Here is a 72,089-nt window from a genome sequence, read left to right on the forward strand (position 1 = left end):
GTTTGTCCTACAAACAGCGTTCACATACTGCTGGAAAGCCCAGCTCATTGGCTATCTAGCTAGGTTTCAAAACGATAGGTGGTCATTGGACCAAGACCCTTCATGGGCTAATTCAGGTGTTGTATAGCCAATACGTAATGTAGAATTTTGAAACAAGTTTGGTTGCCTTCTAGAGTGTCTGAGGATTGCACAGAAACCGGACTTGACCGTGTTAAACAACGTTAGATTGCTAACAAAATTAGATTTCATAAAATTGTTTTGTTACAAGTTGAAAGAGTCGGAATTCATGCAGAACTCTGTTTACAACATGGATCGTGTTAGGATATACACTACCATTCAAGAGTTCGGGGTCACTTAGAAATGTCCTTGTTTTTTAAAGAAAAGCATTTTTTTTGGTCCATTAAAATAACATCAAATTGATCATAAATACAGTGTAGACATTGTTAATGATGTAAATGACTATTGTAGCTGGAAATGGCTGATTATTTGTGGATTATCTACATAGGCGTACAGAGGCCCATTATCAGCAACCATCACTCCTGTGTTCCAATGGCACGTTGTGTTAGCTAATCCATGTTTATCATTTTAAAAAGGCTAATTGACTATTAGAAAACACTTTTGCAATTATGTTAGCACAGCTGAAAACTGTTGTTCTGATTAAAGAAGCAATAAAACTGGCCTTCGTTAGATTAGTTGAGTATCTGGAGCATCAGCATTTGTGGGTTCGATTACAGGCTCAAAATGGCCAGAAACAAATAACTTTCTTCTGAAACTTGTCAGTCTATTCTTGTTCTAAGAAATTAAGGCTATTCCATGCGAGAAATTGCCAAGAAACTTAAGATCTCAGACAACGCTGTGTACTACTCCCTTAACAGAACAGCGCAAACTGGCTCTAACCAGAATAGAAAAGAGGAGTGGGAGGCCCCGGTGCACAACTGAGCAAGAGTACAAGTACATTAGAATGTCTAGTTTGAGAAACAGACGCCTCACAGGTCCTCAACTTGCAGCTTCATTTACTTCTTTGGGCTGGGGGGCAGTATTTTCACGTTCGGATGAAAGGTGTGCCCGTAGTAAACTGCTTCCTACTCAGGCTCAGAAGGTAGGATATGCATATTATAAGTAAATTTGGATAGAAAACACTGACGTTTCTAAAACTGTTTGAATGATGTCTGTGAGTATAACAGAACTCACATGGCAGGTAAAAACCTGAGAAAAATCCAACCAGGAAGTGGGGAAATCTGAGGTTTGTAGAAATCCAACCAGGAAGTGGTTTGTAGTTTTTCAAGTGATTGCCTATCCAAACTACACTGTCTGTGGGGTCATTTTGCACTTCCTAAGGCTTCCACTAGAATGTTGTTTCATGCTTCTACTGTGAATATTGAGAGAACAAGAGGTCCTGGAGTCAGATGACTGAGAGAATGACATGAGTTCAGTGGCGTGTGTTCCCATGAGTTAGCTCTGTTCCTTTTCTTTTTTGAAGACAAAGTAATCGTCCGGTTGGAATATTATTTAAGATTTATGATAAAAAAGACCCTAAAGAATGATGCTATACATCGTTTGACATGTTTCTACGAATGTAAATATAACTTTTTTGACTTTTCGTCGTGACATTTCGGCGCGCTTCCTGCATTTGGAGTAGTGGACTGAACGCGCAAACAAAAAGGAGGTATTTGGACATAAATGATGGTCTTTATCGAACAAAACAAACATTTATTGTGGAACTGGGATTCCTGGGAGTGCATTCTGATGAAGATCAAAGGTAAGTGAATATTTATAATGCTATTTATGATTTTAGTTGACTCCAAAATGGCAGGTATCTGTATTGCTTGATATTGTTGTCTAAGCGCAGTACTAAGATTACTGCAAAGTGTTCTTTTGTCGTAAAGTTATTTTGAAATCTGACAGCGGTTGCATTAAGGAGAAGTGTATCTATAATTCTTTGAATAACTGTTGAATATTTTATCAACGTTTATGATGAGTATTTCTGTAAATTGATGTGCTCATTCACCGGAAGTTTTGGGAGGCAAAACATTTCTGAACATTACACGCCAATGTAAAATGGGGTTTTTGGATATAAATATGAACTTTATCGAGCAAAACATACATGTATTGTGTAACATGAAGTCCTATGAGTGCCATCTGATGAAGATCATCAAAGGTTAGTGATTCCTTTTAGCTGTAGCTTCTAGCATCCCACATTTCACAGAGAGGTTAAATAGTACCCGCAAACCACAAGTCTCAACGTCAACAGTGAAGAGGCAACTCCGAGATGCTGGCCTTCTAGGCAGAGTTCCTCTGTCCAGTGTCTGTGTTATTTTGCCCATCTTAATATTTTATTGGACAGTCTGAGATATAGCTTTTTCTTTGCAACTCCGCCTAGAAGGCCAGCATCCCGGAGTCGCCTCTTCACTGTTGACATTGAGGCTGGTGTTTCGCGGGTAGTATTTAATGAAGCTGCCAGTTGTGAGGCATCTGTTTCGCAAACTATACACTCTAATGTACTTGTCCTCTTGCTCAGCTGTGCACTGGGGCCTCCCCCTCCTCTTTCTATTCTGGTTACAGCCAGTTTGCACTGTTCTGTGAAGGGAGTAGTGCACAGCGTTGTACGAGATCTTCAGTTTCTCGAATGGAATAGCCTTCATTTCTCAGAACAAGAATAGACGGACGAGTTTCAGAAGAACGTTCTTTGTTTCTGGCCATTTTGAGCCTGTAATCGAACCCACAAATGCTGATGCTCCAGATACTCAACTAATCCAAAGAAGGCCAGTTTTATTGCTTCTTTAAAATCAGCATAACAGTTTTCAGCGTGCTAACATAATTGCAAAAGGGTTTTCTAATGATTAATTAGCTTTTTAAAATGATAAACTTGGATTAGGTAACACAACGTGCCATTGGAACACGGGAGTGATGGTTGCTGATACTGGGCCTCTGTACGCCTATGGAGATATTACATAAAAAATCTGCCATTTCCAGCTACAACAGTCCTTTACAACATTAACAATGTTTACACTGTATTTCTGAGCAATTTGATGTTATTTTAATTGACTTTTTTTTGTACTTTTCTTTCGAAAACAAGCAAATTTCTAAGTGACCCCAAACTTTTCAACGGTAGTGTATATATAAAAACACACGTTTAAAATTTGCACCAATTGATTGGTCGAAAGAACAGGTGGCTAAGTCAAACAAGATTTTTATTAGTCAGGGACAGCCCTACTGGGAAAAGATACCAGTCCATCTTCATATCAACTAACAGAACTCTGCTGGTTGTGTTTGTAACAGATACCAGTGGGCAGATCTATTTTATTTGTTCAAACTAAACTACAGCACTTACTTTGCTGAGTCAAATCTGATCCTTTCTTCTTTTCTCTTCCTCTCACAGTTCCACTCTGCCCCATTGTTTTCCTGCAGTCCACCAGCTGCACAGACAACCTCTTCATACCCAGCAGTAAGGCGCTACTGGGAGAGGCACGACACGGGGACTCCGGGAGGGAGGAAGGGCTAGCGTTGTCCTGGTAACCATAAAGAGGGGACACAGACACATATCATTATGGATGCTGATGCCACTGTTGTCATAAAGTGCTTTACAGAAACCCAGCCTAGACCCCGATAGAGCAAGCTGTATGCTAGACCAGACCAAGCTGTACCATCTGGTGTTCTGATCTGCAGAGACTCTTCTCTGCCTCGTCAGCATCAGGATGTTGTTGAGGCTCCCCAGAGGATCCACAATAGTCATGTCTCTCTCCTGTGTGAATAAGAACATCAAACAGATGGTGAACTTATGAACTTCTATTGCAATCATAGGGTCTTACAAGAGGCATGAATATATGTCTAAAAAGGGCCTAAAATTAGCCACTTAAAATGGCACCATCTGGTTTGCTTAATATAAGGAATGTGAAATTATTTATATACTATTACTTTTGATACTTCAGTATATTTTAACTTTTACTCAAGTATTATTTTACCTGGTGATTCACTTTTACTTGGTGACTCACTTTTACTTGAGTTCTGTTAAGGTATCTTTACTTTTACTCAAGTATGACAATTGCGTACTTTTCCCACCTCTGTGATGGAAATGTTAAAGGTCCGTCCCACGAAATGGGGGCATTTTGCGTACGTTTGATAATTTAAGTAGAAATTATGCACTGTATATTATATTTTAAACCCGGCTATACTAGAATAAGTGCACTTTAATATGGACCACAGAGAATTCAATAAGTCCCAAAAATATATGTACCAATGGCAGATTGCCCCTTAAACAATTCCTACAGTACTGAACAACATTTACATTTTAGTAATTTAGCATACGCTCTTATCAAGAGCGACTTACAGTAGTCAATGCATACATTTCATTTAATGCATTTTTTTTGTACTGGCCCCCCGTGGGAATTGAACCCACAACCCTGGCGTTGCACACACCATGCTGGCGTTGCAAACACCATGCTCTAACAACTGAGCCATATTTAAGTGTAGAACTTCAGTATAATGCCCCTTTAAAAAAACACGGTTCAACAACTGCATAGTTTGTCTCCCTGTTTTTAAGACAGTACTCACTGGTGGTAATCGGAACTTCAGTCTCCTCTTTTATTGAGATATCCTCCTTTACTCCAAAAGGTTCTTCCTCTTCTTTAAATTTTACGGCATCTTCCTCCTTTTTGATTCTGAAAGCTTCTACCTCTTTTTCCACTTTGACAACCTCTTTCCCATATTCCTCTTTCACTGTAATATCATCCTCTTGTTTCAATGTGATAGCCTCCTTTTTCATTCTTGAAACTTCTTCCTCTCCTTTCACCAGTTTCTTTCTCCGTCTAGATTAGTGAGTTTATGCTCCGGACAATTAGCCTAGTGCAGTATCAATGTAACACATTTGCTAATTTAACAAGCAAATACGTGTAAATTAACCAGTCGATAGGTAAACAGAATTATGTTCAAAACACTAAGAGTAATATACAGAAAATTGGTCTAAAGAGCTTCAATGTTTCGGTTCTATGTTCGCTAGCAAAGCACCGCGTGGTTAAACCAGAAGCCTTTTGTCGCTGTTGAAGAAGCCTCCTGTTCCGTCCACTAGATTATACGTCACTCAAGAAACATCACCTGAAAGACTCATAGCGCCATCTGCTGACTGGAGTGGGTAACGCAGAAAACATAACATTAATTACAATGTTCATTCTGGCAAGCAATGTCATAAGAAGTAATTTAAAAACAACCAGATGTTATGTTTTCTCTTACTTCTTACAGCCAATACTTTACTCCAGGGCTGGCCTGCCCATTAGGCAGGATTAGGTGACAGATTGACGAGGGTGGTGTATCCGAGCTAAATTGACCAAGGCTCATCGCTAACAACACATAATAAGACTTCATATAATTCTGCCCAAATACAATGAAAACTTCTCTCACCCAGTGGCATATGGGCTATTTAGGTAAGTGTTGTTGTTGCCACATGAAGCACTTCCCACTTTGCAAAAAGCAACATGGACAGATAGGGCTCTACCTGTGTAGAGCACGTGCTCCTTTTCCCTTCCTGTCTCTAAAGTGCCCTTTTGGGTGGTGGTATAATTTGTATTCATTTTTTCTCATAGTTATACTGAACCCACTGCCTACAAGTCGTCGTTAAATTAGCCTCAGTGATTTGTATTTTCCTTCAGCTTTGTTCCTTTTCCCAAGAAAGCTAATGTAGCATTGTGATGTTGTTACCCTAGATTATGCACCAAATTGCACACAAGGACCAATTCAAATAGGCCAGGTCAATAGGGGATGTTAATAATTTGATAATAATAATAATTCAGTGTTTTTTTTTTTTTAATTACAGCTGCATAGGTAATGTTATTTTTTGGTGTACAAACACTTTTTCATATCAATCTTGTACATACACGTGATTGTAAAAGTTTGGTATATTTGGGTTTGGCCCATTGCGGGTTATTTGTATTTCCGTACCCCCTTATTGTTCTCTTTTGTCTGACCTTCGGCTAGCAAGTTATGTTGTCCTTGGCTCCGAAATTGTTCAGTATAAAACCGTGGTAATGTTACACAATGTGCTGTTATGCAACCATAAGTTTGTTACAATGTGGACAATATAAAGATTTATGTTAACAAGTTTCACTGAGCTCGCTAACTAGGGTACCTATTGTAACTTGTGAGTACTTGGGACAGTGTATGAGTGACTGTCCATGTGCTTGCGCAGGTGCCTGAGAGCTGTGACTGCGCCAAGGGCTAACGTATTGTGTGTTGTCTCTTCGTGTGCAGGTATGTCTTTTATTTTGTCCGAATTATGTTCTATATCATTTTACTTGTATTGTATGGTGTGTTGTTGTGCACTGAATGTGTGCATGCAGCACCTGTTATTTATTTTTGGCACGCTCTCTTTTGTCTGACCTTCGGCTAGCAAGGTGCCTGAGAGCTGTGACTGCGCCAAGGGCTAAAGTATTGTGTGTTGTCTCTTCGTGTGCAGGGCAAATAAAAATAATTCAACCAGCAGACCTCCAGTTGTGGCAGTGTCCTAATTAAAAGTACACAACGCAGAACGAACCACGCTACACCTAGGTATTTGTAGTTGTTCACATATTCTAAGTCAGAACCGTCCAGAGTAGTGATGCTAGTCGGGTGGGCGGGTGAAGGGCAGCAATCGGTTGAAGAGCATGCATTTAGTTTTACTAGCATTTAAAAGCAGTTGGAGGCCACAGAAGGAGTGTTGTATGGCATTGAAGCTCGTTTGGAGGTTTGTTAACACAGTGTCCAAAGAAGGGCCAGATGTATACAGAATGGTGTCATCTGAGTAGAGGTGGATCAGAGAGACGCCAGCAGCAAGAGGGCGACATCATTGATGTTCCCAAGAAAGCTAAGGTAACTGAGCTAAATGACTATCGCCCCGTAGCACTCACTTCCCTCATCATGAAGTGCTTTGAGAGACTAGTCAAGGACCATATCACCTCCACCCTACCTGACACCCTAGACCCACTCCAATTTGCTTACCGCCCAATAGGTCCACAGATGACACAATCACAATGCACACTGCCCTAACACATCTGGACAAGAGGAATACCTATGTAAGAATGCTGTTCATCGACTACAGCTCAGCATTTAACACCATAGTACCCTCCAAACTTGTCATTAAGCTCTAGACCCTGGGTCTTGAACCCGCCCTGTGCAACTGGGTCCTGGACTTCCCGACGGGCCAGGTGGTAAAGCTAAATTAAAGAGCAGTGATACTATGATGAAGGCCCTGAGGTCGATACTTAAAGATTATTAAAGAGCAGTGATACTATGATGAAGGCCTTGAGGTCGATACTTAAAGCTTATTAAAGAGCAGTGATACTATGATGAAGGCCTTGAGGTCGATACGTAAAGCTTATTAAAGAGCAGTGATACTATGATGAAGGCCTTGAGGTCGATACGTAAAGCTAAATTAAAGAGCAGTGATACTATGATGAAGGCCTTGAGGTCGATACGTAAAGCTAAATTAAAGAGCAGTGATACTATGATGAAGGCCTTGAGGTCGATACGTAAAGCTTATTAAAGAGCAGTGATACTATGATGAAGGCCTTGAGGTCGATACGTAAAGCTTATTAAAGAGCAGTGATACTATGATGAAGGCCTTGAGGTCGATACGTAAAGCTAAATTAAAGAGCAGTGATACTATGATGAAGGCCTTGAGGTCGATACGTAAAGCTTATTAAAGAGCAGTGATACTATGATGAAGGCCTTGAGGTCGATACGTAAAGCTTATTAAAGAGCAGTGAGACGGTGCGTGTTTCTTATTTGTTCTCAAGGCATCAAAATGTGAAAAAAAGCCTTTCTATATGCTCTGTACAGCCTTAACTATGGAGTGAAATGGGATATCAGCCAACTCAGTGACATCCACAGAACACTGTACAGCCTTAACTATGGAGTGACCCCATGAAATGGGACATCAGCCAACTCAGGGACATCCACAGAACACTGTACAGCCTTAACAATGGACTGGCCCCATGAAATGGGATATCAGCCAACTCAGTGACAACCACAGAACACAACTATGTATAGTTTACACAAATATTAGTGTCTTAGCTTTTATTGCAGGACTTTGACTGTGTGTATTGAACATTCATATTGGACTGTACAGCCTTACCTATAGAGTGTACACCACCACCGATCACAACTTCCTGTTTCCATCACAGTTGTCGTGAGGTTTTTTATACGGTATGACTTTACTGACATAACTTTGGATGGAAACGTGGTTAATCAATCTGTATACAGCCTAATTATTTTCCCCTCAGGAAGCTCCGGTTAAACAGTGGTTGTAGTGCACTGCTGCCACCACGAGGCCTGGAGGGCATTTTGACTTTGTTGATAGCTAGGTGTGTTAGCTAACTGTGTTAAATAGCTGTGCGGCTAAAGATGTAGCAGCTAGCTAACTGGCTACTGATCAACCTATTGTGTGTATTGAACATTCATATTGGACAGCCTTACCTATAGAGTAGCACCACCACCCATCAGCCCATTCTCTTCTTGACATCAAAGCTGCAGTGTATTGTTGCTGTAGGAGTTTATGATTAATAATCCTATTTATTTGATGTCACCATACTATTCCTTTAAAGCCCCACGCTGTAAAATATAAATCATCAGAGTGGGTCACCAACCTAAATGTAAACAATATCACTTGATTATCAGAGGAGTAAACTATGAAGCAAGCAAGAACTACTCAGACATTCCAAATATCACTTGATTATCAGAGGAGTGTATTATGACATCAGATAGAACTACTCAGACATTCCAAACCAGGCTTCATCCATATAATGAAGGTGGATATTGATCCAACCATTTCAAAAGTAATGACCAGGCTGATGGAAACAGGATATGTCTGTACAATTTTATAAATGACGACAGACGATTTTTTTGTTTGTTTTACATGGTTTATTATTTTGTTTGACAAATTAAATATCTCTCTTATCCATAATAATCTCATCATGTATGTGGCCTACCATCACTGTATATGTGAGCTACTGGCTACAGTGCATGGGACAAGAGCACGTTTGCTATATAACTCAACATTTAAAAAAAAAAAAAGATCAGTAGAGTTGAAAATGTGATGGAAACCATTTTAACTTGTATTTTTCATTCGGCACATGTGAATTTAACAGCAGGTGGATATTGATCCAACACTTGCCGCTTATTGAAACCAGCCCACTGGGCACAGTCGTCAGTTCAACATCTAGTTTCTATTTACATGTCAACTAAAGTCAATTCAACATGAAATCAATACATTGGATGTAGGTTGCAAGTTCTGTGAAAAATGTATAAAAAATACCTGATGTTGATGGATTTTTACAAATCCAATCAGTGTTCTACATTGATCTAACACCATCACATGGATTTATTTTGTTGAAATGACGTGGAAACAACGTTTATTTAACCAGTGGGAAGCTTGTAAATGCCCCCAGGAAAGTGGAACTCTTCATTGAGACAATGAAGAAACAGCAATCCGTGGGAGAGTTGTGGTGGATATTATAAAATAAGGATCTGCTGGAGTCCAAGTCAAACCAAGATTCTTTATTTCTGAGCTCAGAGAGAATAACAGAGTTACACAGCACAGTGTACAGTCTGAATTCCTGAAGCATTGGGTGATGAGCACATATCTTTATAGTTTCCTGTTCCTGGGAGGGACTTTATTTATACAAGGACGCAGGTGCAGCTGGTTTGCAACACAGGATGATACTCCCAGGAACAGGAGATTATAATATGACAGTTTCACAAGGTTAGTCACATACTCAGTTATGTGGACACATACAATTAACATTTTCCATTACAGAGTCTGAACAATTTAAAAAAAATAATTAAATCATCAGTGGGCCAACAATGCAAATGTAAACAATGGAACAAATGCATCACATACAAATATTATCTGTAGTGCTGGAGGAATGACACCCAGATAAACAGACACACAGTCAGAGTTTAAAAAAGGACCATTTAAACACATGGAATCTGATCTACTTTATATTCAAACTGACATACTCCATATTCAATTCATATTTTCTAATGAAAACACACATTTTTGAGTATACTTTCTACAATTAAATTTCATATGGTATAAACAAGTAAACACATTCTCAGTCAACAATATAAGACAACGGGAGCACTGTGTATGTTCTCCGATGATGCGAAGTCAATGTGATGCGAAATATCAATTTACACACTAGAATAATTATTCATGGATTCTCACATGACTTTTAAGCGACTGTGATGAGTAATATGTCTTCCCACAGTCTGAGCATTTGAAAGGCTTCTCCCCTGTGTGTATTCGCTCATGAGTTGTCAGCATTCCTGACTCCTTAAAACTCTTTCCACACCAGGCGCAATGGTATGGCTTCTCCCCCGTGTGTATTCGCTCATGACATTTCAGTTGTCCTAAGCGGCTAAAACTCTTTCCACACTGGGCGCAAAGGTATGGCTTCTCCCCAGTGTGTATTCGCTCGTGAGATTTCATGTTTCCTAAGTGGTTAAAACTCTTTCCACACTGGGCACAATGGTATAGCTTCTCTGCTGTGTGTTTCCTCTCATGTCTTTTCAGACTTCCTAACTTGGTAAAACTCCTTCCAATCTGGGAGCAGAGGTGTTGTCTTGCTGGTTTGGATGTCCCTGGTTCCTCCGGGTTTGTTTTTTCTCCTGCCAAAGACAGTGTTTATTTAAAGAGAGACCTGAATGAAACCTCTACATGATAAAACTAGCTGTATGATACAGAACACGACCTACACACTTCCTTAAACCTAAAATAGGTAAAGAAGAGACAGACACAAAGCACAGTAAGATCTCCCCATTGTCAATTTGGGAAGATGTTACAAAAACTATAAATACAACATGTAAAGTGTTGGACCCATGTTTCATTAGCTGAAATATAAAGATCACAGAATTCTTCACTTACGCACAAAAGCTTCATTCTCTCAAATTTGGTGCACAAATTTGTTTACATCCCTGTTAGTGAACATTTCTCCTTTTACAAGATAATCCATCCTCCAGGTGTGGCATATCAAGAAGCTGATTAAACAGCATGATCATTACACAGGTGCACCTTGTGCTGGGGAGAATAAAAGGCCACTCTAAAATGTGCAGTTTTGTCACACAACACAACACCACAGATGTCTCAAGTTTTGAGGGAGCGTGCAATTGGTATGCTGACTGCAGGAATATCCACTGGAGCTGTTGCCAGAGAATGTAATGTTAATTTCTCTAGCATATGCCACCTCCAATGTCGTTTTAGAGAATTTGGCAGTACATCCAACTGGCCTCACAACCGCAGACCACGTATTAATGACGCCAGCCCAGGACCTCCACATTGTCTGAGACAAGCCACCCAGACAGATGATGAACCTGAGGAGTATTTAGCTCTGTAATAAAGCCCTTTTGTGGGAAAAAACAAATTCTCATTGGCTGGGCCTGGCTCCCCAGTTGGTGGGCTTATGCCCTCCCAGGCCCACCTATGGCTGCGCCCCTGCCCAGTCATGTGAAGTACATAGATTAGGGCCTAATTCATTTATTTACATTGAGTGATTTCCTTATATGAACAGTAAATGGTTGAAATAGTTGCATGTTGTGTTTATATTTTTGTTCTGTATATACAGCTGAAGTCAGAAGTTCACATGCACCTTAGCCAAATACATTGAAACTCAGTTTCACAATTCCTGACATTTAATCCTAGTAAAAATTCCCTGTCTTAGGTCAGTTAGGATCACCACTTTATTTTAAGAATGTGAAATGTCAGAAGAGAGAATGATTTCAGCTTTTATTTCTTTCATCACATTCCCAATGAGTAAGAAGTTTACTTACACTCAATTAGTATTGCCTTCAAATTGTTTAACTTGGGTCAAACGTTTTGGGTAGCCTTCCACAACCTTCCCACAATAAGTTGGGTGGATTTTGGCCCATTCCTCCTGACAGAGCTGGTAACTGTAGGCCTCCTTGCTCGCACACGCTTTTTCAGTTCTTCCCACAAATTTTCTATAGGATTGAGGTCAGGGCTGTGTAATGGCCACTCCAATACCTTGACTTTGTTGTCCTTAAGCCATTTTGCCACAACTTTGGAAGTATGCTGGGGTCATTATCCATTTGGAAGACCCATTTGTGACCAAGCTTTTAACTTCCTGACTGATGTCTTGAGATCTTGAGATACATCTTCAATATATCCACATAATTTTCCTGCCTCATGATGCCATCTATTAAGTGAAGTGTACCAGTCCCTCCTGCAGCAAAGCAACCCCACAACATGTTGCTGCCACCCCCATGCTTCACGATTGGGATGGTGTTCTTCAGCTTGCAAGCCTCCCCCTTTTTCCTCCAAAAATAACGATGGTCATTATGGCCAAACAGTTCTATTTTTGTTTTATCAGACCAGAGGACATTTCTCAAAAAAGTACAATCTTTGTCCCCATGTGCAGTTGCAAACTGTAGTCTGGCTTTTTTATGGCGGTTTTGGAACAGTGGCTTCTTCCTTGCTGAGCGGCCTTTCAGGTTATGTCGATATAGGACTTGTTTTACTGTGGATATAGATACTTTTGTACCCGTTTCCTCCAGCATCTTCACAAGGTCCTTTGCTGTTGTTCTGGGATTTGCACTTTTCGCACACCAAAGTACGTTCATCTCTAGGAGACAGAACGCGTCTCCTTCCTGAGCGGTATGGCAGCTGCGTGGTCCCATGGTGTTTATACTTGCGTACTATTGCTTGTACAGATGAACGTGGTTCCTTCAGGCGTTTGGAAAAGGTATTCTGAGGTCTTGGCTGATTTCTTTTGATTTTCCCATGATGTCAAGCAAAGAGGCACTGAGTTTGAAAGTAGGCCTTGAAATACATCCACAGGTACACCTCCAATTGACTCAAATGATGTCAATTAGCCTATCAGAAGCTTCTAAAGCCATGACATCATTTTCTGAAATGTTCCAAACTGTTTAAAGGCACAGTCAACTTAGTGTAAGTAAACTTCTGACCCACTGGAATTGTGATACAGTGAATTATAAGTGAAATAATCTGACTGTAAACAATTGTTGGAAAAATTACTTGTGTCATGCACAAAGTAGATGTCCTAACCCACTTGCCAAAACTATAGTTTGTTAACACGAAATTTGTGTAGTGGTTGTCAAACGAGTTTTAATGACTCCAACCTAAGTGTATGTAAACTTCCGACTTCAACTGTATGTTGAAAACGTTTTTGGGAAACGCGATGGATCATTGGGGATCATTCAATATTCGCTTTTTTTTTAAGTTTAAGTTTCCGACTTCAACTGTCTGTCCATCTTCTCAAGGGTCTGTTTCACAAGGTCCACAAAGTACTGTCCAGTCGATGACTCAGTCAATGACCACAATGAGTCTCTCGTGGACAACATCAGTGACATATCGCAGAACTACTGCACACTGGTCTTTGGATGTTAAATCCTGTGTAGTGTCCATTTGTACTGAGAACATCCCTGCCTTTCTCACTTCAACAGCAATTGTCTGCGGAATCGACATTCTGATGACTTCAATTACTTTATTTGCTGTTTTGGGCAAAATAATAAAAATGGGTTTTCAGTGCTTTTGCTGTCCCTTTCTATTTTCCCTGTACTGGGCACTGAACCTCTCTCTCTCTCTCTCTGCACATCTGGTTGCTCTGCAGAATGAGATTAACATTGTAAATAACCTAAACTTAAACGTGTATCTGAAGGTTCCTGCTCTGAGTCTGAACTGACCACCATCTCCAGTTCTGCAGGAGCACCTGAAGCTCTAGTGCTGCTGCTGCTTCCTTCTCCACCTTTACAAAGAAAATACTCTTATCATTAGTGTATCACTAGGCTACATTAATACAGAGCTGGGAAAAATTAGAGAGACCTGATGTCATTTTTGGCACGTGGACACTTCAACAAGAGCGTGAGAGATTCTCCATCAACTCATTCCTGCTTGCTATATTATCGCTGGTCAAGTTGACCATTCATGGCAGGCCAAAACAACACTCAGGCCACCGGGAAACGTCCCGGTGCTCCCGACGGCCAGTCCGCCACTGCTGTCAGGAGTTTTGCTTGCCTGTTCTAGAGTCTTGTAAAGATAGGGGGGGGGTTGACTGGGACAGGCAATGTAACATCCATAACGTTCTCAGGAAAGGTTTTTGTAAAACATGCACCTTACATCAGATCATCTTGAAACTTTCTCTCTAAAGCTAACTTTCATCAAGGTTTTATATGGTCTATTGGTTTCTCTCTTTTCATTGGCAGAATCCTTTTTCAGTGTTATGATATTATTAACATCCATATCCACCAGTCTATCTTCATGTCAACTAACAGAACTCTGCTGGTTGTTCTGGTAACAGATACCAGTGGGCAGATCTACTTTATTTGTTCAAACTAAACTACAAAACTTACTTTGATAAGTTAAATCTGATCCTTTCTTCTCTGCTCCTCCTCTCACAGTTCCACTCAGCCCCGTTGTTTTCCTGCAGTCCACCAGCTGCACAGACAACCTCTTCATACCCAGCAGTAAGGCGCTACCGGGAGAGACACGACACAGGGACTCCGGGAGGGCGGAAGGGCTAGCGTTGTCCTGGTAACCATAAAGAGGGGATACAGAGACATATCATTATAGATGCTGATGTCACTGTTGACATAAAGTGCTTTACAGAAACCCAGCCCAGACCCCGATAGAGCAAGCTGTATGCTAGACCAGACCAAGCTGTACCATCTGGTGTTCTGATCTGGAGAGACTCTTCTCTGCCTCGTCAGCATCAGGATGTTGTTGAGGCTCCCCAGAGGATCCACAATAGTCATGTCTCTCTCCTGTGTGAATGAGAACATCAAACAGATGGTAAACTTACGACCGTCTATTACAATCATAGGGTCTTACAAGAGGCATTAATATCTCTAAACAGGGCCTAAAATGCAAATGTGAAAGGGTAGTTCCAAGAAATGGGTTCCTTTTGCATCCCTTTGATATAAGTATAAATTATGCTTCAATACTGAATTTTAAATGCCTGTTGTATTAGATGAGGTGCACTTTAATGTAGACCACATGGAGAATTCAATAAATCTATCTTAAAAGTCCCCAAAATATATGTACCAATGGCAGATTGAAACTTTAACAATTCCTACAGTACTGAACAACATATTCAAGTGTAGAACTTCAGTAGAATGCCCCTTTAAAACCCCACATTAGTTCAACAACTGCATAGTTTGTGCCCCTGTTTTTAAGACAGTACTCACTGGTGGTAATCTGATATTCTGTCTCCCCCTCTTTCACTCCCAAGACGTCTTCCTTCTTCACCTTTTTTGAGATAGCATCCTCTTCCTCTCGAAAAGGTTCTTCCTCTGTTTCCTCTATAACATCCTCTTCTTCTTCCACGACAATGTTCAGCCCCAGAGCTTCTTCCTCCATACAGTAGACCTCTTCTTTAGCAGAGGACGAGTTGTTGAGTGAACTCATGATAAGGGATGTTAGCTAGCTAGTTAGCATTAGCGACTAGCCTAGTGCTAACCTCAGTATAAATCTTTAACAAGTTTGCAAATTGAACAAGCAAATTAGGTTAAAGTTAACCAGTTGATACGTAAAATGAACTGCGTTTCCAACAGTGGGATTAGCTAATGTACATTAACATGGTCTAAAGCGTCAATCTTTCAGTTTTATGTTGGCTAGCAAGCTACCGAGGTGGTTGAAAGAGTAGCCGCGTTGTTGTTCCTGAAGATGCGTCCCGTCCAGTCCATTATACGTCACACAAGAAGCATCACATGAAAGACGCACATCGTCATCTGATGACTGGAGTGGGTAACGCAGTTTGGAAACAATAGTTACTACACTTTTTGTATTGGAAAGAACGTCATAATAATTTAACAATAAACTGATATATTTTCTCTTACGTCTTACAAAGAATACCGTCCCGTACACAGACGTAGAAGATTCATATGAATATGTAATGCTGAATAAATACTTATATGAATAGGTTGTGTTTTAATACACATTTGCTCTGTTCATTTTTTACATTCGTTGTTATCTAGATGTGACGGTACTATTCCCTTAAAGCTAAGATACAAATCATCCTGTAAACCAGGGGTGGGCAACTCCAGTCCTCGGGGGCCTGATTGGTGTCACACTTTTTCTCCATCCCTATCAAACACAGCTGATTAATCAAACTGCATTCTAAACTGAAGATCCGGATTAGGTGATTATTGGAGTCAGGTGTGTTAGCTGGGGATGGGGCAAAACTGTGACACCAATCAGGCCCTCGGGGACTGGAATTTCCCAACCCCGCTGTAAACAATAGAGCAAATGCATCACATTCAAATAGCACTTGATTATCTGTAGTGCTATACACTGAGTATACAAAACATTAAGAACACCTGCTCCTTCCATGACATAAACTGACTAGGTGAATCCAGGTGAAAGCTATGATCCCTATTGATGTCACTAGTTAAATCCACTTCAATCAGTGTAGATGAAGGGGAGGAGACAGGTTAAATAAGGATATTTAAGCCTTGAGACAAATGAGACATGGATTGTGTATGTGTGCCATTCAGAGGGTGAATGGGTAAGACAAAATATTTAAGTGTCTTTGAACAGGGTATGGTAGTAGGTGCCAGGTGCACCAGTTTGTGTCAAGAACTGCAAAGTTGCAGGGTTTTTCCAGCTCAACAGTTTCCCATGTGTTCCAAGAATGGTCCACCACCCAAACAGTGGCGGTCAGTGCCATTTAAAATGAGGCAGGACGATTTGTTTTTTCATGAGCATGGCCTTATTTCTATTACAGCATTTTAGATGACTGTCATTCATATTTCATTCACCCTGTTCAATGTAACAGCGATAGGTTTAGGCTACTACATGATACTAACATTTCCTCTATACCCATCATGAGATTGCTACAACTTAGCCTATGAATTAAAGTTTACAACGTAGGTGCACACAGGTCGAGAGAAAAATTTGAGGTGACAGACAGTGACACATTCAATACCACCTTGCACACTCTTGCCTGCATCTAGCTGACCTAGAGTGTAATCATTAGTCAGTTGCAAACGAGAGTTTCTATTGGACAAATTCAGGTATGTTTATCCCCGTTTTGTTCCGTTTAAGAAACGTTTTTCAACAACAATCGGCGGAATGTGTGATCTAACTTGCACTTTAAGTAGCCTATATTTGATGTGATATATTCCTTTTGAGACAGGATTGTGTTACGGCACAGATCTGGGGAAGTGGACCAAAGCATTTCTGCCACATTGAAGGTCCCAAAGAACACAGTGGCCTCCATCATTCTTAAATGGAAGAAGATTGGAACCACCAAGACTCTACCTAGAGCTGGCCGCCCAGCTAAACTGAACAATAGGGGGAGAAGGGCCTTGGTCAGGGAGGTGACCAAGAACCCGATGGTCACTCTGACAGAGCTGAAGAGTTCCTCTGTGGAAATGGGAGAACCCTCCAGAAGGACAACCATCGCTGCAGCACTCCACCAATTAGGCCTTTATGGTAGAGTGGCCAGACGGAAGCCACTTCTCCGTAAAAGACACAAGAAAGCCCGCTTGGAGTTTGCCAAAAGGCACCTAAAGGACTTTCAGACCATGAGAAACAAGATTCTCTGGTCTGATGAAACCAAGATTAAACTCTTTGGCCTGAATGCCAAGCGTCACATCTCGAAGAAACCTGGCATCATCCCTATGGTGAAGCATGGTGGTGGCAGCAACATGCTGTTGGGATGTTTTTCAGTGGCAAGGACTGGGAGACTAGTCAGGATCGAGGGAAAGATGAATGGAGCAAGGTACAGAGAGATCCTTGATGAAAACCTGCACCAGATCTCTCTCCAGAGATGTTCGATCCGGTTCAAGTCCGAGCTCTGGCTGGCCCACTCAAGGACGTTCCGAGCGTTGTCCCAAAGCCACGTTTTTTTTTTTGCATTGTCTTGGCTGTGTGCTTAGGGTCATTGTCCTGTTGGAAGGTGAACCTTCATCCCAGTCCGAGGTTCTGAGCGCTCTGGAGCAGGTTTTCATCAAGAATCTCTCTGTACTTTGCTCTGTTCATCTTTGCCTCGATCCTGACTTGTCTCCCAGTCCCTTTTAAAATTACACGAAAAAAAATATTCATTTGTATTTGGAACGGCAAGCAAGACAAAATTAAATAGGCCTATTTATATAATGAATATGAATTCGGAGGGCAGAAATGATTAATTATTAAAGCATTAGACCTCTCACTAAAGGCTTCAGTCATACAAAAGTTATACTTTTATTCCGAACTGGTTCTCTATCAGATTAGTAAGAATGTCTCACCCTATGTTCAAGAATGGCCTTTTCCTCTTTATTCAGAATACAACCTCTCATTTTCGGTTATTTGAAAATGAAATAATCTCCAAAATATCGTTATTTTTAAAACAAGCCATAGAAAGTTGGTTGCAATTTCAGTTTAATCCACCAGAAAAGAACAAATAATACAAAAAATGGTGGTTAATCTCAAATATACTAAACGATAAAAAAATAAAAGTTAAATTTAATACATAAATGTATAATCTTTGTAAATTATATCATCAATAGGACTGGTGGAGTTGTCACACATGCAGCTAATAAAAATATATGGAAATATCTGCTCTACCCAAAATTACAAATAACTAATTGCAGCATTACCACAAAAATGGAAGAGGAAGGGGGAAAAAGTAAGAAACTTGTCTGTCAGCCCTACTTTAAAGACCAAACTTGGTTAATGAAAATTGTGAATGATGCCAGATTCAAAACTTAGAATTTTTCAATATAAATTATTCTACAAAATATATATGGGGGATACAACGAACCTCTCTGCAGAATTAGCTGCGAAGAGACCTGTGATCCGGAACCAAGGGAGTCTGCCTGCGATCCGGAACCAAGGGAGTCTATCTGCGATCCGGAACCAAGGGAGTCTGCCTGCGACCCGGAACCGAGGGAGTCTGCCTGCTACCCGGAACCGAGGGAGTCTGCCTGCAACCCGGGAACCGAGGGGGTCTGCCTGTGACCCGGAACCAAAGGGATCTGCCTGTGACCCGGAACCAAAGGGGTCTGCCTGTGACCCGGAACCAAGGGGGTCGGCCTGCGACCCGGGACTGAGGGAATCTACGTGCGACCCGGAACCGAAGGGGTCTGCCTGTGACCCGGAACCGAAGGGGTCTGCCTGTGACCCGGAACCAAAGGGGTCTGCCTGTGACCCGGAACCGGGTGGGTCTGCCTGTGACCCGGAACCAAGGGAGTCCATCAGCGACCCAGAACCGGGTGAGTCTGCCTATGACCCGGAACCAAAGGAGTCTATCAGCAACCCGGAACTAAGTAAGTCAGTTGACGATCCGGAACTAAAAATGATTAACTATGTATTTAATGAGTCTGCCTACAGTGTGGAAAGGAAGAGGTCTGCCTACGATCCGGAACAAGGGGAGTCTGCCTACGGCCCGAAACTAATCAAGTCTGTCTGCATTCTGGAGGACAGTAGGCCGGAGCCAGAACCACCTCCTGTATAGGTGGGTTGGGGAGGGGGGGTGTAGCACAAGTGCCGTCGGTGACGGCAGCCACCCTCCCTTCCCTCCCTTTAGTTTAGGGGGATTTATTTTATTTATTTATTATATATATTTTTTTTTATGAGGTGCATCCGGGGTCTGCACCTTTGGGGGGGGGGGGGGGGTACTATCACGTCCTGACCAGTATAAGGGTTATTTGTTATGGTAGTTTGGTCAGGACGTGGCAGAGGGTATTTGTTTTATGTGGTTCGGGGTGGTGGTTTATTTAGTAGGGCGTTTGATTTATTATTTCTGGGTTTTTGGGTAATGTTCTATGTTTGTATTTCTATGTGGTCTCTGGTCTTTTGTATTTCTATGTCTGGTTTATCGGGGTGGGACTCTCAATTGGAGGCAGGTGTTTTCTCGTTGCCTCTGATTCGGAGTCCTATATGTATGTGAGCCTTACAAGACTGTTTTGTTGTTCGTGAGTTCTTCTTTTGTTATTTTGGTGTTTTCTTGGTTTAAAATAAGTACAAGATGAGCATCCACATTCCTGCTGCGTTTTGGTCCTCCATTCCAGACGACAACCTTTACACCTGGGTCTGAACCCCGCTCTGTGCAACTGGGTCCTGGACTTGCTGACGGGCTGCCCTCAGGTGGTGAAGGTAGCAAACAACACCTCAACTTCAATGATTCTCATCACTGGGGCCCCACAAGGATGCTTGATCAGCCCCCTCCTGTACTCCCTGTTCACCCATGACTGCGTGGTCACGCTATTGTTATTTTACTGCTCCTCTTTAATTACTTGTTACTTTTATCTCTTATTTTTATCCATGTAGTTTTTCAACTGCATTGTTGGTTAGTGGCTCATAAGTAAGCAATTCACTGTAAGGTCTACATCTGTTGTATTCGGTGCATGTGACTAATAAAATTTGATTTGAAGACGGAACGAAGTCTCGAGCTGTCCCTACAAGTCCTGATCCAGAAACAGAGAAGAGGGAACGAAGTCCCGAGCTGTCCTACAAGACCTGATCCAGAAACAGAGAAGAGGGAACGAAGTCTCGAGCTGTCCTACAAGACCTGATCCAGAAACAGAGAAGAGGGATAGAAGATGGAACAAAGTCCTGAGCTGTCCCTACAAGTCCCAAAGTTCTTTGTCTCTCTCAGGAAAATGGATTATTAAAAATACATTTGAGATACATTAACAAATAAACACAAAGACTGAATGGGGGCTTTAAAGCCACATTCTCTAAGATACATATCCATCACATATGTAAACAGTAGATCATGCTTAACAACATATATCACTCGATTAACAACATATAGCTCTCGATTAACAACACACACAAAAAACACAGAGTAAAAAAAAAGACTTTAATCCCAGAGTGTACATAGAATCTACATAAAAACTGCTACACTCCATATTCAATTCATATCTTGGGATATTAAAGCATAAAACATACACATTTATTTTTGAGTAGGTTTTCTCCAATTTGATTTCATATGGAAATAAGAGCATAAACAAAACCACAAAGCATCAATTTTCAGTCAAAAATATGAGACAAGTATGGGAGCAAAGTGTGTGATACATCATGAATTGTAAGTATGTGAAATATCGCTCTCCACACTGGGAGCATGGGTAAGGCTTCTCTGCGGAGAGTGTAACCTCAGTCTTTCAGGTGCCTAAACTGGGTAAATATCTTTCTAAACTGAAGGCATTCATAGAGTTTCTCTCGTGTGGATACTTTCATGTGATTTCAGTTGCCTTAACCAGGTAAATGTAATTCCACACTGGGAGCAGTGGAAAGGCTTCCCCTGTGTGTCTTTGCTCATGAATCTTCAGGGAGCCTGATGAGGTTAAACTCTTTCCACACAGAGCAGTGATGGGGCTTTTCATCTGTGTATCCACTCATGTGATTTTAGGTTTCTTAATCGGTTAAAACGCTTTCCACACTGGGAGCATTGATAAGGCTTTTCTCCTGTGTGTATTCTATTATGTATTTTCAGGCTCCCTAGCTGGGTAAAACTCTTTCCACACTGGGAACATTGGAAGGGCTTCTCTCCAGTGTGTGTTCTCTCATGCGCTTTCAGTTGCCTTAACCAGCGGAAACTCTTTTCACAATGGAAACAGTGGTAAGGCTTTTCCCCGGTGTGTACTCTTTTATGGTCCTTCAGGTTATTTAACCGCTTAAAGGTATTACCACATTGAGGGCATTTGTGAGGCTTATCTTCTGTGTGTATTATCTCATGTGATTTCAGGTAACTTAACTGTGAAAATCTCTTTCCACACTGGGAGCATTGGTAAGGCTTCTCTCCTGTGTGTATTCTATTATGTATTTTCAGGCTCGCTAACTGGGTAAAACTCTTTCCACACTGGGAACATTGGTAGGGCCTCTCTCCAGTGTGTATTCTTTCATGCACCTTCAGTGTCCGTAATTGAGTAAAGCTTTTTCCACACTGGGAGCAGTGGTGTCGTCTTGCTGGTTCAGACGTCTCTGGTTCTTCAGAGTCTGGTCTCTCTCCTGCCAAAGACAGAGTGTTTAATTTAACAGAGAGATCATTATTTGTTGTGATGTGTGTTTTGTCCTAGATTTATATTGTATTTATTTATTTTAATCCGTCCCCGCCGGAGGCCTTTTGCCTTTTGGTAGGCCATCATTGTAAATAAGAATTTGTTCTTAACTGACAAAAAAAAAACATCTGCTAGCATACATAGACTTCCAGTTATTTTGTTAACGCTAGTTAGCAACTTTCTTCAAACCGCTCACAGAGACATAAAAATGTTATACACTAGTTCATCTGACTCTGGGGAAGTAGATAAAAGACCTCATTGCCAAAATCCCGAAGTATCCTTTTAAGGATAATTATGAACGTGGTTTCATTTGGAAATGACTAACTTTAATTGTGCATGCTCAGGTTGACCTTCCCACAGAATCTACCACAGTCTCCCCAAAAAGCTTGTCCATTTCATGTAACATCCATTAAGCTTCTATATCTCCAACATACCAATATTTAGAAGTCCGATTTCCTGGGTATACACTCCACCCAAGGGGTAATACAGACAAACACATCAAAAGTTGAATTTATATTTTGTCTTTCCATTCTGTGAGACATTAAAATTGTGATTTTGTGTGCAAATGTAATGTCCATAACGCTGGAATCGCCCATAACTTCAGTAGAACGACCCTTTAAAGTCACATCAGTTCAACAGAAAGAGATATTCAGGGGCATCGGTTCAACAACTGCAGAGTTTGTGCACCTTTTTTTAAGACAGTACTTACTGGTGGTAATCAGATCTCCGTTCGGATCTTCTTCCTCCTCCAACGTGACAGTAATCTCCCCCTCCTCCTTCACTCCAAAAACGTGTTTTATTTCTTTCACTGTGACAGTCATCGCCTCATCCTCCTCTTTCACTACAAAAACTGCATCCTGTTGTTTCTCTTCCTCCTCGTCTTCTTTCACTCTGAAAACGTCTTCCTCTTCTTTCACAGTAACATCCTCCTCTTTCACTTTGAAATCTTCTCTCTCTTCTGTCACAGTAACTTCTTTCACTGTAACAGCCTCACCCTCTACTTCTTTTTTAACTGTGACATCCTTTTCTTCCTTCTCCTCTTTCACGAGAGTTTCTTTCTCCGTCCAGCAGACCTCTTCTTTAGCAGGAAGGGATCGGCTTAGTGAGCTCATGGTCGGGGATGTTAGCTTGCTAGCTAGCATTAGCGATTAGCTTAGTAGTAGGCTATCTTTACAAGCTAGCTAGCTAACAAGGTCAATATTAAATGGAGTAACTAGTAAATATGCAGATAGTGTGTTTAAAACACTGAGGTTAAAACAGTAAAATGTTTCGGTTTTGTGTTGGCTAGCGAGTTACCGAGGTGGCTGAATCAGTAGCCGTGTTGTTGCTGTTGTTGAAGAAACGTCCCGTCCACAAGATTATACGTCACATAAGAAGCGCCACCATCGCCATCTGCTGACGCAGTTTAGGAGAAAATTGACTACAATGTATTGTAACGACCCTGGGTTTATAAGCGCGGAAATCGACTCTGACGCTTGACCATGGTTTTGCGGCACTGTCGATAGCGCGTCGGACTTCGGGCTTGAAGGTCGAGGGTTCGAGACCTGCTCCCTGCCTGCTGTTTCATTACAGTATATTCTGGCAAACAATGTGATAACAAATAATTACAAAATTACCATATTACTTCTTACAGCCATTACTTTCCTCTACGCAGACCTAGATATTAATATGAATATTATTAATAAATACTGTCTTGTTTCATGTCCCAAAAGCCTACATGGATAGAATGCAAGACTTGACTAATATTGGCCACATTGTAATAATTAGCACGCTCCAATGTATAGTCACGGTCTGTTGCCAGGGTGGAACTTACACTCCAGTAGATCTGAAGACTTGGCATCCAGCCAATCAGAAAAGCAAGGCAAAAGTCAGGACACTTAAACAATTATTCAGCATTCATCATTTATTCAAATTATCATCAGGAAAAATCTCCCCCCCGTCGAAACATGTTGTCGATCTTCAGAGCATATTTCCTATAGCTGCCGTTTCTATTAGACACATCTGGGAATTTATCTTTTTTTCAGACATTGCTTTTGTCGAATAAACCTGGGTCAATGGACACCTGCCTAATGTCATAACATTTCACTCTAAACAAATGTTTTCTATTTTTTTATTGCCAATACATTCATCTACGCAGACTTAGACCTGAATATGATTATGTACATTATGAATAAATTGTGCGAATAGGAATTGTTCATTGTTTTCTCTTTTCACATCTAGATGTGACCATACTATTCCCTTAAAGGGGAAATCTGCAGTAGCTACATACATTTTTGCACTTATAAATTAATGACATGTACCAATTGATTTTTGAAGCATTTTCGGCAGTTAAATGCAACAACAAACAATTATTTATGAAAAACTCTCTTAATAATATGGATTTTCAACACTATAATTTATTGGTGAGTATGAAAGCTGTACTTTTAGTTTATGGTTAACGGAGCTTGTTTGCCATTAGCCAAACTTCGATCTCGGGTTCAAGGTATGTATTAAGTACCTCAGTTCCTGTGTTGTGGTTTTGTTTGTATGTGAGGATGGATTCCTGAAATTCCCCCAAGCAGCTGATTGGTCGGCCCCATTGATGATTGGAGCTGACCCCGCGCTCTCGTCAGAAACAGCTGTCTTAATTTACCAACTCTTTCTCCAACTATATAAGCCAGTGTTCTGTTGCGCAGAAGGGAGATGATGAGTGTGTACTGTGGTGGTTGTTGTTGAGAGAGCTGATTGGTATGTCCTATGTTGGTTGTTGCAGAGAGAGCTGATTGGTATGTCCTATGTTGGTTGTTGCAGAGAGAGCTGATTGGTATGTCCTATGTTGGTTGTTGCAGAGAGAGCTTATTAGTATGTCCTGTGTGTGTAAGTAGGACGCAGTGTTTTGATAATTGACATTGTTTTTGTTCCCAGGGGGGAAAGGGAAGGCACGTAGGGTGTGCTTAGGCAAGAGGCCTGTGGGCATACATTACCCGTAGTATTTACTGTCTATGCACACTAGCTAAGACCTGGGCGGACCACCCCCTGTATTTTGGATAGCGCACCAGGTGGTGCTAAGTTAGGTAAGTAGTGGGTAGGCAGGTAAGGTAGGAGAGGGCTTTGCCATTTACTTTATTTGATTCCGTTCAGCCCCTTTTCCCCAAATATTACCTTTTGTGAAGGAATAAATGAATTCCCAGTAAACGGTAAATTCTCTGCCTTTGTCATCCTTACTCGCACCTACAGTCCCATACCTCTTTCACTCCACGGGGAGTTGAGTTGTAGCAGGGTGTTGCGTTCCCTCTTCCTAGAGGCGTATGTAACAGTAGGTGAACACACAACTCGTTGCTCCCAGTTTAAAAGTAGTATTTTCCCCACTTGTTATGAACGCAGAATAAGATACATATCCAGTTTAAAAGTATTATTGTCTCACTTGTTATGATCGTGGAGGGGCTCAGCTTTGTCGCTAACATGGAGAAGGGTTCCAGCAGTGGCAAATGCTCCGCTAAAGTCGTCATCAATGACCGTGGAGAGCTCTGAGCACCCTGTCCCTCCCTCTTTCCACTTTCATCCCTCCTTCCCACCCTGCCTCCTTTCACCCAGCTTTGAGCATTGCATCCCTTGTTCCCTCCCTCCACACAGCTCTAAGCATCAAACTCTCCTTCCTTCCTTAAGCTCTCCCCTCCCCAATAATTGGAAACATTCCATTTAATTGAGATTCGTTTTTTTACAATTCCTCTCTCCTACCGAACTGTTTGTCTTGTCTGAACTAGTTTCATTTGGTATTTTTTTCCGGTCTCCTAAGATGCATATCCAGTTTAAAAGTAGTATTTTCCCACTTGTTATGAACGCAGCATAAGAAACATTATCAGCCAATGTAAACAATAGAGCATCACATGGAAACAGCAATTGATTATCACACACACAAAGAAAACACATAGACCATTTAATCACAGTAAGCGTGTACATTGAACACACACAGACCATTTAATCACAGTAAGCCTGTACATTGAATCTGATGTACTACTGTATACATTCAATTCATGTCTTGAGAAAATAAAATAGCAAACGACATACACATTTATTTTTGAGCAGGCGTTATCCAATTTTGATTTCATATGGCACAAACAAAATCATACATTTTCATTCAAAAATAAGACAAAGGGAGTGTGTTCTCATGAATTTCTCATGAATTTTAAGTTACATTTGACATTTTAGTCATTTAGCAGACGCTCTTATCCAGAGCGACTTACAGTAGTGAATGCATACATTTTTTTCTCCATACTGGTCCCCCGAAACCCACAACCCTGGCGTTGCAAACACCATGCTCTACCAACTGAGCCACACGGGACCGTGATCTGTTTCACCTGTCTTTGTGCTTGTCTCCACCCCCCTCCAGGTGTCACCCATCCTCCCCAGTGTACTTATACCTGTGTTCTCTGTTTGTCTGTTGCCAGTTAGTTTTTGTTTCATCAAGCCTACCAGCGGTTTTTCCTGTGCTCCTATCTGTCTCTAGTTCCTGTTTTCTCGGTTTTTGACTGCCTTGAGCCTGCCTGCCGTTCTGTATCTTTCGAACTCTGTTCTGGACTACTGGCCTTTGCCTGCCCTTGACATGTCGTTTGCCTGCCTCCCTGTTTTCATAATAAAAACTTCTGTTACTTCGAAACTGTCTGCATCTGGGTCTTATCCTGAGCCTTGACACTGACAGCAGTGGTAAGGCATCTCCTCTGTGTTCCCTCATGGTCTTTCAGGTCTCCTAACTGGGTAAATAGCTTTTCACAGAGTATTGATAATGCTTTTTCAGGTGTGGATTTTCACAGTGGGAGAAGTGGGAAGGCTATTTATCCCTTGTGTGTGTTATCTTGTGTCTTCAGGTTCCCTACATCGGTAAAACTCTTTCCACACAGGGCTTTTCTCCTGTATGTGTTCTCTCATGTATTTTCATACTCCCTAACTGGGTAAAACTCTTTTCACAATGTGAGCATTGGAAAGGCTTTTCTCCTGAGTGTGCCCTCTCATGTGATTTCAGGGACCCTGATGAGGAAAATCTATTTTCACACTGGGAGCAGTGATAAGGCTTTTCTCCTGTGTGTGTCCTCTCATGTACTTTGAGGTTATATAACCGGTTAAAACTCTTTCCACATTGAGAGCATTTGTGAGGCTTATCTCCAGAGTGTATTGTCTCATGTATTTTCAGGTTTCCTAAGTGGGTAAAACTCTTTCCACACTGGGAGCAGTGGAGGTATGGCTTCTCTCCAGTGTGTGTTCTCTCATGCTCTTTCAGTTGCCCTGACCAGCTAAAACTCTTTCCACACTGGGAACAGTGGTAAGGCTTTTCTCCTGAGTGTGTCCGCTCGTGTGATTTCAGGCACCCTGATGAGGAAAATCCCTTTTCACATTGGGGGCAGTGGTAAGGCTTCTCCCCTGAGTGCAATATCTCATGTTTTCTCAGGTGTCCTAACTGGATAAAACCCTTTCCACATTGGGAGCAGTGATGAGGCTTATCTCCTGTGTGTATTATCTTATGTGATTTCAGGCTTCCTAACTGGGTAAAACTCTTTCCACACTGGGAACATTGGTAGGGCTTTTCTCCTGTGTGTATTCTTTCATGGTCTTTCAGGTTCCCTAACTTAGTAAAACTCTTTCCACACTGAGAGCAGTGGTGTGGTCTTGCTGGTTTGGATGCCTCTGGTTCCTCTGAGTCTGGTCTCTTTCCTGCCAAAGACAAACAGAGTATTTAGCTTAAGAGTGATCAGGGTCCTATTCATCAAATGAAAACTGAGGAAAATGGACCGAAATGGGGAGGGACGACTAGCGGAACTTGTACAATAAGAAATGCTTGTTTATGTTTTCTGTTGCAAAATGTTTTTTTTTGCTACGATGTGCACTAATTAATACAACCTAAAATGAAATCTCTACATGATTAAATGTGTCTTTGCGCAGCAACAGCTGGAAAAACAATTCAAATCTAGTATTGGCTTCATACACCAACACCTAGCGTGAGTTATATGCTAAGACCACTATGCCTGTTTTTAACCAGTCAGAAAGTGATTGAAATCATATGGAACAACCCACATTCATCTTAATCACAGCTGAAGAGGATATAAAAGCAACATATCAAGAAGCTGTGTCTCTGTTCCACTTCATCCATAGCGTCTGATACACAAGACTCTGTCCAGGACTCTATTTAATATTCCACTTCATCCACAGCAACTGATGGAGAAGACTCTGTCCAGGACTCTATTTAATATTCCACTTCATCCACAGCAACTGATGGACAAGACTCTGTCCAGGACTTTATATTTAATGTTCCACTCCATCCACAGCGACTGATGGAGAAGACTGTCCAGAATTCCCCCTCCTGGACATTGTGGGCATGTGCATGTTGGTGGTTTATTTGTTTGGGGTCTCTGCTATGTCTAGCCTTCACCTCTCTCCCCAATCACGTGAGAGATCGATAGAATGTGGCCTTAGACAATCATTTAGTAGCCATGCTTCTAGGTTCCTTTAGCCCCATGCTCTTACTAGGGTATAAACACAGGTCTCAGCTCGAGACATCTTTTTTTCCTCCCGGTGTTATCCTTGTGGCTGGATTGATGCCTTTTGGAGTGTGTGGGAAAATGTTACTGGTTCCTACTATTGGTACTATTGCAACGTGTGCTGGAGTAGCTGTGTTATATTCAGTTTCTCCTGCCTGCTAAAATAAGTCACCATTTTATATTGCCTATTTATCATCTATTCCATTCCTAATACAGTCCTTGTTATTGTACATTACTGTGCAATACAGCCCGTACTAGTCACGAGTGGTGCAGCGGTCTAAGGCACTGCATCTCAGTGCTAGAGGCATCACTACAGACCCTGGTTCGTTCCCGGGCTGTATCACAACCGGCCGTGATTGGTAGTCCCATAGGAATTTGACCAATCGATTGGTCAAAATAAAAATAAAATGTTTTTAGTCAGAGACAGACCTAGTAGAATTGCAGGAAATGAGCTTCAGATGGCCCTCCGACCAGGTTATTTCCCCCCCCCCCCTTCTAAAACCAACCCAGACCCTCCGACCAGGTTATTGCCCCCCCCTTCTAAAACCAACCCAGACCCTCTGACCAGGTTATGCCCCCCCTTCTAAAACCAACCCAGACCCTCCGACCAGGTTATGCCCCCCCTTCTACATTTACATTTTTTTTTACATTTGTCATTTAGCAGACGCTCTTATCCAGAGCGACTTACAGTAGAGTGCATACATTTTTATTACATTTTTAAATACTGCAACCAACCAAGACCCTCCGAACCAAGTTATGCCCCCCTTCTAAAACCAACCCAGACCCTCCGAACCAGGTTATGCAACCAACCAAGACCCTCCGAACCAAGTTATGCCCCCCCTTCTAAAACCAACCCAGACACTCCGACCAGGTTATGCCCCCCTTCTAAAACCAACCCAGACCCTCCGACCAGGTTATGCCCCCCCCTTCTAAAACCAACCCAGACCCTACGACCAGGTTATGCCCCCCCTTCTAAAACCAAAGTGGCACCCCTGTTTGTCACATCTCCTGATCCTGTGACATTCTGATAGGGAACCATACCTGCTAGGGATGCACGACATATCGGTAAGCATATCAGAATCGGACGATATTAGCTAAAAATGCCAACATCGGCCCGATGTCTAGTTTAACGCTGATGTAAAAAAAAAACGACATCAAAGCTGACGTGCCATACCGATATAACGTAAGTAGATGACGTAATGATGCCATGAAAAATACAGCGCTACACACAAAGGAAAAAAATACTAAGCGTAATTCCAACACCAAAAAAGGTTCAAATCGAGCAGTCATTTCAGAGAGTAAGAACATTTCAGCGAGACAACTCAAAGGCAAAATCTATTAAAGCCAAGATAATGGAATTCATTGCCCTTGACAATCAACTGTTCTCTGTCGTGGATGATGTTGGCTTTCGCCAACTGGTCGAACACCGGGACACACTACAAAGTATGCACTATTTTTCAGATGTTGCCCTACCGGAGTTACACAGTATTGTTGAAACGCACATCCATGAGCTACTTGCTATGGGCGTCTGATAAGAGAATTATCTAATAAAGGTAAATAAATCAATAAACCATGATGAATTATTAGTCATACAGCATGGTTAATGAATAATCAATGTAATGATCAATGTAGTGATCGATTAGTCCGATTAGTCCCAGAAAGTCCAGGAACCACTGGAGAGGGAAAGAAATGTGTGTTTGTAATTAGTGTAGAGAGCAGGGGACAGATGGTAAAGGGAGTAAAACTTCAAAGGATTCCTAACCTTGAGGGAAAGGAACAGGCTGAGCTAGGTAGTGATAAACAGTGTGGGAAGTCAATGGGGGATGCAGGTCACCAACAGTTTGTGTGTAATTGCATGTGCGTAAGTAAGCAAGAACTATAAAATGACTGTTTTGTTATCCTGACCTCAGAACATCCTCTGAATAAAGCTACAGAAACCTTTTGCAGAAAGCTGAGTCCTTGCCTAATTATTTAACCCATTGTCTTACAAACCTTGGGCATTAGTCAAGGCGAATTGATTATTGATTAGGCAATCATCTAGATATCAAATGATTCTAACAGCTTCACTGCTATTAGCTTCACGACTGACATTTGGACCAGCGATGCAAGAAATGGTACAAAAAAAATACAAAAGAACGGTCGTTTTTATCTTTGTATTATCTTTTACCAGATCTATTGTGTTAGTCTCCTACATTCCTTTTACATTTCCACCAACTTCAAAGTGTTTCCTTTCAAATGGTACCAAGAATACGCATATCCTTGCTTCAGGGCCTGAGCTACAGGCAGTTAGATTTGGATATGTCATTTTAGGCGAAAATTGAAATAAAAGGGGCAGATCCTTAAAAGGTAAGTAATAGGCTGCGTGTCCCATTCTAAATGATCCACCCAGTTTACAACAAGGCCCTTAAGTAATAGGTTACTCAAAGACAACAAGAGAAAGAAATGTACTTTTTGGACGAAATGAAAAACTTTAGGTTTGGGGCCCAACACAATTTATCACAGAGTGAAACCCTCTGTATTTCCAAGTATTGTGGTGGCAGTATCATGTTATGGGTATGCATGTCACTGGCAAGAACTGGGGAGTTGGGACCAATCAGACGGTCTAAAATGGCTTTCCATTCTATAAATCGTCAGGGAGGTACTCAGATCCAGACTCATTGCGGAGAAGAAACTAACCTCCTTAGGTGTGGCATAACGTTTGGCTGGAGCAAGAAGTTGGGATAGCAAATAATATGTGCTCGTCTGGTCACGAGTCATCTCCCCACAAGCCTCAGCCCTCTGATGACCTAACACTGAGATAGTTTGATTATAATATGCGCTCGTAATGTTGTGCCTGGTTTTCAACCTTCCCAAGTTCTCCCATGTCACCCCGCAGACTCTGCTGATAGCTACTTTATTGAGGAAAATGTAACTTGCTATGCCTGTAATATGTGGTTGTCCCACCTAGCTTCTGTATCTTAAGATGAATGCATTAACTGCAATTCTGGAAAAGAGCGTCTGCTAAATGACAAATATATATCTTATATGCCTGGACGGTCTATAAACCCTGGGCTAGGGGTGGGTAGAGTTTCACTAGGCACTGTGCTAGCTTTAACAATTCCTGCAGTACAGAACAACACACTCAAACGTAAAACTTAAGTTGAATGCAACGTAAAAACCACACATCGGTTCAACGCCTGCAAAGTACGCGACCCGGTTTAATATAGGCCTAGTACTCACCGGTGTTAATCAGATCTCCAGTCCTCTCTTCTTCCTCCAATGTGACAGGAATCTCCCCCTCCTTCAATCCAAAACCGTCTTCCTCTTCTTTCGCCGTAACAGTCCTCTCCTCCTCAACAAAACATGCATCCTCTTGTTTCTCTTCCGCCTCCTCTTTCACTATGAAAGCATTTTCCTCTTCTTTCACTGACACGTCTTCCTCTTTCACTGTAACAGCCTCATCCTCTACTTCTTGTTTTACTGTGACAGCCTCCTCTTCCATCTCCTCTTTCACTGCAACTTCTATCTCCGTCCAGCAGACCTCTTCTTTAGCAGGAAGGGAGTAGCTTTGTGAGCTCATGGTCGGGGATGTTAGCTAGCTAGCATTTGCGACTACCCTAGTGCTAAGCTCAGTAGCTATCAATCTTAACACATTTGCAAATTACGTTTAACTCAACTTGTTGATACGCTTACATAATTGTGTTTAAAACACTGAGATTCAGGTAGCTACACACATTTTTTTTTATCTAAAGTGGTTAAATATTTAGATTTTGTGCTGGCTAGCAGACTACGGAGATGAATCAGCAACCCTGTTGTTGTCGTCGAAGCGTCCCGTCCACTAGATCCTACGTCACTCAAGAAGCGTCACCTGAAAGACTCACATCTGCTGACTGCAGTGGTCACCAGTTCTAGCAAACAACGTCATAACAAATCATTCCAAAAAAGCAAATTTGTTCTGTTTTCTTTACAAGACAATATTTCCTCTACGCAGGCTTAGACCTGAATATGAACATTATGAATAAAAAGGGTCATTATTGGACTGCGGTAATATTTAAGTACATATTAAACCTTCAAGAAAACATATTTTCCCACATCAGGCATTAAAGACCTTTTATTATTGTCCATTTTTGTCTGAATTGAACACAATTTATCGTCAACCCCGTCACAAACAATATGGAAGTGGTCTGAATATGATTATAAAATATGCTTGTTATAAAATCAACATTTACCTAATGCTCATGTGTCCCCCAAACGAATCAAATTATTATAAATATAACATTTATGTAAAATCTCAGAATTTTGCTATATTAAACACACTGTGTCAGCGGGTCATCATTTAAATAAAAAAAATGCTTTCCATTCAGAATTTTAATATAAATCTAATCTTCTTGGAATTGTCCTTAACATTTCACACTGAACTCAGAAAACATTCAATTCATATTTATTCATCTTTGCCATTTTATTTAACAAATATTGTCATGTGACGGGGTTGAGACTAGGGTGACAGGGTTGAATACTTTAACGCAGTTGAAGAGACAGATCAGTTTCCATATAAAGTAGTTTAGTTTACTATCAAAATTCCTCCAAGATTTACCCTAACAGATTACATTTCATTGTATGCAACCATGTAATAAGGACATTAGATATATTTAGAATAATATGGGTTTTATTAACCAAACTGCAGGAAATATCGAAACAAATAAAAACACGTCAGGCATTAGAGTAATTAATAACATTCAGAGGTTTCATCAGAAAAGTTCAACATGTCATCAAACTGTAGGAACATGTTCCAAGGGCATTTAGAACGCTAGAACAGCTGTTAACATTTACATTTAAGTCATTTAGCAGACGCTCTTATCCAGAGCGACTTACAAATTGGTGCATTCACCTTATGATATCCAGTGGAACAACCACTTTACAATAGTGCATCTACATCTTTTAAGGGGGAGGGGGGGGGGGGGGGGGGGGTTAGAAGGATTACTTTATCCTATCCTAGGTATTCCTTAAAGAGGTGGGGTTTCAGGTGTCTCCGGAAGGTGGTGATTGACTCCGCTGTCCTGGCGTCGTGAGGGAGCTTGTTCCACCATTGGGGTGCCAGAGCAGCGAACAGTTTTGACTGGGCTGAGCGGGAACTGTGCTTCCTCAGAGGTAGGGGGGCCAGAAGGCCAGAGGTGGATGAACGCAGTGCCCTTGTTTGGGTGTAGGGCCTGATCAGAGGTGCCGTTCCCTTCACAGCTCCGTAGGCAATCACCATGGTCTTGTAGCGGATGCGAGCTTCAACTGGAAGCCAGTGGAGAGAGCGGAGGAGCGGGGTCGTACTCTGCGAATGTTGTAGAGCATGAACCTACAGGATCGGGTCACCGCCTTGATGTTAGTGGAGAACGACAGGGTGTTGTCCAGGATCACGCCAAGGTTCTTAGCACTCTGGGAGGAGGACACAAGGGAGTTGTCAACCGTGATGGCGAGATCATGGAACGGGCAGTCCTTCCCCGGGAGGAAGAGCAGCTCCGTCTTGCCGAGGTTCAGCTTGAGCTGGTGATCCATCATCCACACTGATATGTCTGACAGACATGCAGAGATGCGATTCGCCACCTGGTTATCAGAAGGGGGAAAGGAGAAGATTAATTGTGTGTCGTCTGCATAGCAATGATAGGAGAGACCATGTGAGGATATGACAGAGCCAAGTGACTTGGTGTATAGCGAGAATAGGAGAGGGCCTAGAACAGAGCCCTGGGGGACACCAGTGGTGAGAGCGCATGGTGCGGAGACAGATTCTCGCCACGCCACCTGGTAGGAGCGACCTGTCAGGTAGGACGCAATCCAAGCGTGGGCCGCGCCGGAGATGCCCAACTCGGAGAGGGTGGAGAACTGTTAACTACAGCACGAGTATCGGCATGACTATCCTTCTTCTCAGGAGCACCGTATTCATTCATTCATTCATAGTTTTCTTCCTGAGAGTCTGGCCCACACATCTCTCTCAACCTCTTACGTGGCAGGATGTCACACGCTGTGGGGCTGGAATCATCTCAAGGACTTCATCAAACTGATACCAGTGGATGTCATCTCGAGAATGCCAGAAAAATCTGTTTGGTCCTACATGATGCATATATTTCACTTACACACTAATTTCATCCCTGCCGAGGATGATGCCTGGATAAAAAATGATTTTCCTCATTGGCTGGCTGTTCTGGAGTTTAAATGAATGCTATATTTATTTCAATCCATTATACTGGACATTTCAATGTATATAAAAAATCAGTCAGTGGGACTGAAATATTACCAGAGCTCAAGAATGACCCAAATACTGTTAGAATAGAAATTGTTTTCTCTGTCTGTTATTTTTTCACATCTAAATATGACCATACAACTCCCTTAAAGTGAAGGTAGCTAAATGTATCCACATGTAACATATGGATCTGCATTAGTATAGCATCACAAGTCCCAATGCAAAGTTATACCTCTCTTTTCTATTTTTCGAGTACATAAAACCGATCAGAATTTCAAAGAATGCCGAAGTCATGTCAGAATTCTTTTTTACAGGCTGTGAAGTAATATGGAGGACCCGGCTAGCCAGCCTATTCCCTACAATGTAAACTTTGACAGAAATATCTTCAAATAGATAACTTCAAATTAAACCAAAACCAAATCGTGTGCACTCATGACTACTGGTTTCAATAACATTTTCAGCCAATTTACAAGCAAATACTTTATGAATTGACTGTTACAGATAAGCTTGCAAGGTTGATAGGCAACTAGCCTGCTAATGTTAGCCCTACCAGGCCTACCTACTTCAGCACTGCATGAGTCAGCCAGTGGCTATCAACACCTAGCTAGCTCTAATTTACAGCTTTAATAGCAAATTGAGCCACATTAAAGTAAACCAAAGTTTTGTAAATACACAATGCCATCTAACCAGTTATCAAATCATGTTACATGCAGTTCTTAGCCAGACAGCTAACATTAGCTATTTTAACCTGCTAGCCTAGCCAGCTAACTAGTCTAGCTAGCCAACCACAACAGTAAGTAGTGAGTAGCAAGCCAGAGCCCAACATTGTTAACAACTCGAGACCAAGTAGCACAGGCAGGAGCCCACAGAACACAACTAAAACAAAACCAGCACATCAAAAGCAAAGAAAGCAGAGACTTACAGATTGACGGACCATCTGTTGGTAAAAGAGTGGCTGAGTTACTGAAGCGAGAGGCAGGGAGAGAAGTGCTTCTGAGAGAGAGAGGTCGTTTCACCTGGCCAAGGGAGAGTCAGTGAGGCGGGTAATTAGGGTGACCACATGTCCCGCACAACCAAACAATCATGTCCTGCATTTTATCAACAAATTCAATTACCACTAATTTAGAAAAAAAGGTTGATTTGTCCCATAAAACAGTCTGACATTCCCGTCCTGTCTCTTGTAGTCACGTTGCTCTTATGAAAATAGATACTGTATATCATAAGGATGTGATAGCCTAAACCTACTGGTGATGTTAATCCTTAAGAAGCACCTGTGCGTCAATCTAAGTAACATAGTAAAAATAAAATCCCCATCCAAATCCATCAGTTTAAGATAAAGATATCTGTATTTTTTTTTTGTTGCATGGGCTGCGTCTCAATCCATCACATCTGAAAATGTCGGCCTTCCGCCTGTGCGGTGGAAGGTGGTCGAGCTACAACGGTTTTTGTCAGACCATGAGACATCCCGAAAATCGGTCTTCTTACAAAAAATGTCTGTAGCGTCCAAACCGCTTGAGCTACTGTTGGGGTTGGTTCCTTGGTCCTTGTCAATCATTGGCTCATTGGTGAAATTAGCATTTTGACAATATCTTCAATGAAATAATTTAAAAAACTTTAATGCAATTGCAGACAGAAGTTGACGACAGGAACATAGCACGCATGTTTCCAAGTAAGTTCTGCAAAATAGAAAAGGGTCTGAGTTGTTTTATTTGTCCTGCAGTCATATTGTCACGACTTCTGCCGAAGTCGGCTCCTCTCCTTGTTTGGGCTGCGTTCGGCAATCGACGTCACCGGCTTTCTAGCCATCGCCGCTCTATTTTTCAAATGTCCTTTTGTTTTGTCTTGTTCCATACACACCTGGTTTTCATTCCCCAATCAATCTACATGTATTTAGTCCTCTGTTCCCCATCATGTCTTTGTGTGTAATTGTTCATTGTTAATGGTGTATGTTCACGCGCGATACTTTTACAGTTTATGTTCCGTGTTTTTGGGCACTTATGTCATTTTTTGTGCCTATTGTTGAACAGAATAAAAGTGTGCCTGTTTACTCTACTCTGCTCTCCTGCACCTGACTTCGCCTCCCTTACACAGCCTTAACACATATATCTTAGTGATGTCACTGCCTACGTCTTTACCTTCTACTCATGAGACCAAAACCATGCCTACACAGCTATAGAAACAAAAGTTTTAATGTTATCTAAAAGCTTAGCAGTAAATGTCCACTCCCCAATTTGATTTATAGTGGAATGTCTGACTAGTCTCTTATCTCTTACACTCCCCTGCAGAGTTATGTCTCACAGTCACACATTATATTTCTCAGACAGTTTCTTTATAAGAGGCAGAGATTAGAAAAGACTGTGGAACAATATTAAATCTTTATAATTAATATATATATTGTTAATCTGTAGTCTAGGACCCTATAAATGGAATACAACATAAGCATAATCAATTATTATAATACATCAAACATTTGGTACAGCCCCTATCATGACCCAAAGCTGAACCCCCGAGATTAAACTAAAATGGAAAAGGGGAGACTCACCAACATAATGGTGTTCTCTATGTAGCTCAGCGGAACTCGTTTGAAGGTAACCTATACACACACAAATGGAAGTACGGAGGTAGTTTTGTGCCCCAAAAAATAAGGGGTTAAAACCTCTTACATATAGACGTTCCGCTAGCGGAACACCTGCTCCAATATCCAATGATGGGCGTGGCGCGAAATACAAAGTCCTCGAAAATCCGAAAACGTCCATTTTTCAAACATATGACTATTTTACACAATTTTGAAGACAAGACTCTCCTTTATCTAACCACACTGTCCGACTTCAAAAAGGTTTTACAGCGAAAGCAAAACATTAGATTATGTCAGCAGAGTACCCAGCCAGAAATAATCAGACACCCATTTTTCAAGCTAGCATATAATGTCACAAAAAACAAAACCACAGCTAAATGCAGCACTAACCTTTGATGATCTTCATCAGATGACACTCCTAGGACATTATGTTATACAATACATGCATGTTTTGTTCAATCAAGTTCATATTTATATCAAAAACCAGCTTTTTACATTAGAATGTGACGTTCAGAACTAGCATTCCCACCGAACACTTCCGGTGAATTTACTAAATTACTCACGATAAACGTTCACAAAAAACATAACAATTATTTTAAGAATTATAGATACAGAACTCCTTTATGCAATCGCTATGTCCGATTTTAAAATAGCTTTTCGGGGGAAAGCACATTTTGCAATATTCTGAGTAGATAGCTCGCCATCATGGGCTAGCTATTTTGACACCCACCAAGTTTGGTACTCACCAAACTCAGATTTACTATAAGAAAAATTGGATTACCTTTGCTGTTCTTCGTCAGAATGCACTCTCAGGACTTCTACTTCAATAACAAATGTTGGTTTGGTTCAAAATAATCCATAGTTATATCCAAATAGCAGCGTTTTGTTGTGTGTTCAAGACACTATCCGAAGGGTAACGAAGGGTGACGCGCCCGGCGTGTTTCGTGACAAAAAAATTCAAAATATTCCATTACCTTACTTCGAAGCATGTCAAACGCTGTTTAAAATAAATTGAAAACATGGAGTGGTCTTGTGCACGCGCACACCCGTCTCATTGTTCTCAGATCGACCACTTACCAAATGCCCTACTGTTTTTCAGCCATGGCCTGCAAAGTCATCATTCAACGTTCTGGCGCCTTCTGAGAGCCTATGGGAGCGTTAGAAAATGTCACGTTACAGCAGAGATCCCCTGTTTTGGATAGAGATGATCAAGAAGGCCAAGAAATGGTCAGAGAGGGCGCTTCCTGTTTGGAATTTTCTCAGGTTTTGGCCTGCCAAATGAGTTCTGTTATACTCACAGACACCATTCAAACAGTTTTAGAAACTTTGGAGTGTTTTCTATCCAGAGCTAATAATTATATGCATATTCTAGTTTCTGGGCAGGAGTAATAATCAGAGTAAATCGGGTACGTTTTTATCCGGCCGTGAAAATACTGCCCCCTATCCATAACAAGTTAAATATATGTAAAACTATATATAAAATATTACCTGAGCTTTCTTATATCGCCTAGATATAGGACAGACACTTCAAAACCTTATTCGTAAAAAAAATAAAAATGTATTTTTTGCCAGTTATCAACATGTTAATCAATGCATTTCTATGAGCAATATTAGTAAAGCTCAAATTCAATATTTGATAAAAAAAATATATACAGTGAGGGAAAAAAGTATTTGATCCCCTGCTGATTTTGTACGTTTGCCCACTGACAAAGAAATGATCAGTCTATAATTTTAATGGTAGGTTTATTTGTCAGTGAGAGACAGAATAACAACAAAAAAATCCAGAAAAACGCATGTCAAAAATGTTATAAAATGATTTGCATTTTAATGAGGGAAATAAGTATTTGACCCCTCTGCAAAACATGACTTAGTACTTGGTGGCAAAACCCTTGTTGGCAATCACAGAGGTCAGACGTTTCTTGTAGTTGGCCACCAGGTTTGCACAGATCTCAGGAGGGATTTTGTCCCACTCCTCTTTGCAGATCTTCTCCAAGTCATTAAGGTTTCGAGGCTGACGTTTAACAACTCGAACCTTCAGCTCCCTCCACAGATTTTCTATGGGATTAAGGTCTGGAGACTGGCTAGGCCACTCCAGGACCTTAATGTGCTTCTTCTTGAGCCACTCCTTTGTTGCCTTGGCCGTGTGTTTTGGGTCATTCTACAATGTAGAAAATAGTAAAAATAAAGAAAAACTGAATTGAATGAGTCGGTGTGTCCAAACTTTTGACTGGTACTGTAAATATACAGTGGGGAGAACAAGTATTTGATACACTGCCGATTTTGCAGGTTTTCCTACTTACAAAGCATGTAGAGGTCTGTAATTGTTATCATAGGTACACTTCAACTGTGAGAGACGGAACCCAACATTTTTTTTCCAGAAAATGACATTGTAGGATTTTTAAGTAATTAATTTGCATTTTATTGCATGACATAAGTATTTGATCACCTACCAACCAGTAAGAATTCCGGCTCTCACAGACCTGTTAGTTTTTCTTTAAGAAGCCCTCCTGTTCTCCACTCATTACCTGTATTAACTGTGTAACGCCCTGGCCATAGAGAGGGGTTTTTGTTCATTATTTTGGTTAGGCCAGGGTGTTACATTGGGTGGTTGTTCTATGTTCATTTCTCTATGTTTTGTATTTCTTTGTTTTGGGCCGTGTGTGGCTCCCAATCAGGCACAGCTGAAGCTCGTTGTTGCTGATTGGGAGTCACACATAAGGAGCATGTGTTTCCTTTGGGTTTTGTGGGGGATTGTTTCTGTTTAGTGTTTTGCACCTGACAGAACTGTTTGGCTGTCGGTTTCCTTGTTTTGTTTTCGTATAGTGTTCTTGCCGTAATTAAATACAAAGATGAACACTAACTCCGCTGCGCCTTGGTCTACTCTCTCTTCAGACAGCCGTTACAGAATTACCCACCACAAGAAGGACCAACGGTATGAGGGAACACGGCTGGCAAGGAAGCCCGAGAGGCAGCCCCCCCAAAAAAAATTGGGGGGCACACGGGGAGTGTGGCAGAGTCAGGTTGGAGACCTGAGCCAGCTCCCCGTGCTTACAGGAGGCAGCGCAGCACTGGTCAGACACCGTGTTATGCGGTAAAGCGCACGGTGTCCCCAGTACGCGTGGAGAGCCCGGTGCGCTACATCCCAGCTCCTAACATCTGCCGGGGGAGGTTGGGCATCGAGCCAGGACGGGTTGTGCAGGCTGTGCGCTCTAGACCCCAGTGCGTCTTCAGGACCCGGTCTATCCTGTGCCTGCGCCCAGGACTAGGCCTCCAGTGGGTCTCCCCATCTTGGTTAAGTCTGTGCCTCCTCCTCGGACCAGGCCTCCAGTGGGTCTCCCCATCCTGGTCTGTCCTGTGCTTGCTCCACTGACCAGGCCTCCAGTGGGTCTCCCCATCCTGGTCCGTCCTGTGCCACCTCCCAGGACTAGGCCTCCAGTGGGTCTCGCCAGTCCGGAGCCGCCAGAGCCGCCCGCCAATCAGGAGCTGCCAGAGCCGCCCGCCAGTCAGGAGCTGCCAGAGTGGCCCGCCTGTCCGGAGCTGCCAGAGTGCCCCGCCTGTTCGGAGCTGCCAGAGTGGCCCGCCTGTACGGATCTGCCAGAGTTGCCCGCCTGTCCGGATCTGCCATCGCCGCCCGCCAGACGGGCGCAGCCAGGGTCATCTGCCAGTCGGGCGCAGCCATCGCCGCCCGCCAGCCGGGCGCAGCAAGGGACACCCACCAGCCGGGCGCAGCCAGGGTCGTCCGCCAGCCGGGCGCAACAAGGGTCGCCCGCTAGCTGGGCGAAGTCAGGGTCGCCCACCAGACCTTCGGCGCGGCCAGGTGCGCCACCGAAGAGGGCGATGCCAAGGGTGAAAGAGGCCACGTCCCGCACCTGATCCGCCGCCGTAAGAAGGCCAACCCGGACCCTCCCCTTCAGTGTCAAGTTTTGCGGCCGGAGTCCGCACCTTGGGGGGGGGGGGGGGTACTGTAACGCCCTGGCCATAGAGAGGGGTTTTTGTTCTTTATTTTGGTTAGGCCAGGGTGTTACATTGGGTGGGCGTTCTATGTTAATTTCTCTATGTTTTGTATTTCTTTGTTTTGGGCCGTGTGTGGCTCCCAATCAGGCACAGCTGAAGCTCGATGTTGCTGATTGGGAGTCACACATAAGGAGCATGTGTTTCCTTTGGGTTTTGTGGGGGATTGTTTCTGTTTAGTGTTTTGCACCTGACAGGGCTGTTTGGCTGTCGGTTTCCTTGTTTTGGTATAGTGTTCTTGCCGTAATTAAATACAAAGATGAACACTAAGTCCGCTGCGTATTGGTCCACTTTCTCAGACGATGACTTCTCTGTTTCGTCTGAGGACGAAGACAGCCGTTACAAACTGCACCTGTTTGAACTCCTTACCTGTATAAAAGACACCTGTCCACACACTCAATCAAACAGACTCCAACCTCTCCACAATGGCCAAGACCAGAGAGCTGTGTAAGGACATCAGGGATAAAATTGTAGACCTGCACAAGGCTGGGATGGGCTACAGGACAATAGGCAAGCAGCTTGGTGAGAAGGCAACAACTGTTGGCGCAATTATTATAAAATGGCAGAAGTTCAAGCTGACGATCAATCACCCTCGGTCTGGGGCTCCATGCAAGATCTCACCTCGTGGGGCATCAATGATCATGAGGAAGGTGAGGGATCAGCCCAGAACTACACGGCAGGACCTGGTCAATGATCTGAAGAGAGCTGGGACCACAGTCTCAAAGAAAACCATTAGTAACACACTACGCCGTCATGGATTAAAATCCTGCAGCACACGCAAGGTCCCCCTGCTCAAGCCAGCGCATGTCCAGGCCCGTCTGAAGTTTGCCAATGACCATCTGGATGATCCAGAGGAGGAATGGGAGAAGGTCATGTGGTCTGATGAGACAAAAATAGAGCTTTTTGGTCTAAACTCCACTCGCCGTGTTTGGAGGAAGAAGAAGGTTGAGTACAACCCCAAGAACACCATCCCAACTGTGAAGCATGGATGTGGAAACATCATTCTTTGGGGATGCTTTTCTGCAAAGGGGACAGGATGACTGCACCATATTCAGGGGAGGATGGATGGGGCCATGTATCGCAAGATCTTGGCCAACAACCTCCTTCCCTCAGTAAGAGCATTGAAGATGGGTCGTGGCTGGGTCTTCCAGCATGACAACGACCCAAAACACACAGCCAGGGCAACTAAGAAGTGGCTCCGTAAGAAGCATCTCATGGTCCTGGAGTGGCCTAGCCAGTCTCCAGACCTGAACCCAATAGAACATCTTTGGAGGGAGCTGAAAGTCCGTATTGCCCAGCGACAGCCCCAAAACCTGAAGGATCTGGAGAAGGTCTGTATGGAGGAGTGGGCGAAAATCTCTGCTGCAGTGTGTGCAAACCTGGTCAAGAACTACAGGAAATGTATGATCTCTGTAATTGCAAACAAAGTTTTCTGTACCAAATATTAAGTTCTGCTTTTCTGATGTATCAAATACTTATGTCATGCAATAAAATGCAAATGAATTATTTAAAAGTCATACAATGTGATTTTCTGGATTTTTGTTTTAGATTCCGTCTCTCACAGTTGAAGTGTACCTATGATAAAAATTACAGACCTGTCACAAAAAGTGCCGTGTTGAATTGACCAAACTGCAGCGGGTATGTGGATACTCATTCTTTTAATGGAAAAAACTAAAAGCATCCACAGGAAAAACAAAACAATAAACAGTACTCACGACTAGACAGTGTAGCAGGCTCAATAAACGCAGTGCTCACAAACAATTACCCACAAACACACAGACAAACACACCCTACTAATATAGGACTCCCAATCAAAGGCAACTCAACACACCTGCCTTCAATTGGGAGTCCAATCCCAATTAACTCTACATAGAAAACAAACCTAGAACCTATACCCACAACTAACTAACTAAACCTAGAAATACATAAACACAGAGCAGTGCCCAAAACCCCCGGAATACATAAATAAAACAACCTACTACCTACACCACCACCCCAAACCATATAAAACAAATACCCTCTGCCACATCCTGACCAAACTCCAACAACAAATAACCCTTAACTGGTCAGGACGTGACAAGACCTCTACATGCTATGTAAGTAGGAAAACCTGCAAAATCGGCAGTGTATTAAATACTTGTTCTCCCCACTGTATATATTTATATATATTATACCTAAAGAGGTCCTAGAATTAAAAATCAAACAGCTAAATAATCCACGGTGTGGCCATCTTAAAACAATTCCAACCAATAAAATACAGCTAAATTTGGAGAGGACAGCATTCGGAAAGTATTCAGACGCCTTGACTTTTTCCAAATTTTGTCACGTTACAGTCTTATTCTAAAATTGATTAAATTATGTTTTTCCGTCATCACAATTTTTAAAAATGAAAGTGCAGGTGATGAGCTTGATGCTCCTTTCCAATAAATTTTGATGGTCCTATTCTGGTGACATGATGATCGATGCTTGGTTGCCATTTGACAAATAAAATAATATCGCTCTTATCCACAATAATCTCATGTAGGTAGCCTACCCGCACTGTATCTGTGAGCTGTTGGCTACAGTGCACGGGACAAGAGAACGTTTTCTATTTAACGCAACGGTTTTTCAAAACCATCAGTAGAGTTGAAAATGCGGTGAAATCCCATTTAACTTGCATTTTTCATTCAGTACATGGGAATTCAACAGCAGAAACATTTGTTCCCGTGGACTACGTCATCACGCAGACTTTATCCGCAACAAATCTGTTTTCCGGTGGGAAAATGCATGTATTGTTTTATGCAGATTTGAGAATATTCACATGAAAATCTGTCGCAAATTGCACGGAAACTTAGCTACTAAGGTGGATATTGATCCAACATCTGCCGCTTATTCAAACCAGCCCACGGCACAGACGTCAGTTCAACGTTTAGTTTCTAGTTACATTTGTTTGAGTCGGATTTAGGTTGCAAGTTGGTTGAAACACAAAATGTCACCAGTCACTGGATTTAGGGTGCCAGTTGTGTGAAAATTAATAAAAATACCTTATGTAGATGGATTTTTACAAATCCAATCCGTTTTCCACATTGATCAAACATAATCACATGGATTTGTTTTGTTGAAATCAAATCAAATCACATGTTATTGGTCACATACACATGGTTAGCAGATGTTATTGTGAGTGTAGCGAAATGCTTGTGCTTCTAGATCCGACAGTGCAGCAGTATCTAACGGGTAATATCTAGCAATTCCACAACAAAACCTAATTCACACAATCTAGTAAAGGAATGGGATAAGAATATATAAAATATATGGATGAGCAGTAACAGAGCGGCTAAGATGCAATATATAGTAAAGAACAGATAGTGAAGGATACAGTATACAGTATATACAGTTGAAGTCGAAGTTTACATACACTTAGGTTGGAGTTAGTAAAACTCGTTTTTCAACCACTCCACACATTTCTTGTTATGAAACTATAGTTTTGGCAAGTCGGTTAGGACATCTACTTGTGCATGACACAAGTCATTTTTCCAACAATTGTTTGCAGACAGATTATTTCACTTATAATTCACTTTATCACAATTCCAGTGGGTCAGAAGTTTACATACACTAAGTTGACTGTGCCTTTAAACAGCCTTTGAAAATTCAAGATAATTATGTCATAGCTTTCGAAGCTTCTGATAGGCTAATTGACATCATTTGAGCCAATTGGAAGTGTACCTGTGGATGTACTTCAAGGCCTACCTTCAAACTCAGTGCCTCTTTACTAGACATTATGGGAAAATCAAAAGAAATCAGCCAAGACCTCAGATAAAAGAATGTAGACCTCCACACGTCTGGTTCATCATTGGGAGCAATTTCCAAATGCCTGAAGGTACCACGTTCATCTGTACAAACAATAGTATGCAAGTATAAACACCATGGAACCACACAGCCGTCATACCGCAAAGATCGTACTTTTTGGAGAAATGTCCTCTGGTCTGATGAAGCAAAAATAGAACTGTTTGGCCATAATGTCCATCGTTATGTTCTGAGGAAAAAGGGGGAGGCTTGCAAGCCGAAGAACACCATCCCAACCATGATGCACACGTGTGGCAGCATCATGTTGTGGGGTGTTTGCTGCAGGAGGGACTGGAGCACTTCACAAAATAGATGGCATCATGAGGAAGGGAAATTATGTGGATATATTGAAGCAACATCTCAAGACATCAGTCAGGAAGTTAAAGCTTGGTCGCAAATGGGTCTTCTAAATGGACAATGACGCCAAGCATACTTCCACAGTTGTGGAAAAATGGCTTAAGGACAACAAAGTCAAGGTATTGGAGTGGTCATTACAAAGCCGTGACCTTAATCCTATAGAAAATGTGTGGGCAGAACTGAAAAAGCGTGTGCGAGCAAGGAGGCCTACAAACCTGACTCAGTTACACCAGCTCTGTCAGGAGGAATGGGCCAAGATTCACCCAACTTATTGTGGGAAGCTTGTGGAAGGCTACCTGAAACATTTGACCCAAGTTAAACAATTCAAAGGCAATTCTACCAAATACTAATTGAGTGCATGTAAACTTCTGACCCACTGGGATGTAATGGAAGAAATAAAAGCCTAAATAACTCTGCTATTATTCTGACATTTCACATTCTTAAAATAAAGTGCTGATCCTAACAGAACTAAGACAGGGAATTTTACTAGGATTAAATGTCAGGAATTGTGAAAAACTGAGTTTACATGTATTTGGCTAAGGTGTATGTAAACTTCCAACTACAACTGTACATTTTGCATGTTTAACAAGTTCTGTTTATCAGACGTTAATGAAGCAATACAGACCACATTGAAGTGTCTGGAGTTTAGTCTGCCTCTTCTAGAGTCTTGTAAAGATAGGGGGTTGACTGGGACAGGCAATGTAACATCCACAATGTTTTTAGGGAAAGTTTTTGTAAAATATGCACCTAGCATCAGATCATCTTGAAAATGTCTCTCTAAAGCTAACTTTCATGAAGGTTTTATATGGTCTATTGGTTTCTCTCTTTTCATTGGCAGAATCCTTTTTCAGTGTTATGATATTCATAACATCCATATCCACCAGTCTATCTTCATGTCAACTAACAGAACTCTGCTGGTTGTCCTGGTAACAGATACCAGTGGGCAGATCTATTGTATTTGTTCAAACTAAACCACAGCACTTTGATGTGTCAAATCTGATCCTTTCTTATCTTCTCCTCCTCTCACAGTTCCACTCAGCCCCGTTGTTTTCCTGCAGTCCACCAGCAGCACAGACAACCTCTTCATACCCAGCAGTAAGGCGCTACTGGGAGAGGCACGACACGGGGACTCCGGGAGGGAGGAAGGGCGTTGTCCTGGTAATCATAAAGAGGGGGCACAGACACATATCATTATGGATGCTGATGCCACTGTTGTCATGAAGTGCTTTACAGAAACCCAGCCCAGACCCTGATAGAGCAAGCTGTATGCTAGACCAGACCAAGCTGTACAATCTGGTGTTCTGATCTGGAGAGACACTTCTCTGCCTCGTCAGCATCAGGATGTTGTTGATGCTCCCCAGAGGATCCATGATAGTCATGTCTCTCTCCTGTGTGAACGAGAACAGCAAACAGACGGAAAAATTATGACCGTCTATTGCAATCAAGAGGCATGAATATGTCTAAAATGGCCACTTTCATCATGATTTTGTAAAATATTGTTTGTGTTGCAAATGTAAAGGGTCATTTCCACAAAAAGGGTAATTTCCACAAAATGGGTGCCTTTTACGTCCCTTTGATATTTTAAGTAGAAATTATGAACCAATTTTAAAAGCCTGTTATATTAGATGAGGTGAACTTTATGCCTACCTGACAGAATGACATCATGATTATTTGCATCAATCCAGTTGTGATTTGTTCAGCAGACTCTGCAATCACATGTGTGCTACAGAGACACCACTAACCAAGCAAGGCTCTTGCTGGTGCCACTTGAATTAAAGGGTATCTACACCCAACAATGAAAATGTCTTAGATTTTTTTCAGACTTCAAAAGTGGTCTCCTGATGTGGTTTAAGTATTGTTGTGGACTTAGAACATCCAATGTTGTTGTTTTTCTATTAACAGTGTGATTTAGAGAGAAAAACAGAAAAACAGATTACATTTATATAGTCATGGTAGGATACATGATAATGGAAACACATGGAGTAGGGTTGGATATAATCATGGTAGGATACATGATAGTGGAAACACATGGAGTAGGGTTGGATATAGTCATGGTAGGATACATGATAGGTGAAACACATGGAGTAGGGTTTGATATAATCATGGGAAGGATACATGATAGTGGAAACACATGGAGTAGGGTTTGATATAGTCACGGTAGGATACATGATAGTGGAAACACATGGAGTAGGGTTGGATATAATCATGGTAGGATACATGATAGTGGAAACACATGGAGTTGGGTTGGATATAGTCATGGTAGGATACATGATAGTGGCAACACATTGAGTTGGGTTGGATATAGTCATGGTAGGATTCATGATAGTGGAAACACATGGAGTTGGGTTGGATATAGTCATGGTAGGATACATGATAGTGGCAACACATGGAGTTGGGTTGGATATAGTCATGGTTAACAAAATACTTTCCACAACATATTGTGCAGCTTTCTGTTGCAGGATCTTTTTATGGGGGGGTGCCCTTTTTTTTTCTCCACGGCGTCTCCAGACTCTGTCACGTGCTCAGTGTGAACCTGCTTTCATCTGTGAAGAGCACAGGGCGCCAGTGGCGAATTTGCCAATCTTGGTGTTCTCTGGCAAATGCCAAACGTCCTGCACGGTGTTGGGCTGTAAGCACAACCCCCACCTGTGGACGTCGGGCCCTCATACCACCCTCATGGAGTCTGTTTCTGACCGTTTGAGCAGACACATGCACATTTGTGGCCTGTTGGAGGTCATTTTGCAGGGCTCTGGTAGTGCTTCTCCTGCTCCTCCTTGCACAAAGGCAGAGGTAGCGGTCCTGCTGCTGGGTTGTTGCCCTCCTACGGCCTCCTCCACGTCTCCTGATGTACTGGACTGTCTCCTGGTAGCGCCTCCATGCTCTGGACACTACGCTGACAGACACAGCAAACCTTCTTGCCACAGCTCGCATTGATGTGCCATCCTGGATGAGCTGCACTACCTGACCCACTTGTGTGGGTTGTAGACTCCGTCTCATGCTACCACTAGAGTGAAAGCACCGCCAGCATTCAAAAGTGACCAAAACATCAGCCAGGAAGCATAGGAACTGAGAAGTGGTCTGTGGTCCCCACCTGCAGAACCACTCCTTTATTGGGGGTGTCTTGCTAATTGCCTATAATTTCCACCTGTTGTCTATTCCATTTGCACAACAGCATGTGACATTTATTGTCAATCAGTGTTGCTTCCTAAGTGGACAGTTTGATTTCACAGAAGTGAGATTGACTTGGAGTTACATTGTGTTGTTTAAGTGTTCCCTTTATTTTTTTGAGCAGTGTAGTTCAAATGTATTCATGTTTGAGTTTACATCCCAATATGACACTTCAAATATATCACTGAAGACTGAAATGTAACAAAATGCCTATTGTGTTTATTGAGCTGTACACTGAGATGCTCAGTGTGTCAATATCCCCCTCCAGTGATTCCCCAACATCTTGTCAACATGTGCCCCAAAAATGGAGCAGATATCTAATAGCAGTCTATCTTTATAAACATTTATCCATAACAAGGCTTAGGTGTCCCCTATAGTGTCCATTTTTTAAACATCTTTATTTTCATGCAATCTGTCATTCTGCCCCTGAACAAGGCAGTTAACCAACTGTTCCTAGGCCGTCATTGAAAATAAGAATTTGTTCTTCACTGACTTGCCTAGTTAAATAAAGGTTAAAATAAAATAATTATAATAATAATAATAATAATAATAATAAAAAACAATATTTAAAAAAAAACTGTCAAAAACATTTTTTCTGATCAAATTCATATTCTTTAGTGTAGACTACATTTTTCTCATGTTTCATGAGTGTTTGAGATTAGGTCTCCGAATGGTCAAAAAACTCTTCAAATTAAAGTACGTTTATAACACAAAATATCTTCCAAGAAGAATAAACTCCCCAGCTCACTCAACTGCCCCTCCCCTCTCCAACAGCCATCAACCCAGAACATCCTGAAGACAGAACATCTAAAAGATCATCTGGGAATCCTTTCTTCCTCATGGAGCTTTTTGAAAGTGAGTTCAATCCTAATGTGATGTTTGTACAGTTCAGACACCATGACTTTTTCCACATTTTGTTATGTTATAGCCTTATTCTAAAATGTATGAAATTACATTTGTTCCTCATCAATCTACACACAATACCCAATAATAATTGCATTTACCACAAGTGGACTCCAATCAAGTTGTAGAAACATCTCAAGGATGATCAATGGAAACAGGATGCACCTGAGCTCAATTTCGAGTCTCATATCAAAGGGTCTGAATACTTACGTAAATAAGGTTTACATTTTTTTGTTTTTAATACATTTGCAAAAATGTCTAAAAGCCTTTTATCGCTTCATCATTATGGGGTATTGTGTGTAGATTGTGAGGAAATTGTTTAATTGAATCCATTTTAGAATAAGGCTGTAATGTAACAAAATGTGAAAAAAGTCAAGGGGTCTGAATACTTTCCAAAGAAACTGTAAGTGATTGAGGAGAGAGCATCATTGCTATATTCTAATTAAAATCATTGACCCAAAAGGGAACACATGACCAAAGCAAGGCGTGACCCATATAGAATTAAAACAACATTATTCTTAATGAGAAATATAATTTAATAAACAAATGTTTGCAGAATCAAAGACATAACAACACTGTATTTAGCTAGGCTTTCATATGGCCAGGAAGGTAATTGAGAATAACAATTGTGGAAGGACCACCAGAGGGCAGGCTGGGCTCACGGATAGTAGCCCAACAAGGCATATCTACTAATGAGATATTCTCTTTCCCCTACAAGAGAGAGGATGGAACCAGCAAGAGGGGAGAAAGATAAACTATCTCTGGAGAACGGCTACGGAGAGAGAGGTGCTATCCAAGAAGATCCATTAAGACGGTGACGAATATGTGATTGTTGTTATAGTTTGAAGATAATCGTAATGTGATCCTGTGTCACCTAAAGAAGAAGATGTATGTTGTTCCTTTGGAGATTCTCATTGACTGTGTTGGAGTGTTTGTATTGTCAGAAATCCCTCAATAGAGAACTGTGTTGAATCAAGAACCTACTCTTGACTCATTTATTCCACCTTTCCGCTTTAGAGTGACACCAAATGACTTGGTCCGCTAACACAATAGACAATAGTTAAAGTTGCTAGTTTAGGGATGAAGATGGTGAAGGTTCATGAATGTTAAAGATGTGTTCACAGTGTGGATTTTGACAGAGGGGGGATTAGAAACCCAAAGTAATAGTGGTACAAAAGATCATAATGGTCATTTAACATTCTGGTTTAGGGGGGTAATAACTTTTTGGAAACCACTCAGCAGTCTGAATTAACCTAGAGTCACCAAAACAAACTTTTAGAGAAGTTTGGAGATTACTCCACAAGTAAGGTGCAAAGAGCTGATTTACCTAATTCTGTACAGACCAAAGGAATTCCCAGAGCTAGCCATCCCTGAGACTGTGTATGATAACAACAACTCTTACCTCTAACGGTTATTTTAGATGTTGGCTACAGAGGGAGTTACTGTCAAAGAGATTTATAAATGCAAAGAGAGCAATGAATGGAACTACGTGACCACAAAGAGGGTCAGCCTACTTCCTGATGGAGAATACAGGGATGTGTACTGAACCTGTACCCATAATAAAACAAAGTACACTATGGTCAAATGCATCTAATGGATTTAATGAAGTGGCAGCTGCATTCATATAGATGATGTCACCACAGTCTAGGACCAGTAAGAACATCGATTGAATGATCTGCTTTGTACTATTAAGCAAGAGGACTGACCTATTTCTATAGAAGAAGACCCTTTTTAAACTCAGCATCTTAATTAACTAACTCATCAATATGTATTTTAAAAGACAGCTTAACGTCTATACAGAAACCCAGCCTAAAACCCCAACTATAACATTTTCCGACAAGATAGAACTGCCAAAGGGGGCGGAGTTGCAATCTACTGCAGAGATAGCCTGCAGAGTTCTGTCTTACTATCCAGGTCTGTGCCCAAACAATTTAAGCTTATACTTAAAAAAATCGACCTTTCCAGAAACAAGTCTCTCACCTTTGCCGTTTGCTATAGACCACCCTCTGCCCACAGCTTTGCCCTGGACACCATATGTGAATTGATTGCCCCAATCTATCTTCAGAGCTCGTGCTGTTAGGTGACCTAAACTGGGACATGCTTAACACCCCGGCCATCCTACAATCTAAGCTTGATGCCCTCAATCTCAAACAAATTATCAATGAACTTACCAGGTGCAACCCCAAATCCGTAAACACGGGCATCCTCATAGATATCATCCTAACCAACTTGCCCTCCAAATACACCTCTACTGTTTTCAACCAAGATGTCAGCGATCACTGCCTCATTGCCTGCATCCGTAATGGGTCTGCGGTCAAACGACCACCCCTCATCACTGTCAAACGCTCCCTAAATCACTTCAGCGAGCAGGCCTTTCTAATCGACCTGGCCCGGGTATCCTGGAAGGAGACTGACCTCATCCCATCAGTAGAGGATGCCTGGTTATTCTTTAAAAGTGCTTTCCTCACCATCTTAAATAAGCATGCCCCATTCAAAAACAATTGAACCAGGAACAGATATAGACCTTGGTTCTCTCCAGACCTGACTGCCCTTGACAAGCACAAAAACATCCTGTGGCATACTGCATTAGCATCGAATAGCCCCCATAATAAGCTACTTTTCAGGGAAGTTAGGAACCAATATACACAGGCAGTTAGGAAAGCAAAGGCTAGCTTTTTCAAACAGAAATTTGCATCCTGTAGCACAAACTCAAAAAAGTTCTGGGACACTGTAAAGTCCATGGAGAATAAGAGCACCTCCTCCCAGCTGCCCACTGCACTGAGGCTAGGAAACACTGTCACCACCGATAAATCCAAGATAATTGAGAATTTCTATGAGTATTTTTCTACGCTGGCCATGCTTTCCACCTGGCTACCCATACCCCGGTCAACAGCCCTGTACCCCCCACAGCAACTTGCCCAAGCTTCCCCCATTTCTCCTTCACCCAAATCCAGATAGCTGATGTTCTGAAAGAGCTGCAATATCTGTACCCCTACAAATCAGCCGGGCTATACAATCTGGAACCTCTCTTTCTAAAATGATCTGCCGAAATTGTTGCAACCCCTATTACTAGCCTGTTCAACCTCTCTTTCTTATTGTCTGATTGAAAAGTTGCCGCGGTCATCTGTCACGAGAATTTTCAATCCCAATAATGTTAATTATACAATCATTTAATCTTTGACCAATTTCCCGAGGTTTGTAAGACCCTGGGATCAATAATAATTGGGCAAAGTCTCAGATTTTATTAAAGGTTCGTTGATCTGTATTCATGAGAGCTCTAAAGTCAAAAATGACGACCCAGTCCTTTTATAATACACACACACACATTCCTATCTTTAGACCACTCCTTTCTCAAACAACCAGTACTTTTCCACTAACCACAAAGAACCATACATTTTGTCCCATCCTTCAAGGCTTTCACCTCCATCTCCCCCGGTGGGGCCCTCTTGGTTTGAAAACCTCTAATGATTTTCTATTATCTACTCTACAACTTCACTCTGCTTACATCTTTACTAAAGAATATAATACCCTAGTATTAAAATTCTAACAGATCTACACACATCCTCGTTTTATCTTCTCATGATTCTCAAACATTTCACACAATCATACAATTTCAGAGTGGAACACTTTAACCATTATTCTAAAACATACAAATTATTCTATCATCATCCCCCTCTTTAAAGAGGGAGACACTCTAGACCCAAACTGCTACAGACCCATATCTATTCTACCCTGCCTTTCTAAGGTCTTCGAAAGCCAAGTTAACAAACAGATCACCAACCATTTCGAATCCCACCGTACCTTCTCCACTATGCAATCTGGTTTCTGAGCTGGTCATGGGTGCACCTCAGCCACGCTCAAGGACCTAAACGATATCATAACCGCCATCGATAAGAGACAATAGTGTGCAGCTGTATTCATCGACCTAGCCAAGGTTTTCGACTCTGTCAATCACCACATTCTTATTGGCCGGACCTCTGGCAGTCTCTATGGGGGTGCCACAGTGGGGAGTACACCTGTTCTGTCTCTGTCTTGACTCAGTTCTTTCTTTCCGCATTCTATTGTTCTCTCTAGTTTTAGTTTGGTCACGGTAGCCTTGTTCATGAAGATCTGTCCTTCCAGCAACATCATTTCAATCACAGTTTCTGATACAAGAGTACTATTTTCTATCATCTTCTTTTTGTCCATTTTTCTTGTCTGAATTATCTCCTTGACTAAAATCCAACCTATTCTTGTTGAATGAAACAGCTATCGGATATCTATTTTCTCCTGCCATCTCAGTCCAGACATGCAATTTCTTAAAAGTGACTGTAAATTCCACAGTAGGATACTTATTTTGCATTCTTTCAACAGGCGTGACAGGCTTCATTGCTCCGATCTCCTCATTCTGATGTGACTGTGCCATGGTGCTGCGGCTTTTTATTTAGATTGTCTGCGTGTCGTGTTTTTCTAGAAGGTTATCCTAAAGTGGGTGTAATATGTAGGAATATGCCTATATAACTTCTCCTCTATCTTCTTTCAGTGTGTGTTAACTAACAGTGGGTGACAATGTAATTCTAATTCTACTCTCACTTGATCCAGGCTATAGTAAATGGTTCTACTTAGACTCAAATATATTTCACACACAGGCCTCAGAGAGAAAACCACATGGTAAACTTCAATTCCTATCTTTCTTTCTTAAGGGTGTAGAGTAATAGTTATATGTTATACAACAGTGTTATCACCAGTGGTGGTGATAGGATTACAAAATATTTGTTTAATTATTTTTTATTTTATTTTTTATTGTCTACAGAATGTCTTTATAATTATCTTACTGATATACGAAGGGGTTGTACATTTCCAATGCTGTCCTATGGTAGGAAATTGTCACTAACAAATACGTTCAATCTTTTATTAGAATAATTTCTGTCCTACTCCTAACTTTGTATTCCACTATTAGGCCATTACCCAATAACTCCCGCCATAATCCACAGACAAACAAACAATGAAACATACACAACGCACTATACATAAACAACTCAATTCATTCACTTGGTAAATTTCACACAAAATTACCATTATTCATAACCAACTCAACTCATTCGCTGGGTACCTCTACAAAAATAAAAAATAACTAGTCTTTACTACCCAAAATAAAACAGATGATTAACACTGAATCACCTCTTCAAAAGTAATGATCGCTGCATTACCTCCCAATATATAATGAATGATTATCACTGAATCACCTCTTCAAAACCAAAAGTAATGATCGCTGCATTACCTCCCAATACATAATGAATGATTATCACGGAATCACCTCTTCAAACATTCATTTCATTCATCATATATTGACATCTTTACTAAAGAATATAACATCATAATATTACAACACTAACAGATCGACACATCCTGGTTTTATCTTCTCATAATAATCAAACATTACCCCATATCCTACAATTTCAGAGCGGAACACTTAAGTCATTATCCTAAAACATACAAATTATCCTAACATATAATTACTGCTGTACACACCTTTTATATTCATTTACAGTCTATAGTGTCTATACACACCATCATATACATTGTAAACTAACTGTATATATATTTATATTCCAGACACTGACATTGCTCGTTCTACTATTTCTATATTTCTAAATACTTCAGTAAGTCACACATGACTATTTCTAAACAAAGATAATAGGCAAGTAGAATGGGACAGGTTTCTTATACTAGCTTTACTTACTCGGCGAAGAGACACCAAGGACGGTGATGAAGGCTGTAGGAATGAAGGTCAGACAGTAGTGCTGGTCCTGTGGTCAGGTGGGGGAGTGGTCGAGGCAGCCAATGATTGTGAGGAACCATGCGGGGAACAGGCTCCTTTCTACTGCCATTCTGGTGTCTGGATACATGCCAACAAAGACTACAACTGCTTCACACAATGGGAGTGGCTACCATTGACCGTCACACTTTCTTTCATCACCAGGATGCCCATGTTGAGCCAGCAGTGTTCTCACTATGGAAGAGGGAGCAAGCAGCCGTCATCCAGTCTCTCAGAAGCCCATGTTGAGCCAGAAGTGTTCTCACTACGGAAGAGGGAGCAGGCAGCCATCATCCAGTCTCTCAAGGACAAAGGTGCAGCACTGGTGATGGCAACTGATGACAGAAGTGACAGCCTTGGACACACAGCAAAGTTTGACGCGATCAGTGTTGTTGAGCAGAGAATCAACCAGATTGATTCACAGCCAGTATTGTTGAGCAGAGAATCAACCAGAGAATCAACCAGATTGATTCACAGTCAGTGTTGTTGAGTAGAGAATCAACCAGATTGTTGAAGTTATTCAGGTGCATAATACATTTTATTTGTTTAATTCTGTTTTATTCAATTAGAAAATGTACTCAATGAGAACAAGCACATCTGTGAGCATTATGCATTATAACATCGATTGACTAAATGATTACGTTGACAGCTTTGTAGTAAAACCAGGGTTGGAGTCAATTCCATTTAAATTCCAGTCAATTCAGAAAGTAAACCCAATTCCAATTCCACATTTTCCTAATTGAAAACCATAGAAGAGAATTTGAATTTTCAGTTTACTTCCTGAATTTACTGGAATATTCTAAAATTTAGTAAATTGGGAGGTTTTCCTCATGAATCTGCACAACAACACCCTATAATGAAGAAGCAAAAACAGGATTTTAGAAATGTTTGCAAATGCATTTTAAAATTAAAACTGAAATATCACATTTAAATAAGTATTCAGAAACTTTACACAGTACTTTGTTGAAGCACCTTTGGCAGTGATTACAGCCTCAAGCCGCCTTGGGTATGACACACCTGTACTTGTGGAGTTTCTCCCATTCTTCTCTGCAGATCCTCTCGAGATCTGTCAGGTTGAATGGAGAGCGTCGCTGCACAGCTATTTTCAGGATTTCTTCAGAGTTGTTCGATCGGGTTCAAATCCAGGCTCTGGCTGGGCCATTCAAGGACATTCAGAAACTTGTCCCAAAGCCACTTCTATGTTGTCTTTGCTCTGTGCTTAGTGTCATTGTCCTGTTGGAAGGTAAATCTTTGTCCCAGTCTGAGGTCCTGAATGCTCTTGAGCAGGTTTTCATCAATTATCTCTCTGTACTTTGCTCTGTTCATCTTTCCCTCGATCCTGACTAGTCTCCCAGTCCCTGCAGCTGAAAAACATCCCCACACCAAGATGCTGCTACCACCATGCTTTAGGGATGGTGCCGGGTCTCCTCCAGACCTGACGCTTGGCATTCAGGCCAAAGAGTTCAATCTTGGTTTCATCAGACCAGAGAATCTTGTTTCTCATGGTCTGAGAGTCCTTTAGGTGCCTTTTGGCAAACTCCAAACATGCTTTCATGTTCCTTTTACTGAGAAGTGGCTTCCGTCTGGCCACTCTACCAAAAAGTCCAAATTGGTGGAGTGCTGCAGAGATGGTTGTCCTTCTAGAAGGTTCTCCCATCTCCACAGAGGAACTCTTGAGCTCTGTCAGAGTGACCATCGGATTCTTGGTCACCTCCCTGACCAAGGCCCTTCTCCCCTGATTGTTCAGTTTGGCCAGGCGGCTAGCACAAGGAAGAGTCTTGGTGGTTCCAAACTTCCAAGCTTTCCATTTAAGAATGATGGAGGCCACTGTGTTCTTTGGGACATTCAATGCTGCAGAAATGCTTTGGTCCACTTCCCCAGATCTGTGCCGTGACACAATCCTGTCACGAAAGGAATATATCACATCAAATATAGGCTACTTAAAGTTCATGAGAGAACACACATATGCTCGTACACTTGTCTCATGTTTTTTTTTTTACAAAAATAGAATTGTGCTTTTGGTCATTAAGCCACATTAAATCAAATTGTATAAAGCTGCATGTTTTTTATAACAACACCTGCTCCTAACCTGTACCTCAGTACATTGACTCTGTACCGTTACCCCCTGTATATAGCCTCCACATTGACACTGCACCGGTACCCCCTGTATATAGCCTCCACATTGACTCTGTACTGGTACCCCCTGTATATAGCCTCCACGTTGACTCTGTACCGTTACCCTCCGTATATAGCCTCCACATTGACTCTGTACTGGTACCTCCTGTATATAGCCTCCACATTGACACTGTACTGGTACCTCCTGTATATAGCCTCCACATTGACACTGTACTGGTACCTCCTGTATATAGCCTCCACATTGACACTGTACTGGTACCTCCTGTATATAGCCTCCACATTGACACTGTACTGGTACCTCCTGTATATAGCCTCCACATTGACACTGTACTGGTACCTCCTGTATATAGCCTCCACATTGACTCTGTACTGGTACCTCCTGTATATAGCCTCCACATTGACTCTGTACTGGTACCTCCTGTATATAGCCTCCACATTGACTCTGTACTGGTACCTCCTGTATATAGCCTCCACATTGACTCTGTACTGGTACCTCCTGTATATAGCCTCCACATTGACACTGTACTGGTACCTCCTGTATATAGCCTCCACATTGACACTGTACTGGTACCTCCTGTATATAGCCTCCACATTGACTCTGTACTGGTACCTCCTGTATATAGCCTCCACATTGACACTGTACTGGTACCTCCTGTATATAGCCTCCACATTGACACTGTACTGGTACCTCCTGTATATAGCCTCCACATTGACTCTGTACTGGTACCTCCTGTATATAGCCTCCACATTGACTCTGTACTGGTACCTCCTGTATATAGCCTCCACATTGACACTGTACTGGTACCTCCTGTATATAGCCTCCACATTGACTCTGTACTGGTACCTCCTGTATATAGCCTCCACATTGACACTGTACTGGTACCTCCTGTATATAGCCTCCACATTGACTCTGTACTGGTACCTCCTGTATATAGCCTCCACATTGACACTGTACTGGTACCTCCTGTATATAGCCTCCACATTGACTCTGTACTGGTACCTCCTGTATATAGCCTCCACATTGACACTGTACTGGTACCTCCTGTATATAGCCTCCACATTGACTCTGTACTGGTACCTTCTGTATATAGCCTCCACATTGACACTGTACTGGTACCTCCTGTATATAGCCTCCACATTGACTCTGTACTGGTACCTCCTGTATATAGCCTCCACATTGACTCTGTACTGGTACCTCCTGTATATAGCCTCCACATTGACTCTGTACTGGTACCCCCTGTATATAGCCTCCACATTGACTCTGTACTGGTACCCCCTGTATATAGCCTCCACATTGACTCTGTACTGGTACCTCCTGTATATAGCCTCCACATTGACTCTGTACTGGTACCCCCTGTATATAGCCTCCACATTGACTCTGTACTGGTACCCCCTGTATATAGCCTCCACATTGACTCTGTACTGGTACCTCCTGTATACAGCCTTCACATTGACTCTGTACTGGTACCCCCTGTATATAGCCTCCACATTGACTCTGTACTGGTACCCCCTGTATATAGCCTCCACATTGACTCTGTACTGGTACCTCCTGTATATAGCCTCCACATTGACACTGTACTGGTACCCCCTGTATATAGCCTCCACATTGACTCTGTACTGGTACCTCCTGTATATAGCCTCCACATTGACACTGTACTGGTACCCCCTGTATATAGCCTCCACATTGACTCTGTACCGGTACCCCCTGTATATAGCCTCCACATTGACACTGTACTGGTACCTCCTGTATATAGCCTCCACATTGACTCTGTACCGGTACCCCCTGTATATAGCCTCCACATTGACACTGTACTGGTACCCCCTGTATACAGCCTCCACATTGACTCTGTACCGGTACCCCCTGTATATAGCCTCCACATTGACTCTGTACTGGTACCCTCCGTATATAGCCTCCACATTGACTCTGTACTGGTACCCTCCGTATATAGCCTCCACATTGACTCTGTACCGGTACCCCCTGTATATAGCCTCCACATTGACTCTGTACTGGTACCTCCTGTATATAGCCTCCACATTGACTCTGTACTGGTACCCCCTGTATATAGCCTCCACATTGACTCTGTACTGGTACCCCCTGTATATAGCCTCCACATTGACTCTGTACTGGTACCTCCTGTATACAGCCTTCACATTGACTCTGTACTGGTACCCCCTGTATATAGCCTCCACATTGACTCTGTACTGGTACCCCCTGTATATAGCCTCCACATTGACTCTGTACTGGTACCTCCTGTATATAGCCTCCACATTGACACTGTACTGGTACCCCCTGTATATAGCCTCCACATTGACTCTGTACTGGTACCTCCTGTATATAGCCTCCACATTGACACTGTACTGGTACCCCCTGTATATAGCCTCCACATTGACTCTGTACCGGTACCCCCTGTATATAGCCTCCACATTGACACTGTACTGGTACCTCCTGTATATAGCCTCCACATTGACTCTGTACCGGTACCCCCTGTATATAGCCTCCACATTGACACTGTACTGGTACCCCCTGTATACAGCCTCCACATTGACTCTGTACCGGTACCCCCTGTATATAGCCTCCACATTGACTCTGTACTGGTACCCTCCGTATATAGCCTCCACATTGACTCTGTACTGGTACCCTCCGTATATAGCCTCCACATTGACTCTGTACCGGTACCCCCTGTATATAGCCTCCACATTGACTCTGTACTGGTACCCCCTGTATATAGCCTCCACATTGACACTGTACTGGTACCCCCTGTATATAGCCTCCACATTGACTCTGTACTGGTACCTCCTGTATATAGCCTCCACATTGACTCTGTACCGGTACCCCCTGTATATAGCCTCCACATTGACTCTGTACTGGTACCTCCTGTATATAGCCTCCACATTGACACTGTACTGGTACCCCCTGTATATAGCCTCCACATTGACTCTGTACCGGTACCCCCTGTATACAGCCTCCACATTGACTCTGTACTGGTACCTCCTGTATATAGCCTCCACATTGACACTGTACTGGTACCCCCTGTATATAGCCTCCACATTGACTCTGTACTGGTACCTCCAGGTTCTAGCCTTCACATTGTTTTTTTATTGTGTTACTTTTTTTTCTTTAGTTTATTTACTAAATATTTTCTTAACTCTTATTTTTCTTAAAACTGCATTGTTGGTTAAGGGCTTCACAGTAAGGTTGTATTCAGCATTTCACGGTAAGGTATGTTGTAACCTGATGTAATCGGCGCATGTGACAAATAACAATTTATTTGAACTAAATATGGAGTATGTCAGTTTCAATGTCACGGTCTTTGATTAAATTATATTTTTCAAACTCAGGCTGTGTGTGTGTGTGTGTTTTAAAAATAAATCTCCATCCTTCCTTGATCATTCCTTGTGGTCCTGTAGCTCAGTTGGTAGAGTATGGTGCTTGTTAAACCAGGGTAGTGGACCACCCGTATGTAAAGTGTGTGCACACATGACTGCAAATCGCTTTGGATAAAAGTGTCTGCTAAATGGCCGATATATCCACTGATTATACCAAACATTTGGAACAACTTCCTAATATGGAATTGGACCCTCCCCTTTTCCCCTAAGAACAGCCTCAATTGGTCGGGGCATGGACTCTACAAGGTGTCGAAAGCGTTCCACAGGGATGCTGGCCCATGTTGACTCCAATGCTTCCCACAATTGTGTCAAGTTGGCTGGATGTCCTTTGGGTACAGTGGGGGCTCCTCTGAGGAGGAAGGGGAGAACCATCATCCTCAGTTATTTTCAGAAAAATAAAAATGGTAAAATATTTAAAAGTTGTGCTTTTTAGATAAAACTTTACTAAATATAATCACGTCACCAAATAATTGATTAAAACATACTATTTTGCATGCTCCTCTGGGTACATTGACTTCAATACAAAACCTAGGAGGATTATGGTTCTCAAGGCTTCCATAGACTTACACAGTTATTATGACAACTTCCGGAGGACATCCTCCAACCTATCAGAGCTCTTGCAGCATGAACTGACATGATGTCCAACCAATGAAAGGATCAGATAATTTATTTAGTACTGAAAGCATAAGCTACAGCTAGATAGCACTGCAGTGCATAACATGTGGTGAGTAGTTGACTAAAAGAGAGAAAAAGACAATAGTTGAACAGTTTTGAACAAATTAATTTCTTCCAAAATGAAGGAGAAGCGAGAGAGAGATATTTCGTCACCTATTTTCCACTTTCAGTTTCACTTACTTAGCTGGCAAATGCTGCTATCTAGTTTAGCCTACTCAAACACTTGGCTTAAACAAAGGGAAGCTATGTTAGCTAGCTGGCTATGACTATCCAACACAACACTGGAACTCTTCCAAGTCAAGGTAAGCTTTTCGTTTGACAAATGTATTGCCACCGGGACCGTCAATGTAAATGCTAAACTGCTAACTGACTGTACACTGTAACGTTACTGCATGATTGTAGCAGGTTTACTAACACGTTATTTCTATTAGCTATGTTGACTGATGTTAATGTTATTTTAGCTAATATGGACAAAACAATGTAATCTCTGTGTTTCAGTTATGATATGGTTTGGCTTGGAAAGGTTTTTTCGCCTGGTCACATACAGCTGATGTGTTGTGCATTGAAGTACAGAAACAAAGGGAAAAGGTGATAAGAGGAGAGTGCATAGATGCGAGAAGGAACACAACGTGGCTGTAATGAAAGTGAACTGTGTTTATGCATGATCAGGGGTGTATTCATTCCGCCGATTCTGTTGACAAACGTTTCTTAAACGGAAGAAAACGGGGATAAACATACCTGAATTTGTCCAGTAATATCTCTATTTCGGCTAGATGCAGGCGAGAGTGTGCAAGACGATATTGAATGTGTCACTGTCTGTCCATGTGTCAGTCTGTCACCGCAAAATTTTTCCCCCGACCTGTGTTAACCTAAATTATAAACTTTAATTCATAGGCTATGTTGCTACCTCATGATAGGTATAGGGACAATTAGAGTATCATGTAGTAGCCTAAACCTATTGCTGTTACATTGAACAGGGTGAGTGGAATATGAATGACAGTCATCCAATATGCTGTAATAGAATTAAGGCCATGCTCATGAAAAAACAAATCGTCCTACCTCATCTTAAACGGCACTGACCACCACTGTTAGGGTGGTGGACCATTCTTTGTACACATGGGAAACTGTTGACCTGAAAAACCCAGCAGCGTTGTGGACTGCAGGAAAAAAACGGGGCTGAATGGAACTGTGAGCGGAGGAGAACGGAAGAAAGGATCAGATTTGACACATCAAAGTAAGTGCTGTAGTTTAGTTCGAACAAATAAAATAGATCTGGTGTCTGTTACCAGGACAACCAGCAGAGTTCTGTTAGTTAACATGAAGATAGACTGGTGGATATGGATGTTATGAATATCATAACACTGAAAAAGGATTCTGCCTATGAAAAGAGAGAAGCCAATAGACCATATAAAACCTTGATGAAAGTTAGCTTTAGAGAGAAAGTTTCAGGATGATCCAATGTAAGGTTCATGTTTTACAAAAACTGTTCCTAAAAATGTTATGGATGTTACATTGCCAGTCAAACCCCTATCTTTACAAGACTCTAGAACAGGCAAACAAAACTCCAGACACTTCAATTTTGTCTGTCAATTTTGTCTGTATTGCTTCATTAACATCTGATCTACAGAACTTGTTAAAAATGGCACATATCTGTTTGAATGCCAAGCATTCCAGGTGAAGCTGGTTGAGAGAATGCCAAGAGTATCTAAAGCTGGCAAAGGCAAAGGGTGGCTACTTTGAAGAATCTAAACTATATTTTCATTTGTTTAACACTTTTTTGGTTACTACATAATTCCATATGTGTTTTTCATAGTTTTGATGTCTTCACTATTATTCTACAATGTAGAAAATATATAAAAAATAAAGAAATACCCTTGAATGAGTAGGTGTGTCCAAACGTTTGACTTGTACTATACAGTTGTGGCCAAAAGTTTTGGGAATGACACAAATATACATTTTCACAAAGTTTGCTCCTTCAGTGTTTTTGTCAGATGTTACTATAATTACAAGCATTTCATAAGTGTCAAAGGCTTTTATTGACAATTACATGAAGTTGATGCAAAGAGTCAATATTTGCAGTGTTGACCCTTCTTTTTCAAGACCTCTGCAATCCGCCCTGGCATGCTGTCAATTAACTTCTGGGCCACATCCTGACTGATGGCAGCCCATTCTTGCATAATCAATGCTTGGAGTTTGGCAGAATTTGTGAGTTTTTGTTTGTCCACCTGCCTCTTGAGGATTGACCACAAGTTCTCAATGGGATTAAGGTCTGGGGAGTTTCCTGGCCATGGACCCAAAATATCGATGCTTTGTTCCCCGAGCCACTTTTGCCTTATGGCAAGGTGCTCCATCATGCTGGAAAAGGCATTGTTCGTCACCAAACTGTTTTCTGAATGGTTGGGAGAAGTCGCTCTAGGAGGATGTGTTGGTACCATTCTTTATTCATGGCTGTGTTCTTTGGCAACATTGTGAGTGAGCCCACTCCCTTGGCTGAGAAGCAACCCCTCACATGAATGGTCTCGGGATGCTTTACTGTTGGCATGACACCGGACTGATGGTAGCGCTCACCTTGTCTTCTCCGGACAAGCTTTTTTCCAGATGTCCCAAACAATCGCAAAGGGGATTCATCAGAGAAAATGACTTTACCCCAGTCCTCTGCAGTCCAATCCCTGTACCTTTTGCAGAATATCAGTCTGTCCCTGATGTTTTTCCTGGACAGAAGTGGCTTCTTTGCTGCCCATCTTGACACCAGGCCATCCTCCAAAAGTCTTCGCCTCACTGTGCGTGCAGATGCACTCACACCTGCCTGCTGCCATTCCTGAGCAAGCCCTGTACTGGTGGTGCCCCGATCCCGCAGCTGAATCAACTTTAAGAGACGGTCCTGGTGCTTGCTGGACTTTCTTGGGCGCCCTGAAGACTCCTTCACAACAATTAAACCACTCTCCTTGAAGTTCTTGATGATCCGATAAATGGTTGATTTAGGTGCAATCTTACTGGCAGCAATATCCTTGCCTGTGAAGCCCTTTTTGTGAAAAGGAACGATGACGGCACGTGTTTCCTTGCAGGTAACCATGATTGACAGAGGAAGAACAAGGATTCCAAGCACCACCCTCCTTTTGAAGCTTCCAGTCTGTTTTTCGAACTCAATCAGCCTTGTCCTTGTCAACACTCACACCTGTGTTAACGAAAGAATCACTGACATGATGTCAGCTGGTCCTTTGTGGCAGGGCTGAAATGCACTGGAAATGTTTTTGGGGGATTCAGTTCATTTGCATGGCAAAGAGGGACTTTGCAATTAATTGCAATTCATCTGATCACTCTTCATAACATTCTGGAGTATATGCAAATTGCCATCATACAAACTGAGGCAGCAGACTTTGTGAAAATTAATATTTGTGTCATTCTCAAAACTTTTGGCCACGACTGCACATTAAATTACCTGGCAACAGCTCCAATGGACATTCCTGCAGTCAGCATGCCAATTGCACACTCCCTCTGAGACATCTGTGGCATTGTGTTGTGTGACAAAACTGCACATTTTAGAGCGGCCTTTCATTGTCCCCAGCACAAGGGGCACCTGTGTAATGATAATGCTGTTTAATCAGCTTCTTGATATGCCACACCTGTCAGGTGGATGGATTATCTTGGCAAATTATAAATGTTGACTAACAGGGATGTACTTTTTGTGCAGAATTTGAGAGAAATAAGCTTTGTATACGTATGGAAAAATTATGTGACCTTTTATTTCATTTAATCAAACATGGGACCAACACTTTACATGTTGCGTTTATATTTTTGTTCATTATAGTTACTATCAGTTTTAGGAACATATGATGTCATAGTGAATATTTTAGTTTTTTTATGAAAATACTTTTTCTTTCACATGTCATATATAGACTTACTATATATAGTATATACATATTATCAGTAATTATCAGGAAGCTCTACAACGTCATTTGTTTTAAAATCACACCAAGATTGTTAAAACTGTTATTGAGGAATCTGATTAGGATTTAACCTCGTTGGCAGTTTTATCATGTGGAGGTTTCATTCAGGTCTCTATTTAAATGAACACTTTGTCTTTGGCAGGAGAAAGACCAGACTCGCAGGAACCAGAGCCAGAGACGTCCAAACCATCAAGACGACACCTGTGCTCCCACTGTGGAAAGTGTTGTAACCAGTTACGGGACCTGAAACAACATGAGAGAATACATACAGGAGAAAAGCCATACCACTGCTCCCAGTGTGGAAAGAGTTTTAACCAGAAAGGATACCTGATACAACATGCAAGAATACACACAGGGGAGAAACTTTACCACTGCTCCAAGTGTGGGAGGGGTTGTAACCAGTTAAGAAACCTGAAAATACATGAAAGAATACATACAGGAGAAAAGCCGTATCACTGCTCCGAGTGTGGAAAGAGTTTTACCCACTTATGTGGCCTAAAAACACACAAGAGAATACACACAGGGGAGAAGGCTTACCACTGCTCCCTGTGCGGAAAGGGTTTTAACCTGTTAGGGGACCTGAAACGACATGAGAGAATACACACAGGGGAGAAGCCTTACAACTGCGCCCAGTGTGGAACGAGTTTTACTCACTTATGTAGCCTGAAAACACATGAGAGAATACACACAGGGGAGAAGCCTTACCACTGCTCCCAGTGTGGAAAGGGTTTTAACCAGGTGGGGGCCCTGAAACGACATGAGAGAATACACACAGGGGAAAAGCCTTACAACTGCTCCCAGTGTGGAAAGAGTTTTGCCCAGTTATGGAACTTGAAAACACATGAGAGAATACACACACAGGGGAGACGCCTTACCACTGCTCCCAGTGTGGAAATAGTTTTACCCAGTTATTGCACCTGAAAGGCCACACGGGAGAAGCCTTATTGCTGCTCCCAGTGCGGAAAGTGTTTTACAGCGTTAAATGATATGTGAGAACACACAGGAGAAGCCTTTGAGTTTTAATCAGTTAGGTAACATGAGAACACATGAGATAAAACACACAGGAGATAAGGATGTAGGCTGCTGCTGAACAATAGGACAGGTTCAGGCCCAATACATGGTGGGACAGTAGTCCCCAGAGACTCTTAATGTGTATTGACTTTCCAGTGTTTTCCCTACTGCATGTATTATAGTGGATTGTGTTTGTGGATTTGTTTGCTGACTTCACAAAATAAATGGCCTAAGTCTACATTTCCATGTAAATGGGCTAAGTATATTTTATTGTACCACTGCTCTCATTTTGTAAATGAAATCATAAACTTCCGACTTCAACTGTACATATATAGACGAGCGATGTCAGAGAGGAGCGGAACTAAGATACAAAATAGTATAGAATACAGTATATACATATGAGATGAGTAATGCCAGATATGTAAACGTTAAGTGATTAAGGTACCGTAGAATAGTATAGAATACAGTATATACAGTTGAAGTCGGAAGTTTACATAGTTAGGTTGGAGTCATTAAAACTCGTTTTTCAACCACTCCACGAATTTCTTGTTAACAAACTATAGTTTTGGCAAGTCGGTTAGGACATCTACTGCATGACACAAGTCATTTTTCCAACAATTGTTTACAGACAGATTATTTCAATTATAATTCACTTTATCACAATTCCAGTGGGTCAGAAGTTTACATACACTAAGTTGACTGTGCCTTGAAACAGCTTGGAAAATTCCAGAAAATGATGTCATGGCTTTAGAAGCTTCTGTTAGGCGAATTGACATAATTTGTGTCAATTGGAGGTTTACCTGTGGATGTATTTCAAGGCCTACCTTCAAACTCAGTGCCTCTTTGCTTGACATCATGGGAAAATCTAAAGAAATCAGCCAAGACCTATGAAAAAAATTGAAGACCTCCACAAGTCTGGTTCATCCTTCGGAGCAATTTCCAAACACCTGAAGGTACCATGTTCATCTGTAGAAACAATAGTACGCAAGTATAAACACCATGGGACCATGCAGCCGTCATACCGCTCAGGAAGGAGACGCGTTCTGTCTCCTAGAGATTAATGTACTTAGGTGCGAAAAGTGCAAATCAATCCCAGAACAACAGCAAAGGACCTTGTGAAGATGCTGGAGGAAACCGGTACAAAAGTATCTATATCCACAGTTGAACGAGTCCTATATTAACATAACCTGAAAGGCCGCTCAGCAAGGAAGAAGCCACTGCTCCAAAACCGCAATAAAAAAACCTAGATTATGGTTTGCAACTGCACATGGGGACAAAGATTGTATTTTCTGGAGAAATGTCCTCTGGTCTGATGAAACAAAAATAGAACTGTTTGGCCATAATGACCATCGTTATGTTTGGAGGAAAAAGGGGGAGGCTTGCAAGCCGAAGAACACCATCCCAACCGTGAAGCACGGGGGTGGCAGCATCATGTTGTGTGGGTGCTTTGCTGCAGGAGGGACTATGGCACTTCACAAAATAGATGGCATCATGAGAGAGGAAAATTACGTGGATATATTGAAGCAACATCTCAAGACATCAGTCAGGAAGTTAAAGCTTGGTCGCAAATGGATCTTCCAAATGGACAATGACCCCAAGCATACTTCCAAAGTTGTGGCAAAATGGCTTAAGGACAACAAAGTCAAGGTATTGGAGTGGCAATACAAAGCCCTGACCTCAATCCTATAGAACATTTGTGGGCAGAACTGAAAAAGCGTATGCGAGCAAGGAGGCCTACAAACCTGACTCAGTTACACCAGCTCTGTCAGGAGGAATGTGCCAAAATTCACCCAACTTATTGTGGGAAGGCTACCCGAAATATTTGACCCAAGTTAAACAATTTAAAGGCAATGCTACCAAATACTAATTGAGTGTATGTAAACTTCTGACACACTGGGAATGTGATGAAAGAAATAAAAGCTGAAATAAATCATTCTCTCTACTGTTATTCGGACATTTCACATTTTTTAAATAAAGTGGTGATCCTAACTGACCTAAGACAGGGAATTTTTACTCTGATTAAATGTCAGGAATTGTGAAAAACTGAGTTTAAATGTATTTGGTTAAGGTCTATGTAAACTTTTGACTTCAATTGTATATCCTACCATGACTATATCCAACCCAGTTCCTTAATATACACTATCGTTCAAAACTTTTAGAACACCTCAGTTTTTCCAGTTTGTATTGAAATTCATACAGTCTTAATATACTCTAAAATTAAAGCATCGAACAAATAAACAATTGGAGACAAAAAATAAATCATGGTGTCGTTTTGTTTAACAACATTTTATCCCAAAAAAATGTACTCATCAAAGTAGCCACCTTTTAACAGCTGAACACACTTGTGGCATTCGTTCTCCAATGGAAATTAAAAAAAAATCGGACTATTCTTCCAAACACTGTTGCAGAAGTTCCCACAATATGTTGCACTTGTATGGTTGCTTTGCTTTCACCCTAAATGAATAAAAACTGGAAAAATGGGGGTGTTCTAAAACTTTTGACCGGTAGTATATATATATATATATATATATATATATATTACTGAACAAAAATATAAATGCAAAATGCAACAATTTCAAAGATTTTACTCTGTTACAGTTCATAAAAGGAAAAAAGTCAATTGAAATAAATTCATTAGGCCCTAATCTATGGATTTCACATGACTGGGAATACAGAGAGGGAGAGAGAGAGAGAGAGACACAGCTGCATGTGAGCAGTTTTAAACAGGTTTTTACAAAAAGATAGATTTGGAGTTAGGGACATATACCGGATGCTAACCTCCACAGCATAACCTTCACTTCAGATTCAAAACTCCAAACCTACAACCTAATTGATGTAATTGAATTAAGATGCTGAGTTGGAGTTTTAGGCTGGGTTTCTGTATAGACGTTAAGCTGTCTTTTAAAACCATATTGATGAGTTAAAAAATATATATATATTTCACCTTTATTTAACCAGGTAGGCTGGTTGAGAACAAGTTCTCATTTACAACTGCGACCTGGCCAAGATAAAGCAAAGCAGTGCGACACAAACAACAACACAGAGTTACACAAGGAATAAACAAAACATAGAGTCAATAATATAGTAGAAAAGGTCTATATCCAGTGTGTGCAAATGAGGTAAGATAAGGGAGGTAAGGCAATAAATAGGCCATAGTGGCGAAGTAATTACAATATAGTAATTAAATACTGGAGTGATAAATATGCAGAAGATGAATGTGCAAGTAGAGATACTAGGGTGCAAAGGAGCAAAATAAATAAATAACAGTATGGGGATGAGGTAGTTGGATGGGCAAAGGAATTGGCTTTGGGGGTGACCAGTGAAATATACCTGCTGGAGCGTGTGCTATGGGTGGATGCTGCTATGGTGACTAGTGAGCTGAGATAAGGCGGGCCTTTACCTAGCAAAGACTTGTAGATGACCTGGAGCCAGTGGGTTTGGCGACGAGTATGAAGCGAGGGCCAGCTGACGAGAGCATACAGGTCGCAGTGGTGGGTAGTGTTAGGTTCGTTCCTTTCCTCCTTGTCAATCATCATTGGCTTATTGGTAAAATTAGCATTATGACAATATCTTTAATTAAATCATTCAAAAACCTTTAATGCAATTGCGGACAGAGGTTGACAAACAGGAACATAGCACGAATGTTGCTGAGTAAGTTCTGCATCAAACAAAAGGTCTCAAGTTGTTTAATTAAACCGAAGTCCCGCCTTAGTGATGTCACTGATTACGTCATTACCTTTTACTCCTGAGACCAAAACCCTGAATCCATAGCTATACAAACATAGAGTTTCAGTGTTATCTAAAAGCTAAGCAATAAATGTCCCCTCCCCAAAGTTGATTTAGTGTGGAATGTCTGAGTAGTCTCTTATCTCCCACACTCCCCTGCAGAGTTCTGTCTCAGTCACACATTATAAGAGAGAGAGAGAGAAAGAAAGAGAAAACTGTGGAACAATTCTAAAACTATATAATGAATATATATTGTCACGTACGTTGTACGATGAAGGAGACCAAAGCGCAGCGTGTGTCTCGTTCCTCATCTTTATTTAACTGTTAAACTATTGTCACGTCCTGACCATTGTAAGATGTGATTTTCTGTGGTAGAGTAGGTCAGGGCGTGACAGGGGGTGTTGTGTTTTTCTATGTTTTCTATTTCTATGTTTAAGTTCTAGTTTTTCTATTTCTATGTTGGGGTTGTTTGGGTTGAACTCCAATTAGAGGCAGCTGGACCTCGTTGTCTCTAATTGGAGATCATATTTAAGTAGGGGTTTTTCCACCTGTGTTTTGTGGATTATTATATTTTGAGTAGTGTTTGTTTCTCTCTGCGTCACGGTTTGTTGTTTTGTCATTTTCAGTTATTTGTGTATTGCAAAGTTTCACAGATTTAATAAAATGTGGAACTACAACCACGCTGCACTTTGGTCCGCTCCTTTAGACAGCCGTGACAGAATAACCCACCATAAAAGGACCAAGCAGCGTGCCCAGGAGCAACAGAAATGGACCTGGGAGGAAATTCTGGATGGCAAGGGATCCTGGACATGGGAGGAGATCCAGGCTGGATGGGATCGCCTTCCATGGGAACAGGTGGAGGCAGCGAGAGCAGAGCGGCAACGAGAGGAGGCACGATACCAACGGCGAGGCAAGTGCGAGAGACAGCCCCCCAATTTTGTTTTGGGGGGGGCACACGGGGAGATTGGCAGAGTCAGGTTGGAGACCTGTGCCAACTCCCTGTGCTTACTGTGGGGGGCGAGTGACCGAGCAAGCATCATTTTATGTTGAGTTACGCACTGTGTCGCCAGTGCGCAGCTACAGCCCGGTGCGCTCGGTGCAAGCTCCTCACAGGTGCTGTGCTAGAGTTTGCATTCAACCAGGGAGGAGTATGCCTGCTCAGCGTTCCTGGTCTCCGGTGCGTCGTCGCGGCCCAGGTTATCCTGCGCCAGCTCTACGCACGGTACCCCCAGTTCGTCAACACAAACCTGTGCGACCTGTCACAACGCCTCGCGCTTGTCGGGCTACGGAGGTTATCCAGCCAGGATGGGTTGTGCCAGCCATAAGCTCCAGACCTCCAGTGCGCCTCCACAGCCCAGTACGTCCTGTGCCTGCTCCCCGCACTAGCCCTGAGGTGCGTGTTACCAGTCTGGCGCCACCTATGCCAGCCCCACGCATCAGACCTCCAGTGCGCATGCCCAGTCCGGGGTGGCCTGTTCCTGCTCCCCCCACTAGCCCTGAGGTGCCTGTTACCAGTCTGGCGCCACCTAGGCCAGCCCCACGCATCAGGCCTCCAGTGCGCATTCCCAGTCCAGAGCTTCTGGCGACAGTTCCCAGTCCAGAGCTTCCGGCGACAGTTCCCAGTCCAGAGCTTCCGGCGACAGTTCCCAGTCCAGAGCTTCTGGCAACAGTTCCCAGTCCAGATCTTCCGGGGATGATCTACAGTCCGGAGCCTACAGCGGCGGCCCGCAGCCCAGAGCCTCCAGCGGCGGCCCGCAGCCCAGAGCCTCCAGCGGCGGCCCGCAGCACAGAACCTCCAGCGGCGGCCCGCAGCACAGAACCTCCAGCGGCGGCCTGCAGCACAGAACCTCCGGCGACGATCCAGGGTCAGGTGACA

At 42.0% G+C, this 72,089-nt stretch overlaps 4 protein-coding genes across 5 annotated transcripts; 1 reads left to right on the forward strand and 3 right to left on the reverse strand.

Moving 5' to 3' along the window:
- Positions 1–9,565: 9,565 nt before the first annotated feature.
- LOC145864009 (uncharacterized) lies at positions 9,566–16,037 on the reverse strand. Of its 2 annotated transcripts, none has more exons than XM_082968815.1 (4): positions 15,187–16,037; positions 14,666–14,763; positions 14,349–14,530; positions 9,566–10,632 (listed from the first exon to the last, which is right to left on the reverse strand). In XM_082968815.1, the coding sequence occupies exons 1-4, from the start codon at positions 15,404–15,406 to the stop codon at positions 10,527–10,529; spliced, it is 606 nt and encodes a 201-aa protein (XP_082824941.1). In that variant the 5' UTR covers positions 15,407–16,037; the 3' UTR covers positions 9,566–10,526. The 2 variants fall into 2 exon arrangements, with proteins under 2 accessions (XP_082824941.1, XP_082824938.1); XM_082968812.1 differs by having other exon boundaries at positions 9,569–10,635; positions 14,353–14,530; positions 15,187–16,024.
- A 4,735-nt stretch (positions 16,038–20,772) lies between these two features.
- LOC106564014 (uncharacterized) lies at positions 20,773–23,359 on the reverse strand. The gene is made up of 2 exons (XM_014129979.3): positions 22,694–23,359; positions 20,773–21,934 (listed from the first exon to the last, which is right to left on the reverse strand). The coding sequence occupies exons 1-2, from the start codon at positions 23,124–23,126 to the stop codon at positions 21,306–21,308; spliced, it is 1,062 nt and encodes a 353-aa protein (XP_013985454.2). The 5' UTR covers positions 23,127–23,359; the 3' UTR covers positions 20,773–21,305.
- Positions 23,360–25,887: 2,528 nt separating this feature from the next.
- On the reverse strand, positions 25,888–32,303 carry LOC106594893 (uncharacterized). The gene is made up of 2 exons (XM_045713186.2): positions 31,713–32,303; positions 25,888–27,669 (listed from the first exon to the last, which is right to left on the reverse strand). Exons 1-2 carry the CDS (start codon positions 32,050–32,052, stop codon positions 26,834–26,836), a joined length of 1,176 nt encoding a protein of 391 aa, XP_045569142.1. The 5' UTR covers positions 32,053–32,303; the 3' UTR covers positions 25,888–26,833.
- Positions 32,304–55,497: 23,194 nt separating this feature from the next.
- On the forward strand, positions 55,498–66,752 carry LOC106603786 (uncharacterized). The gene is made up of 4 exons (XM_082969514.1): positions 55,498–55,758; positions 62,303–62,355; positions 62,675–62,763; positions 65,619–66,752. The coding sequence occupies exons 1-4, from the start codon at positions 55,498–55,500 to the stop codon at positions 66,395–66,397; spliced, it is 1,182 nt and encodes a 393-aa protein (XP_082825640.1). The 3' UTR covers positions 66,398–66,752.
- The last annotated feature ends 5,337 nt before the right edge of the window (positions 66,753–72,089 follow it).

Source organism: Salmo salar, chromosome 02 (assembly GCF_965601325.2).
Source record: "Salmo salar chromosome 02, fSalSal1, whole genome shotgun sequence".
NCBI classification, from domain to species: Eukaryota; Metazoa; Chordata; class Actinopteri; order Salmoniformes; family Salmonidae; genus Salmo; species Salmo salar.

Excerpts from the sequence above, each read along its gene's own strand:
- LOC145864009 (XM_082968812.1), bottom strand. The coding sequence starts at position 15,406 with ATGAGTTCACTCAACAACTCGTCCTCTGCTAAAGAAGAGGTCTACTGT. Across the intron at positions 14,531-14,665 it reads CCAGATCAGAACACCAGATG|GACAACGCTAGCCCTTCCGC; the intron begins GTACAGCTTGGT and ends TATGGTTACCAG. Across the intron at positions 10,636-14,352 it reads ATCAGATTTAACTTATCAAA|GAGAAAAAACAAACCCGGAG; the intron begins GTAAGTTTTGTA and ends TGTCTTTGGCAG.
- LOC106564014 (XM_014129979.3), bottom strand. The coding sequence starts at position 23,126 with ATGCTAGCTAGCAAGCTAACATCCCCGACCATGAGCTCACTAAGCCGA. Across the intron at positions 21,935-22,693 it reads CGGAGATCTGATTACCACCA|GAGAGAGACCAGACTCTGAA; the intron begins GTAAGTACTGTC and ends TGTCTTTGGCAG.
- LOC106594893 (XM_045713186.2), bottom strand. The coding sequence starts at position 32,052 with ATGAGCTCACAAAGCTACTCCCTTCCTGCTAAAGAAGAGGTCTGCTGG. Across the intron at positions 27,670-31,712 it reads TGGAGATCTGATTAACACCG|GAAAGAGACCAGACTCAGAG; the intron begins GTGAGTACTAGG and ends TGTCTTTGGCAG.
- LOC106603786 (XM_082969514.1), top strand. The coding sequence starts at position 55,498 with ATGCCCATGTTGAGCCAGCAGTGTTCTCACTATGGAAGAGGGAGCAAG. Across the intron at positions 55,759-62,302 it reads ACCAGATTGATTCACAGCCA|ATGCAGGCGAGAGTGTGCAA; the intron begins GTATTGTTGAGC and ends TATTTCGGCTAG. Across the intron at positions 62,764-65,618 it reads ATCAGATTTGACACATCAAA|GAGAAAGACCAGACTCGCAG; the intron begins GTAAGTGCTGTA and ends TGTCTTTGGCAG.